Source organism: Eleutherodactylus coqui, chromosome 6 (genome assembly GCF_035609145.1).
Source record: "Eleutherodactylus coqui strain aEleCoq1 chromosome 6, aEleCoq1.hap1, whole genome shotgun sequence".
In the NCBI taxonomy this organism is placed as follows: domain Eukaryota; kingdom Metazoa; phylum Chordata; class Amphibia; order Anura; family Eleutherodactylidae; genus Eleutherodactylus; species Eleutherodactylus coqui.
Window position 1 is genome coordinate 191,837,416 of NC_089842.1, and position 72,089 is coordinate 191,909,504.

Here is a 72,089-nt window from a genome sequence, read left to right on the forward strand (position 1 = left end):
GTAGAGAATCTCACACAGAATGCAGCAATCTACATAGACCGTATATTGCGTCCATTTGTCACGGCGCTTCCATCATACGTCCGTGACACTACGGACGTATTACGGTTGATAGATGGAATTCATGTTGAACCCGGTACCCTATTGGCAAGTTTAGATGTAGAAGGATTGTATAGTTCTATCCCCCATGATATAGGGATTAAAGCGGTTGGACACTTCCTGAAGCAGAGAGGAACGGCATACATGCATCACAACCAGTTCGTTGAAAATCTTCTGATCTTCGTGCTCACTAAAAATTACTTCCTGTTCGAGGGCCATCTGTTCCACCAGCTCAGGGGCACCGTGATGGGGAGTCCCTGTGCCCCTTCGTACGCAAATCTGTTCCTGGGCTGGTGGGAGACACAGATGGTCTTCACAGAAGAGCACACCAAGTGGACAGATAACATCCCACTTTGGTTGAGATTTATTGATGACATCCTAATCCTATACACTGGAACCAAGGAGTCATTCATGGAGTTTGTTGATGTTTTGAATGACAACTCAATCAACCTCAAACTTACCATGGAGATCCAAGAGAACTCTATTTCTTTCTTGGATGTTTGTATCAGCAAAACTAACGATGGCTACCTACAATCCTCTCTCTTCAGGAAACCAACCGCTTCCAATAGCCTGCTTGCTTGGGATAGTGCCCACCCCTATTCCCTGAAAAATGGGATACCTAAAGGGCAGTTTTTGCGCCTTAGGAGAAACTGCTCAGATTCTAATGACTTTGAAGATAAAAGCACGGAGTTGAAAAACAGATTCTCAGACAGAGGTTATCCCACTAACTCCATAGAGAAAGCATATCATTTCTTTAAACAACAAAGCAGACCAAAACTGCTAGTCCCTAAAATTAAGAACCCAGATAGTCAATTACGTATCATATCCACTTTTGACAATGGAGTTCCTTATATGCGCAACATCCTTTCCAAATATTGGGGGATTCTCCAAGAAGACTCGGACCTTAAAACTATATTACCTCCAAATCCACTCCTAACCTTCAGACGGGGTCGTAACATCAAGGATAGAGTAGTCAAGAGCCACTTGAAGACACCACAATCTGATAACTGGCTGACTATATCGAGACCCATGGGTACTTTCCCGTGTTCTGACTGCTTAGCGTGTCGAAATATCCTTAAGGGAGACACTATCAAGAGTGCTTATACTGGTAAGATGTACACGCTAAGAGAGTTTTTCAACTGTCGTTCTTCCCATTTAGTGTATATGGCAACATGCCCCTGTAAGAAGAACTATATAGGGAAGACGAGGCAAGAATTCAGGCGACGAATTCTTGCCCACCTTGGGAATATACGACGAGGCGACAAAACACCTGTAGCAAACCACATGCGAGAACACCATGGGGGTAACCCTGACCTACTAATCTTTCAGGGGGTAGAATCCATCAGGAGCTATGGGAGGAGAGGTGACCTTGACAAGAGGCTCCTTCAAAAGGAGTCACAATGGACCTATCGCATGGACTGCATACAACCAAAGGGCCTGAATGAAACCCTTTCTTTTGCATGCTTTATATGAACTGGGACTAAACTCTGTCATATTTCTTTCCTGAGTTGAACAATACATTCTAGTGATGTTAACATCATAAATTGACTTTATCTGCCTATATCTATCTAATAAGCCCTGGACATTTATTCCGACCACAAGTGTATTAGATTTGATGGTGGAACATGATTCTATGCCCATCATCATGTTGATATCATTAAAGAATCCAACCCTGTTACCTGTATACTTTAAAACATACAGGGGTGGATATAGTCTTCCACTAGGTCGGTACCCGGACTAGCTGGCAGTACATTATATGATAGCTATTTATCTACAAGCTTGCCCAATTTTGAAGTCTTATGATCATATACTATTAAAGATATACTTACCTATGTGTACCGTTGGGGACACTCTGGTACCAAAGTACCAATAGGGGCACTGAGTGGATGATCCACCTCAGCGCTGTCTATTTGGGCACTACACAACAGCATTATAGGACACCACCAGTCATGTCCTCGGCCATGATCATGTGACCATTAGGGGAGGTTACAGACACGGCTCATTCATCATTTTCACCAACAGGACCGGTCACATTATCGGAGTATAAGTACAACATAAGCCATGTTGATGTAAGGGGTAGATATTTACACCTCCCTCTAATTTACTCTCCTAGCAGGTTCGGTCCTGTAATCAGAGAAGACACGTGATCGCGCGCACAGGGAAACTAACTTTTCAAAGTTCTCCCAGTGCATTCTTCTAGCACTCCACGTCATCGCGCTTGATCACGTGGGCGCGCACGGTGAGGGGATGACAATTCTCCCTATGCACCCTTTCAGCATCCTACGTCACCACGTTTGATCACGAGACCGTGGTAGCGCTGGACGCGGAGCCGAGCCCCCATAGCAACGGCACGCTTACAACAGGATCACAACAAGGAGGTGCATCATAAACAAGTCCCTGGACAGTCTGTGGAATACTTCCAAAACTGACCAGCTACCCCACAGCATTAACATTGATCAGCATAACAACCAGTTGAATGTGACAGATGAATTCAATAAAGAGAGAAAAAAAAAAAAAAAAGTGACAGGTGAATGATGTCAGATTAGGTGGAGCTACAAGGCACTCTATTTTAATAGGCTATATGACGACACACCCCTGAATCAAGAGAGGAGTTATCCACTACTTAAACCCTGTTGAGACACACTATGGGTCATTAGCCGCCAGCCTACCACAGAGGCTGGTGCTGCTACCTTCTCTCGTTCTTATTGCTTTCTAGGGGGGAATCTCTGGGGGATATTTAACCCTTTGAATGCTAGCATCGTCTACCTCTCCTTTACCTTTACAACTTCCGCTACAATCTAATTTTTGTCGAGCAGTTTAAGGACGTTGTTTACTGACTTTTTGACGTCCAGATATGGAATTTGGTTCCTGATGACGCTACTCTCACTGTAGCAGAAACGCGTCGAACCGCATAATTTTTCTTAAGAAGTGACGTCCTAAGACTATTCCATATAATTGATGGATTATCTTTCCTCTCCTTATTTTGGATTGGAAGTAACCAATTTTGGAATTTTTTCTAAGTTATCAATGGTCTATTCTCCATCAGATATAGCCACATGGGAAGTTATCTATATATAGTGGACTAGATCTGGGAGGAGTGGATCTTCTCTTTTCTGCTGAGATTACCCTGAAGTCTCTATTGGAGTGCAATTTAGAGGGATTTATGTATACCCCTGTTCACTAAACTAGGCTGGGGTAACGTGTGAAGTTCCAAAAATTCAGAACCCAATCACAGAGTTAACCCCTCGATTAGAGGGCTACGGAGACTTCTCGAGGTTGTTGGTGTTCTGAGAAACTTCTGAACGTACTAGCTAGTTTGACCCTTTGAGTAAAAGGTTATAGCTACACTACATAATTCTGTAGCAAATCACTGATTGTTTTGAACCTTCTATGGTCTACTCCTTTTAAAGCTGTATAGCTTTAAATTCTCTATCCCGAAATACAACCATTCCGTCATCTCTGGGAATTTTGTTTGAGTACTCTCTTTTAGCTATATGTGTGTCCTATTTGAGACTTGTTCATCAAGTTCTTTTTTATTTAATATGTTTTTATTAAACATTTTTCAAATTAAACAGGATCTCCGTTCACATACAGGGTTTGCAGTAATAATCATGCATTTACATTAGGCTGTCTGTCAGATTGCATAGTACAAAAGTATTAGGATATACTTCCATCAGTAAGTCCATTATGGCTTTTAAAATTACTTTCCTTTGAGTTTCTGTCCCAGCATGTGCGGAGAACGGGGGTGGGGGGAGAGGAAAGGGAGGGTAGAAGGGAGGGGGTGGGTGTAAGGTTAGGAGCCTTGTCTTGTCGAAAATCTGTTTTATTTCGACAAGGTTTTATCGAGCATTTTTCCATTGAGCAGGGTTTCTGCTTACATCCAGGACATGCACTAAGGGATACATTTTTATACGGAGCTGTACACATTATTGCATCATAGGGCTGCATATTATATCTTTTGTCAAGACAGCCACCGCTTCTCACCAGATTTCTATTTTTCTCCTTTTCCCTTAGTGTACTTGGGGAGGGGTGGGGGATCGAGGAATCAAGGTAGTGGGGGGTTGTAGGGGGGGGGGAAACATATGTAGGGGTTACATTACTTAACCCACTACAGTAACATCCTTGAAAATAAACAATTTTGACACCTGATACATTATTAAATCGGTTTCTTACATCTCTCCTCCTCTGCGAATATCCGGCCCCGTTTATAGAAACATGTCTATTTTATGTCCCAGCGAGTAGGCCCCCAAGGTGTTTCCCACATCAGGTCAAGTCCCACTAACTGGTGGATCTCCGGATATAGATCTCTCCATATACCATATGGTTGTTTTGAAGGATTCCTCGATTGCCCTTTTCACTCGTTGCGGTAGGACATCAATGAAACTCTCCCACACCTCAAAGAATCCCTCCACCTGCGCCTCTTTTTGAAATGAGGCCTCAGTCCAGTCCATTTGCATGAGAAAGGACAGCTTTTCCAGAAAGAGCTTAAAGGGGGGAGGGGTCGTATCTACCCATGTCTGCAGAACGGTTTTCATCCCTGCCATGGCGACCATGTGCAGAAGCCTACGGCTGCCCGGGGTGCATCTATATTTATCCAGGTCTATAAAGCCAAAGATTGCCCACAGGGGGTCGAATGGGGCTGCGGAGGTCAAATGTGTTGTTGTATAGCGGTGTACTCTAATCCAAAAATTCTGGACTATCCCACAGTCCCACAGGCAGTGACGAAGGCCCGCCCTGGCCATTTGGCACCTGAAACATCTGTCATTATTGTATAATCCCATTTTTTGTCCTCGCTGAGGGGTAATATATGCTCTATGGTATATCTGTAAGGTCATTTCAACATATCTACTTGAGGGTAATACAGTCAGACTATATTTTAGCATTTTTAAGAGTTGTGGTACTGTGAGTCCCGGGATATCTGCTGTCCATTTTGAGAGTGCTGTTCTGGAAGTGTTGTGATCTAGTGGGCTGTTTAGGAATTGGTAAGTTCTAGTCGTATGACCACGTGTGTTAGTAGGTTGCTTCAGCTGAATTTGGTTTAATTCAAGCCATTCATTCATAGGTATTTTCAATAATATTTTGTCTACAAAACTTTTGGCCTGCAGATACGGAAAGAAGGTAAACTGGATATGTGGATATTTTGATTGCAGGTCTCCCAATGACAGCATTTTATGAGTGTTTTTATGTAGTAGGGACTGGATATTGATTATTCCTCCCACATGCCAGGATCGGAATTCACCATGAGATGAGTTGGCCTGGAAATATGGGTTGTGTAAGAGCGTTAAGTACGGTGAAAAGTGTGGGTGTAAAGAGGTGGCTTTGCGGAGTTTTTGCCATGCTTTCCAGGTCGACATTAGGAGAGGGTTCTCTCTGTATTCTATTGGGATCATTTGATATGTTAGATGTAAGAAATTGGGGAGGGCTACTTGGGGGATAAGGGTCTGCTCTATTTCCGTGTCTACGAAAATGGATGTCTGCTGTATCCAGTCAATGATTATTTTGGTTAGTGTTGCAATATTGTAAGTTCTTATGTTGGGGAGGTTTATTCCTCCATTTTGTTTTGGTTGTCTGAGGATATTGAAGGGGATTCTGCTTCTGCCATCCTTCCAGATAAATGTTCTTATTAGATAGTTTATCTTTTTCTCATCCTCAGGGGTAATATAAATTGGGAGAACATGTAGTAAGTATAAAAGGCGAGGGAATTCTACCATTTTAAATAGGTGACATCTACCTATGTATGACAGCGGGAGTTTGCGCCATTTTGTTAGGGTTTGTTCTAGGGTTGTTATGTATGGCTTCATATTGATGTTGTATATATCTTGATATCTCTTTGGAACACGGACTCCCAAGTAGGTAATAAATCGGGTTCTCCATTGAAAGGGGTATTGGTGAGTCCAATGTGGTGTTTGCGAACCTTTTATTAAGAGTGCTTCGGTTTTCTCCAGATTGAGAGTGTAGCCTGATAGAGGGCCTAGTGTCTGAAGGTCTTGGAGTATTTCTGGGAGTGTATGAACCGGATCCTTAATGGTCAAGAGAACATCATCTGCAAAAGCATTTATGGAGATATTGGGATGATATGGGCGGGGGTGTGTCATTGGTGAGGTTGGTTTTAGGAGGTGCAAGAGGGGGTCCAGGGATAAATTAAAAAGTAGGGGTGAGAGCGGACATCCCTGTCTTGTACCCCGAAATATGTCTATGGGTTGGGTGCTATGTCCATTAACTGTCAGGGTGGTTGAGACATTAATTTGGATATACCCAATGAAGTTGAGAAAGTTTGGGCCAAATTGTCTGTCTCGCAGGGTGGCCTGCAGAAAGGGCCAGGACACCTTGTCAAATGCTTTTTCTGCATCTAGACTTAGTAGTAATGTTTGTGGGGTGTGTGGGCGGCTGGCCTCAATTGTCGCTGCTATTGCTGTTCGTATGTTTTTAGTAGCATGCCTATTGCTTAGAAAGCCCCTTTGAGAGGGATGTATAATTGTTGGGCAGAGCATTTGTAAACGATTGGCTAGTATTTTTGTCAAGAACTTGTAGTCACTATTTAATAGGGATATTGGGCGATATGATTGGACTAACGTTGGGTTTTTGTTTGGTTTCAGTATTAAGACGGTTCTTGAGTCTAATAATGTGTCTACTTGTATGTTTTGTGTATAGATTTCATTATACAGTCTTGTCAAGGTTGGGATTATTTCTAGTTGTAGAAGTTTATAATATTCATTCCCATATCCATCGGGGCCTGGAGTTTTGTTCTTTGGTGATGTCCCAATCGCCTCTTTCACCTCTGTCTCTGAGATCGGTTCCTCCAGGAGGATTCTCTGTTCGGCAGTGAGTTTTGGTAGGGCGAGGGTATCTTGCCACCTTTGAATCTCATTTTTGTCTGTGGGGGTTGCTCTATATAGATCTTCGAAATAGTTGGATAAAATGTTTTCTATTTCCTCCTGTTTTGAGATTTTTGCATTCGTAATAGGTTCGGTCAGGGATAGTATAGGCTTATGCGTGGATTGTACACTAATTATGCGGGCTAACAAACGGCCAGGCTTGTTGGCATTTCGGTAGTATCTATTCTGATCTATCTTAGTGAGCCATAGGGCCTGCCTCTGGACATAGGTTTCTAAGATTTGTTTTGTCTGGTTATAGACAGATTTGTTTTGTTGAGATGGCAATTGGGCAAAGTGCTTTTGTGCTGTGATTAAGTTGTGTTGGAGTTTGAGGAATTGTTGTCTTGTTTGCTTTCGCTTGTATGAGGTGTAGCTCATTATGTGACCTCTCATCACCGCTTTTGATGTTGCCCAGAGGAGAGCCGTGTCTTCTGTGTGTTCAATATTGTCGTCGATGTAATTCGCCCAGTGGATTTTTAAATAGTTTCTAAAGTCTTCCGAGTGGTATAAGTGTGTAGGGAAGGACCAGATTCGTGTTTTACTCTGTGAGTCTTTACCCTGAAATGATAACGTAATTGGTGCATGATCTGATATTGCGATGGGAAGAATGGAAGCGTTTACGAGTTTCCCAAACAGCATTGTTGACAAAAGGAAACAATCTATCCTGGACAAGGACTGGTGGGCTGTTGAGTAATGTGTGTACTCTCTGGAGTCTGCATTTGTTATGCGCCAGGGATCACAAAGATTTTGTGTCTCCATAAGGTGTATGACGTCTCTGGTTGTTTGTGTAAAGGAGTTGTTCGGCGACGTCCTGTCCATGTCGGGGCATATAACGGTATTAAAGGAGATGTCTCGAGGAAGCAGTGAATTTTTTTTTTTGCCCAGTCCCCCTAATTAAACATACATTACTAATTACCCCTGTAAATTACTTTCCTAGCTGGTTTCTACTTACCGTTCCAGCGTTTCAGCAACTTATAAAACTTTTTCCCAAGATGGCCGCCAGCTCTTTTCGCATCGCTTGCTGTAGCCCGACGTGCGCGCTCCCGAGACGCTACCAGCTGTGTCTCCATGGCAACCAGACGCCCCGCAGCCGCCGACCGGACCGCTGGAGTGAACACCGCCAACCTGTCACCCACCGCCAGGCATAAGGTAACCGACGCAGCGGCCCCCCCCCCCCATCACAGCCCCCGCGGCCCAGCGACAGCCCCCCCCCCGGCCCAGCGCTAGTTCCCCCGGCGCAGCGGCAGCCCCCCCGGCCTAGCGACAGCCCCCCCCCCCCATCACAGCGGCAGCCCCCCCGGCCTAGCGACAGCCCCCCCCATCGCAGCGGCAGCCCCCCCGGCCTAGCGACAGCCCCCCCCATCGCAGCGGCAGCCCCCCCCCCCGGCGCAGCCCGGCGCAGCGGCAGCCCCCCCGGCCCATCACTTACCAGGACAGCTGGACGGCGGGACAGCTGGGCGGCTTCTCCGGACAGCTCGGCAGCTCTGCACCTTCCTCTAACAGAGGAAGGTACAGAATAGCCGCTCCAGCGCGCTCCCGAGCAGTGACAGCTCGTCTGCGCATGCGCAGAAGAGCTGTAGTGGGGAGCACACTGAAGCGGCTCGTGCTGAATGGAGAAGACCGGACTGCGCAAGCGCGTCTAAAAAAGCAAGCTGCCGGCGAATTTAGACGGCACCATGGCGACGAGGACGCTAGCAACGGAGCAGGTAAGTGAATAACTTCTGTATGGCTCATATTTAATGCACGATGTATATTACAAAGTGCATTAATATGGCCATACGGAAGTATATAACCCCACTTTGTTTCGCGAGACCACCCCTTTAAGGTCTCCCCCTATGATCAGATTTGGGTGTTGGCTCTGTAAGAGCATAGAATTTAGTTTTGGAAAGAAATTGTTGGTTGTCTGGTTTGGTGCATAGACATTAAGTAGGGTATAGTCCATGTCGTGTATGCGTGTTCTGAGCATCAGGAATCTGCCTTCTTTATCCGCTAGTTCCTCTTCCACTGAGTATATCAGGCCTTTGCGGAATAGGATAGCCACCCCCCTTCTTTTTTATGTGTAATTTGCAGTGTAGCATGAGTCGAGCCATGGGGCCTTAAGGGTGCTTCCCGAATCATGCTTCCAGTGCGTCTCCTGTAAGTATATAATGTCAGGTTTTAGGCGTCTCAGATGTGTAATGATTTTTTTTCTTTTTAATGGCGTGTTTAGGCCTGCTACGTTCCACGATACTATCTTGATATGTGTGGGTGTGAGGTACTCTTGTTCTGTTCTATTGTTCATGTCTGTCATGGTGGGGGAGTCTGCAATCTCTGTGTTGTATTGTTGTGTTGTACCTTTCGTCCCAGCCGTCCCAGCAAGCGGCGGGAAGTCCAATGCATTATGTTAGGGGGATCATGCGCCAGGGCACCAGGACCGGACATCGCAGGAGGAGAGAGATATATTGGTGTCAATTCAACTTTTACAACTGTAAAGACAAAACAAAACATCATTACATAAAGTTCCCTGGGAGGGGAAAGAATTGGTTAAACCTTTTCTCAGAAAGTGGCAATGTTTACTTATTGCCACGCCACAGTGCACCAGAATCCTTGGATTCTAGATCAATCATGGTTCATCACCGGCTTCCAGCCGAAAGTGTTGGGCCGCCGATTGGGGGTCGCTGAAGATCAGTTGTCTGCCGTTTTCCATTACTCTCAGTTTGGCTGGGAAGAGCAGCTGAAACCTAATGGCATTGTCGTGAAGGTGTCTGCAGATTGGCGTAAAAGCCTTTCTTTTCTGGGTGACCGATGCTGAAAAGTCTTGGAATATAAGTATATTAAAGCCTCTGACCGTCAATGTTTGTTGTCTCTGATAGTTTCGGAGGACGCTCTCTTTCACCGCCCAATTGAGATATTTGGCAATAACCTGTCTTGGTCGCTGGCCGAGTCCCAATTGTCTGGGGGGCCCCACTCTATGTGCCCTTTCTATACAGGATCTGTCAAAGGCGACATCTGGGGTTAGGACTTTCGGAAGGTCTATTGTCAGCAAAGTCATCAGGTCCTCTCCCACAATGGTTTCTGGAATTCCCACAAATCTCAAGTTACTTCTGCGATCCCTATTTTCCAAATCTTCGAGTTTATCTCTAAGGGCCTGCTCGCTCTCGTGACATCTAGTTATGGTTTGTTCCATGTTGGAGATGGTTATTTCTTGTGAATTCAACTTATTCTCTAGGTCTGCAATTTTTTGGGAGTTTGTGGTAATGAGAGACAGAGCCGAGTTAATAGATGTGTGGAGAACCTCGAATCTCTTGTCCAGCATGGGCATTAAGGTTCGTGAAACTTCTTGCGCCACTGAGACAGCCTGAAGTGTTCCTAGATCAGGTGCATGGTCTGGGCTGTGGCCCGGGGAAGAGCATGGAGTTGTCATATCGTATTCTTGTTCCAGGTCTTGTGATGGTTCTGGTTCTTGGCTGTGTTGTGGGGAGTCCTGGATAATCTTTAAGGATGGTTTCTCTTTTTTACTTTTGGACTTTGACATGTTTTTGCTTCCTGAAAGGGATCGCTGAGATGTTTGCGAAGTGCGTTGAGGTGTTTTGTGGTTGTCAGTCCGTTTTATGAATTTATCCATGCCCTCGTGTCCTCAACTCTTGAGAGCGCTTACTGATGATTCTGTTTGTGGGCGGTGATTCACAGTCCGTAGACAGTCGTGGTTTTAGGCTGGGTGTAAGATTTTCAATGCCAGGTCAGCGGGGACCTTCGTCACCACATAACTTGTAGTTTAGCTCCTAAATTTGGATTAGGTATCACTGCAGCGTGTTTCAGAGTTTACTTTTAGTTTGCCATAGGTCGAAAGTCTTAGGATTTAGGCGGACTTTTTCCCAGGTCTTGGGTTTGTTAAACAGTTACGACCTATTGTTGGCTTATGAACCAGGGGTCAAGGTCGCCCGTCAGGTCTATGTGATGAGCAAGATATGTTGCTGTTTCGGCAGGTTGTGCTGCTTAATGGGTTTTTACACCCCAGTTCCCCCGGAGTAGAAGGAAAAGTGGAGAAGATGTCCTCTGTTACTCCGGTTTGTTTGCTTTTAGGGAGTTTATAAAAAGTGGGCATGCATGATGTCCCACCTCCAGGGGAATTGCAGACTTAGTTTAGGAGGGCTGGTGTCCTATCATTCTGTCCTTTCTGAGCTCTGTCTTTTTTTTTTTTTCCCCACCCTCTACTTTAGTATGTTCGCTTGGCGTTTGTTCCCGCTGTAGGCTCTCATTGATGTATTTTCTTGATTTCACCACTAGGTGGCAACAAGTCAGCCAGGCTCTGTTTAGGATCTAGAATACTGGTAACAGATCTTGTGTAGTAAACTAGCCCTGAAGTTTGCATTAGTTGATGTAATGTTTTGAATTCACCACCAGGTGGCAGTAAATCAGCAAAGTACCGTTTTGGGGTACAGAGCAAGTAGCTTGTATATGGAGCAACTAACTTTACAGCTTGGAGCAGGATGCTGTGAGGGCAGGGACAGTGCTCTGAAGTGCCACCAGAGCCAGTAAGCAGTCTCTCTTTTTTTCTTATTTCCCCTGTGTTATTCAGTAGAAGGGAGGGGATGGACAATCCTCAGCTTTTTGTTTGTTTGTTTGTTTGTTTGTGGCTGGAGGAGGGGGAATCTGCTAAGCCAGGTGTGGGCTGCTTGTAATGTTAATGAGGGTTCTTACTGCAGGTGTGGCTGGAGGGGGGAGGGGGAGCCGTTATGCAGGGTGTGGGCTGCTTCTCTAAACCCAGGTACTGTGATGTAAATGAAGGGCCTTTGTTTCTCTCCCTGGCTGCCTGTCTTCTATTGTTTTACTCTGGGGTCTCTCACTGCTGGCAGTCCTAGTTACTGCATGGAGCTGCCCAGCTTGCTATAGAGGCTCTCTGTGCCTGCCCTGCAGCCCGCGGTTGGCGCTCGCGGGTCCCGCCGGCGGGCCTGTGGACCCTCTTTCTGGTATCACCTCACCTCTATCTCCTCTTGGTTCTTCTGTCAGGGGTTCTGCTCCAGCCGCGGGTGGTCTGTGGGCTTTCCTCCTGCCTCCTGGCCTCTCTCAGCAGCACCTGCTTGTGGGTCCTCCTGCAAATAGAGTCCCCTGCTTCAGTTCTCACTGCTAGGCCGCGATCTGCTGGTTTGTCCTAGTGGGTCATGCAGCCCATCGTTCTGTTCCTCTCAGCTCTGGGATGATTTAGGGCCCCCTTGCTCCAGAAAATCGCAGATAATGCTTTGTTTGTGTGGGAGCACTCCTGACTTGCATCTGTCCTGTGCTCTGGTTAGGCCACGCCCCCCATCAAGTTCTTTTTTATAAAGATTCAATAAAAAAGTTATATTTTAGTTCTGAACCCTACAGTGACAAAATAAGAACTCCAAGTGGGGTATGCAGAACACAGCTGGAGCGATGTTTTCTGCATACTTCTGCTGTGTTCTTGGAGCGCTCAGCTGGTATACAGCTGAGCGCTCCGAGCAGGGTATACAGAAGACAGCTGGAGCGCTGTCTTCTGCAAACTTCTGCTGGGTTCTCAGAGTGGGATACCAGCTGAAACAATAGTATCAGTGGTATACTGCTGAGAACTCCGCTTGCGGTCCTGATAAGACTCATGGCTGAAAACTGCACGATGGCTGGGCAGTTAGACCCAAAGAGTCTCACACAAAAGATGGCTTTGAGTGAATTTTGAGGGAGAGTCGTTGGGTCTAAATGGGCCTTAAGTAAATCTGAAGCAAAACACAAGGTATATAAATTTGCAATTCTACTACTTGCCCTCAACTCTTGATTTATATCCTGGTATCCTAATGTTCCAAGTAATGTAATTATGTACATAGCATACCCAGTTTGAACCCTGAGGAAAGCCCTCCGGTAGATCAAGAAAGGCTTGCAGCTTCCTCATATATTAGACCTATTGGGTTGATTGTACTGAAGTGTTTTCCTATCCTGTGCATTCCAGCTCAATCTCGTTAGGTGAGAGCAAAAGCCATTGGGTCTTACCAGTTCCGTTAGTTATATTGAATTGACTACTCCAGATAGCACCAACATTGCGAACCCTCCAGAAATTTCTGGACATTCCATAAAACTAGGACACTTTTTTCCAGTGTCCGTGAAAAAAATAAATAGATGTGTCTGATTTTTAATTTAATTTTTAGACCATTGGTACCTCAGCAGGTTATTATGATGGTAATTATCATTTTACAGCTCACAATAAAAGCCGCTAATCAAATCCTATCAGCATCTGACCTATAAAAATGTATCACATATCTTTATCATTCATTACAATTTTCCTGTGTCCGTAAAAAGTGTCAGCTGTCTGATTTTTTGACAAGCTGTACAGAAAAAAAAGAAAAGTTCATGTTACTAACCATGGATAGCACTCCCTTCTCTTCCCTTCCCTTTTGTCTGCTCCCCTCCTTCCCCAAATTTTGTCTAGTCTATATATATAAAATTGGATGTATGTGTGTCTGTCTGTGTGTCTGTCTGTGTCTGTCTGTCTGTCTGTGTGTCTGTCTGTCTGTCTGTCTGTCTGTGTGTCTGTCTGTGTGTCTGTCTGTGTGTCTGTCTGTGTGTCTGTCTGTGTGTCTGTCTGTGTGTCTGTCTGTGTGTCTGTCTGTGTGTCTGTCTGTGTGTCTGTCCTTTATGCGCTACTACACCATTCATCCGATCGCCATTAAACTTTGGGAAGTTGTTGAGTACACTCCTGGGAAGATTATAGGCATAGTACATTTATGCTATGATAAACGGCGCGCCTGCGAGCGTCGTCGACAGTTAGCACCCCCCCCCCACGTAGATCGTTCGATTTCCATCATTGCCACTAATTCTCTCACTTCCCAATGTCGTAGAAACATGAAATTTGGCACGAGCATTGATTATGTCATAAATAGGAAAAGTTAATGGGTCCCAACTCGATTATTCAACTCTATGCGCAAAAGAATTGGCGTCAAAATTTTACGTACGGAATGTAATTTTTTCACTTTCCGGTGTCATAGAAACAGGAAATTTGGCACGAGCATTGATTATGTCAAAAATAGGAAAAGCTAATGGGTCCCAACTTGATAATTCATTTCTAGCACAAAAGAATTAGCGTCCAAATTGTACGTACAGAATCTAATTTTCTCACTTCCTAATATCATAGAAACTTGAAATTTGGCACGAGCATTGATTATGTCATAAATAGGAAAAGTTAATGGGTCCCAACTCGATTATTCAATTCTAAGCGCAAAAGAATTGGCGTCCAAATTTTACGTACGGAATCTAATTTTCTCCCATCCCGATGTCATAAAAACATGAAATTTGGCATGAGCATTGATTAGGTCATAAATAGGAAAAGTTAAAGGGGTTGTCTCGCGGCAAACCTCAAAATTTTACCTTACCCCATTCCCCCTGTCACCCCCCTGGCATAAAAGAGCAAATTAAAGCGGTTTTTAAACCGCTTGCTACTCACCGATCTGATGAAATAAGGACTTTAAAAAAATCTTCTCCCAAAGATGGCCGCCGGTCCTTTCCCAGGGATGCACTGCGGTTTTCTCCCATGGTGCACCACGGGTCTTCTCCCATGGTGCACCATGGGCTCTGTGTGTTCCATTGCCGATTCCAGCCCCCTGATTGGCTGGAATCGGCACACGTGACGGGGCGGAGCTACGATGACGACGCGGTGACCAGCTCTCCGGCACGAGCGGCCCCATTCACCAGGCAGAAGACCGCACAGCGCAAGCGCGTCTAAAAAAGCAAGACGACATTAGAATTAGACGGATCCATGGCGACGGGGACGCTAGCAACGGAGCAGGTAAGTGAATAACTTCTGTATGGCTCATATTTAATGCACGATGTATATTACAAAGTGCATTAATATGGCCATACAGAAGTGTATAACCCCACTTGCTTTCGCGAGACAACCCCTTTAATGGGTCCCAAATCGATTATTCAATTCTAAGCGTCAAAGAATTAGCGTCCAAATTTTATGTACAGAATCTAATTCTCTCACTTCCTGATGTCATCTATATATAAATGAATGTCTGTCTGTCTTTCTGTCTGTCCTTTCATCATTCATCCTATCACCATGAAACTTTGGGAAGTTGTTGAGTACACTCCTGGGAAGATTACTGGCATAGTACATCTATCCTATGATAGGTGGCGCGCGTGCGAGCATCGTCGACAGTTCTGCCCCCCAGACAAAGATCGTTTGATTTCCATCTCAAGCACGAAAGCAAAAGGCATTACGAGCAAGCGTGTTCAACTACAAAATGATGCATCCGCCGAACGTTTCGCTTGACAATTGCTGGATATTGAGAATGCTGAGGTAAAATGAAAGCTGTGCTGTGATTGGTTGCTATTTCTTATACTACTGAGGTAAAATGAAAGCTGTGCTGTGATTGGTTGCTATATATTATACTGCTGAGGCAACATGAAAGCTGTGCTGTGATTGGTTGCTACTTCTTATACTACTGAGGTTACATGAAAGCTGCGCTGCGATTGGTTGTTATATATTATACCACTGAGGTAACATGAAAGCTGCGCTGTGATTGGTTGTTATATATTATACCACTGAGGTAACTTGAAAGCTGCGCTGTGATTGGTTGTTATCTAGATATATAAAAACGAATGTATGTATGTATGTATGTATGTATGTATGTATGTATGTATGTATGTATGTAGGTCTGTCTTCGCAGCAACACGCGACGGGGAAGCTAGTATATTATAAAGCAAGAAACTATATAGTACTATTTTTTTTCCTGCTCATTTGTTTTGGCAGGGGTCTTGATATTTTTACCAATAGTGTTGTCTGCTGCCCTGTCACTGCTTTCTTAAAATACAAGAACAATGATGGAACCCACTGGCGTAACTGTAGGGGATGCAGAGGGTGTGGTTGCACCAGGGCCCAGGACCCTTAGGGGGCCCATAAGGCTTCTCTTCTCCGTATAGGGAGCCCAGTACTATGAATAAACAATTACAGTTAGGGGCCCTTTTACAGGTTCTGCATTGAGGCCCAGGAGTTTCAAGTTACGCCTCTGATGGAACCCATTATAAGTCAATGGGATTCATCAAGATGTATTAGGATTAGAGATGAGCGAGCGTACTCAGAAAAGCACTACTCACTCGAGTAATTTGCTTTATCCAAGTATCGCTGTGCTCGTCCCTGAAGATTCGGGTGCCGCTGCGGCTGACAGGTGAGTCGCAGCGGGGGAGAGCGGGCGGTAGAGAGGGAGAGAGAGATCTCCCCTCCGTTCCTCCCCGCTCTCCCCTGCAGCTCCCCACTCCGTGCCGGCACCCGAATCTTCAGGGACGAGCACAGTGATACTCGGATAAAGCAAATTACTCGAGCGAGTAGTGCTTTTCCGAGTATGCTCGCTCATCTCTAATTAGGATCCATACAAAAATGGATATCTTTCGGGGCATTCACATAGGCTGAATTTGCTGCCAACTTTCTGCAGCAGAGAATCTGTAGCGAATGCGCAGTAAATCTGCTGGGACCAAATCCGCACCCAAAAGGATGCCAATTTGCCATGGGTTTCAACTTTTGCCTTTCAAAATGTAGAAATCTGGGGTCAAAATCCACAGCATATATCAAAATATGCTGTGGATTCCACATGGAGTTTTTCCGTTCAATGTGGACAAGATTTTTAAAAACCAGTGGCGCTCACGTGGGCAGCACTGGTGAGTCAGGGCAGTGTGTAGCTTCTTACGGCCCCTTTACACGATTGTTCCAAAAATCTTTGGATCGTGTGAATGTGAACAATACTTATTCAGTGTAAACTTGGCCAACGATTGAACGACAAACTCCAATTAATTCACTTATCGTTCAGTGTTCTTTTTATGCAGTCAGAAAAATGATCGTTCACTCGTTCCAAATAAACAGCGATCGCTCAGTTCATATGAACGACTGAAGACCAGCGAGCGAAATTTCAGCAATTTGTCTGTCTGTAAAAATAGTTTGCACGAATGAACAAACAAACTGAAATTTGCTTGTGCAAACGATTTATCGCTCAATGTAAAAGTGTTTTAGCACACGTTTTCGTTCACGCAAACCGTAGACAATAGAACCCATTGATTTCACTGGGTTTCCTCCCATCTTACGTTTTTGCACTTAGTTTTCACGATCATGAAAATATACGTGACATTTTATTTTTGTGCACATTTGCGCCCCAAAAAGGCACCATAGGAGTCTATGGGGGTGTGCAAATCTGCACTCCATCCACCAGATTTCACTGTGCTAATCATAGCGGGGACTAATTAAGCTGCCCAGCTGGGTCAATCACGGCACAGGTGTGTCCCACACTGATGTGAACGGGCTCAGCAGCGTATAAAATTACAGTAGACAGCTCTGCTACACGTGCAAAAGTATGTGATAGCTGTTCCTTCACAGCACAACCACGTCACACTCTCGCGAGCGCATATACGCCTACGCTCATTTGCAAGAGCTCTTAGACTACAGATCTATAATAATGAGCATCAGGTAGTCAGAGAAGTGGTTCAGCCATCTGTTAATCCCAGCCCCGAGGTTGGCTTCAAACTTCTAGTAGACCCTACAACAAGGTTGTGTAGCACAGAGTTGCAATGTACTGTGTGAATGGAAAGATCTGACCACACCTGTACATGCGGCTACTATACCTGTACTGAAGTGGTAGTCACCCACATATAGGAGATGGTCAATTTTACTAAACCTTGACATATTTTAATCAACATTTTACTCGTAAAAAATGTCTTATTTAAAATCATAGCATCAAGAGGAATTTATGGAAAAATTGATTTTGTGCTTCAGTTCATTACCATTTTCAAGACATTAATGAAACAGCCAGTGCATTCTTTTTGTTTATATCCACATGCTACAAACGTCCTGTGTTAGACAATTACAATTAACAGCGCTATTGCAATTGGCATGGTGTCGTTCATTTTTCAGATATTTATTTCTTTTCATAAGTGAACTTGCAATTACCTACCGTAGTATTAATCACCAAATAGAAGAAGTCATGTACAATGCATGGAGGATGAAATCTTTATTGCAGTTATTACTTATTTACAGTACAAACCCAAGAAAGTAGTGAGTGATCTCTGCAGCTAGACATAGGATTTAGGGTCTTATTGGCAACTACATCTTAACACTGACAGTATTTGGCAGTAATCAATTGGTTAAACTTCTTCCTAAAGCATCACAAAAAATGCACAAGAAAAAGATACCGTTCCCCTAATTTAACAGAAAGCAGAAGTCTATATTTTTTATTACCTATGACAACATAATGTTATAAATTCAGCTGTTTCCCATTCACAGGTCTATAAATAATAAACATGCTGCCAGTCAGTGGGGCTCTGGAGCAGCAGATAGGACGCCGCGCCGGATCACAGCAAAGACGGCTCACTCATTTGGTTTTGCTTATTCTTCCTCTTCACCAGAGAAATGCGGAACAGACTTCTTGGCTACAACATTGTCCAGCCTCTGTCCCTGTAGGTATGGATTCACCATCTGTGAGAGGAAAAAGGTAGATGGTGGAAGGAAAGATAGATCAATAGGTAGATAGATAATTATGAGCTAGAGAGCTAGATAGAGAGCTAGAGAGCTAGATAGAGAGCTAGAGAGCTAGATAGAGAGCTAGAGAGCTAGATAGAGAGCTAGAGAGCTAGATAGAGAGCTAGAGAGCTAGATAGAGAGCTAGAGAGCTAGATAGAGAGCTAGATAGAGAGCTAGAGAGCTAGATAGAGAGCTAGAGAGCTAGATAGAGAGCTAGCGAGCTAGAGAGATAGCGAGCTAGAGAGATAGCGAGCTAGAGAGATAGCGAGCTAGAGAGATAGCGAGCTAGATAGATAGAGAGCTAGAGAGCTAGATAGAGAGCTAGAGAGAGCTAGCTAGAGAGCTAGCTAGATAGAGAGCTAGATAGATAGAGAGCTAGATAGATAGAGAGCTAGATAGATAGAGAGCTAGATAGATAGAGAGCTAGATAGATAGAGAGCTAGATAGAAAGAGAGCTAGATAGAAAGAGAGCTAGATAGAAAGAGAGCGAGATAGAAAGCTAGAGAGCGAGATAGAAAGCTAGAGAGCGAGATAGAAAGCTAGAGAGCGAGATAGAAAGCTAGAGAGCGAGATAGAAAGCTAGAGAGCGAGATAGAAAGCTAGAGAGCGAGATAGAAAGCTAGAGAGCGAGATAGAAAGCTAGAGAGCTAGATAGAAAGCTAGAGAGATAGATAGATAGAGAGCTAGCTAGATAGAGAGCTAACTAGATAGAAAGCTAGCTAGAGAGCTAGCTAGATAGAGAGCTAGCTAGAGAGAGAGCTAGCTAGCGAGAGAGCTAGCTAGCTAGAGAGAGAGCTAGCTAGCTAGAGAGAGAGCTAGCTAGCTAGAGAGGGAGCTAGCTAGCTAGAGAGAGAGAGCTAGAGAGAGAGCTAGCTAGCTAGATAGAGAGCTAGCTAGCTAGAGAGCTAGCTAGCTAGCTAGCTAGCTAGATAGAGAGCTAGCTAGCTAGATAGAGAGCTAGCTAGCTAGAGAGCTAGCTAGCTAGAGAGCTAGCTAGATAGAGAGCTAGCTAGCTAGAGAGCTAGCTAGCTAGATAGAGAGCTAGCTAGCTAGATAGAGAGCTAGCTAGCTAGATAGAGAGCTAGCTAGCTAGAGAGCTAGCTAGAGAGCTAGCTAGAGAGCTAGCTAGAGAGCTAGCTAGCTAGAGAGCTAGCTAGCTAGAGAGCTAGCTAGAGAGCTAGCTAGAGAGCTAGCTAGAGAGATAGAGAGCTAGCTAGAGAGATAGAGAGCTAGCTAGAGAGCTAGCTAGAGAGCTAGCTAGAGAGCTAGCTAGAGAGCTAGCTAGAGAGATAGCTAGAGAGCTAGCTAGAGAGATAGCTAGAGAGCTAGCTAGAGAGATAGCTAGAGAGATAGCTAGAGAGATAGCTAGAGAGATAGAGAGCTAGCTAGAGAGATAGAGAGCTAGCTAGAGAGATAGAGCTAGCTAGAGAGATAGAGAGCTAGCTAGAGAGATAGAGCTAGCTAGAGAGATAGAGAGCTAGCTAGAGAGAGAGCTAGCTAGAGAGATAGAGAGCTAGCTAGAGAGAGAGCTAGCTAGAGAGAGAGCTAGCTAGAGAGAGAGCTAGCTAGAGAGAGCTAGCTAGAGAGAGAGCTAGCTAGAGAGAGCTAGCTAGAGAGAGCTAGCTAGAGAGAGCTAGCTAGAGAGAGCTAGCTAGAGAGAGCTAGCTAGAGAGAGAGCTAGATAGAGAGAGAGCTAGATAGAGAGAGAGCTAGATAGAGAGAGAGCTAGATAGAGAGAGAGCTAGATAGATAGATAGATAGAGAGTAGATAGATAGATAGAGAGCTAGATAGATAGCTAGATAGATAGAGCTAGATAGATAGAGAGCTAGATAGATAGCTAGATAGATAGATAGAGATCTAGATAGATAGATAGAGATCTAGATAGATAGATAGAGATCTAGATAGATAGATAGATAGAGATCTAGATAGATAGAGATCTAGATAGATAGATAGAGAGCTAGATAGATAGAGAGCTAGATAGATAGAGAGCTAGATAGATAGATAGATAGATAGAGAGCTAGAGAGCTAGATAGATAGAGCTAGATAGATAGATAGAGATAGATGTATATGGAACATTATATATTATTTGTTAGCATGACCCCTTTGTATACAAAGGCACTACACTTTTTAATATAGTAAAAGTACAGTGTAGCGTACTATGCCTTGGCCCGTTATAGGATATGCACATATCTTATCTATACATCAAAAGCATTTCCCAGCAAATATACACTGTACATTTGATATGCGCATAGCCTTACTGATGCCCTTCCTTTTAAGGGATACTGATGAAGTGTAAAAACAAGGTTATGTTTTGTGGGTGTTTCTAAATGTGAGATACTTTATATATAAATTGTCCGCAAAACTTTGGATCCTTAACAAGCTATCAACTGCTATAAATTGGATACATAAGCTATGGACTGCATTGTAATGAAAACTGAAGACTATCACTACAACTAGGCACAGGCTGATAATAGTACCATAGTGGAGTCTGTAGCCTACTGGTAGGTAACTATAAACTAACAGAAAAAGTATTGTTAAGAGTATACATATATTGTTAAAATCAAAATCTGACCCGTTTGGTCTCTGTACAATAAAAAACACTTTGTAAGAAAGGTAACTTCTGCTCTGCCTCAGAGCACATGTTCTTAAAGGGCTTATCCAGTGTTTTGTTTTTCTCATTCATTATGTAGCTATCCCCCAGTATATATAAGTTGACTAGTGTTACCTTTGTTAGTTATTCATTTCTATCTGAAACTCCTGGCTGCTTTATCCTCAAATAGTCACATGATCTTAATTCTGACCAGCACAGATCTACTTAGAATTATGTGTTCAGTTTCTCGTCAGTTTTTCTGTCTGTGTGATGGTTTTACCTGAAGCCTCCCATAGAAACGGTTTAGAGGGGGGCACAGACACTTCCTATCACAGTTACTGATGCTAATCACCGAGCCCCTGGTTATCTAGTTATAATAGAGGAAATCACAGCTCATCCTTCGGACTGTATACTTATGGTCTGTAGCTTATACAGGTGAATAAAGAAGGTAATGGCAGTGTTTTCCCTGCAGAAGGAATGGTACAGTCTCTAGCTGCTCATGTAAGGCTGTGCTGATGCATCATGTGATTGATGTGAAAGTAAAAGCAAAAATGTCACCTTCAAGATTATGTCTGATAAATAGCAGACAAGAAATTGTGCTGTGTGTGACTACAATATACAGAGGAGACCTCCAGAGTATTAGAGGCAATTAGGTGAGGGGCGCAGGTATGGAAAAATGTTTTCATTGGAGTGGCCCTTTAAGAGTTCAAAACAATTTTGTTTGTTTACCTATTACTTTTTCTAGTTAACTTTCTAGCTAGCCTAATATAAAGAGTCAAAGTATACAACCGAGATTTAGCTGTAGGGGTACACAGGCTACCAAAAATAATATTTTTATTATTATAAAATAGAAAAAGTAATAGATAAGTAAACAAACAGTTACATATTCACAAACATTGAACCCTAAAGCAATGTCAATGAACATCGGGGGCAGAAGGAATGTTGCTCATTCCAGCATCAACACTTGTAGAAGGGGTTGGTTGGCTGGCACTGCTCTCCTTATGGTCCTCATAGCAATGGTTTTAGTGGTCTAATCAAATGTGCAAAATTCCCTATACACCAACTCTTTCCCTTGTAGCTTTCCAAGTCTTGACATCTTCAATCAAAGGAAATAGAGGTTGTCCAAGAACTGTTATGAGGTGTGAACACAACCATACAAACACAACATTATTCATGTCAAATAAAAATTGCAAAAGCCAAATGTATTACCCTTTTTTTCCTCTGGGAAGTGCCTTTCATCTTCTCATAAAGTAGTTTTTTATTCTGCACAAAGGATAAAAGCAGAGATCACAATGCTGGCAATCACAATATTTTATGCAGCGTTCTAGTGTAAAAATGCTGTTCAAAAACCGTTTACTTACGGACACTGCCTTACTCGGATGGCCGATCTGCCTCGGTTTGTACTGGCTTTTACTTCTTTCAGAAAAGTAATGGTCCGTTTAGGTGAGCGGATTTCTTGTTTGAACAAGCAAACTGTGTCAGAGCTAACTTGTGCAGCCTGTTTATACAGGCAGATACATCGTTGGCTTGTTCAAACGAGCAATCGTTCACCTTCACTGTGTAAGTGAATGAGAGTAACTGAAGGATTGGTATTTAAACCGAACGATTAGTAAATGAGGATTTTTATGCCTGCAATGATTTATCGTTCGTCGTTCAAGTGTTGCTTGTTTGAACGATTTTTGGAACTATAAGCGTTCCGTGTAAAAGAGCCTTAAGTTTTCCAATGTAGTCTTCCCTCGAAAGGTGAATGCAAAAAGTTAATAGCAGTCATTTATTTGTGCACCATACTTATCTTTACTACCGGAAAAATGATACACTAGCAAGACAAACAAGGGCATACAGTGTTGTACATTGAGTAAATGGAGTGCAATCACAAAGTTAGAAGCCCCTGCTGTTCCTGGTTCATACCATCACAACCCAGATTTCTGTACGGGATGGCCTAATATTTGTTACACCTTCCATTTGTAGCATGCTATTCTGACCATTTTCCCTATCACATGCCTGCTAACATTGTGGTGAAACTGGAGCGAAGCCCAAAGGAAGTGATACATGGCTGTCATAAGTGTGGTCTCCACTTCCCACAGGCCCTATGCCAATGACATGGGCTGCCACTATATTCTTGAGGACAAATAAAAACAAACTGGGACGCTCCATGTGAAGATTCTTATGATAGCCATCATTTTCCTATAGTAGGTAGATGAGGTCTGACAACTTGAGACCTACTTGTTGAGAGAATTGTACTCTGCTACTTTTCATCTCATGCAAATGAATGAAGAGACAGTGCACATGCTCAGTCGCTGCTCCATTCACATGAGTAGACACAGGACCTCCCACTCTCATAATTAGACAGACTATCTGATAAATTGATAACTCGAGAGAACCCCTTTCAGGCCTCAAAATCTTTAGAATTTTTTTCCAATCCCTTCACTGGGCATGTGATCAATCATCATACATTGTACTCTACAAATGCAGTTTATATATTTTTTATATGCCCAGAACCTGTTGGATATTAAAAATACAAAGGAACTAGTTAAGTGTAAAAATCTCCCACTGTGCTATATTAACAAATCTGATTGCATACAGCCAAAATGTCTCACCCGCCGTCTATGTATCTGTACTGCATAGCTTGTGATGCATAAATGCAAACATGCTTAGATTTATGTATGTCTTTCTCTTACATATTTGCAGAAAATACGGCATAAAGTCTATACTATTATTAAAATGGTAACAGAGAGAATAAACAGCAGATATGAATTGATGGAGTGTGGAGGAGCATTTTCTCTCATTATATCCCACTAGACTGATTGATCTGGAGCCAGTCTCCCTGATCTCATTGATTTGCTCTTTCTAATCTGGATCTAGTCTAAGATCTGGGGATACTTTCCATAATTTGGGAACATTATAAAATGCTCACCATAATTTTCCCTTTAAAGGATAGAATTTTTTTTTGGCCTTGGGGGATTCACATCTGTCTAATTCGGGCCGTCATGTCTGGACTCAAAGATTATGCTGGAAAAATAGGGGTTTTCCACACGTACAAAGACTAGAAAATTGATAGAGGTTTTCCCATAAGTGACAACAGACGTCTTTTTTTCTACATTTATAGAACAGATAGTCTTGTTATATAACCAGGGTAATGTGTGTTTAGGGATTTATCGAACAATTAAACTGTTTCTTACATGACTGATAAAATCATTTTAATTGCTTTAATAGGCAAATAGGAAGTATTTCATGGTTTATACAAAAAACATTATTAATGTATGGGCATGGCATTTTTTTTTCTTTTTTAACGCAATCAGGAAAATGAAAAGTAGACCCTGATTGGTTAAGAAAACCCAATTTCAAAAGTCCATGGAAAGAATTCTTAAAGAGTTAAACAAGTAGAATGATACGCGGAGAAATAGAGCATGCTGCGATTTATCTCTCCTGCATATTGTACGCAGTGTCCATTCACAGTTCACACACAGGTGTGAATGGAAGAGTGAAAGTCCATTGACTTTCATTGCCTCCATTCACTACGTGTTACGCAGGGAAATACATGTGCATAATACGCAGCGACAATACACCTGTGTGAATGAGCCCTAAGTGTCATTTTTACTTCTCCAGATGTCATATTTTCTTACATTAAATCACAACAAATAAATTATCTAAAATCATGACTGAAAAAAAAAAAAACAAGAAAAATCCTCAATGTTAAAATTTGTTGTCTTAAGTCACCATTCACACTTGCTCATTTGCACCAGTCTGCTGGTTATCTGCTTGTGTAAATAGGCCTTAGGTCACAAAACTATGACCTACTATATGGCCAGATAGTGGCTCATCTGTACAAGCAAACTGGGCTGAACCAGTTACATATATGGAAGTATCAATGGAGTGCTGCAGCCCCTTCATCCTGCTGATCAGAGCAAGTTGGACCCCACTGATCAAAGATAGATGGCCTAATCTAAGGATACCAATTAGTATTATGTAAAAACCAGGTTGTTTTCAGATCAATAGAAAAGCATTAGAGAGTGATAACTAGAGACTTACCCACTTGTTCACTCCTGGATAGTTGTGTTCTGGGTCATACAGGTTTTGGTGGAGCTGGTACTCTTTGCTGAACTGGGCTGTGTCTGGTGTATCCGCCAAGCAGCCTTCACCTATTTTCCAGAGGAAATTTTTTGATAAAATTAGATCAATTAGGTACATTTTTATTTCTGAAGATGGCTATTGTAAAAGTGATCTGTGGGATGTAGGTCACTTTCCATAAAGGGCTTAGAGTGAATTCTTCATTCATTTTAATGGAGAGCATGGGATGGTAGCAGCGCACGGCACAGTTTCACTAAGCAACAAAAAATTATAGCTAGGCCAGTTTGTCATAAACACAGACTATTCGAGAGCTGTGCGTCTTTGGCTCCTATCAGCTATGTTGCTCTTGAATGAACCTGTTGGGGCTTTACAATCAGTGAAAGAACTCCTGCAATGTGGGCAGTAGTAATATTAGTGGGCATCATTTACTCTACAAACGGTAATGAAAGCAACTGAGTAGTTCTATGACGACACAGAAGAAGTTTCCTTTAGATCAGACCTGTATCATTATAAAAGACCAGGTGAATATATAATGGCTTCGTGCAGGAGCTATATGTGTGGGAAGTGTTTCCCTGATCTGTCTTAATAGGATCCAGTCCTGTTCTTCGCACTATATATACAGTCACAGTATGGGTCAGTTTTTTTGAAAAACACTACTGCAGTTTTTGATGTAGGAAAGGAGAATTCTTTTATAGTTCCCATCTACTCCACTTTTGGCGTTGGCACAAATTGCCACCAAATCATTGTTTGAAACCACCTTTGTACAGAGCACACTGGAGCACATCATCATACAAAATCAATGAGAAAATAAAGTCGCAGCACACTCCAAATATTCGTTTTCATTCATATCACTTTGGGAATGTTTCTACAATGAGTTCATTGGTACAAGTGGCCTCATACTCTGTGTAGATATATATTAATTAGAGGATTGACATGACTACAAACAAAATATGGGTAAATTAAAGGATATTTCAAATCTAAACTGTGTGTTAAGTATTACAAGTGATTAATATTTGTTGGATATTTTGAGGGATGAACAAGTATTACATAACAACGAAAAATAGGGAATTTCAGAGATACAAAGTCGAGCAAAAACTTCTTCACTTTCATATTTTGCGGCATACTATTGCTCAAACACAATTATGTTACCCATGTTATTATGCAATAGCTGTCATATTACACCATCATACATTCTACCACCTTCTACAAACCCAATTGCGTCTACATTGCTTTCCGTAGACTTTGGTCGTATAGGAAGTTATTAATAATGTCAGAGTCACCTACTAGGAGAGGTTCGATAACCTTGTCTGTCTCTGCGGTGGTAACTTATTTACCAAGAGCACTTTCACTTTGTGCCTTTGGCAAAATGTTAATGGCTATAGGTCCATTTAATGACTTGTTCATTTACTCACAGACAAAGGGACGCCACTGAGCAAGTACATGGGGAGGTGGAGAAGGAATGGACAGAGCAGGTGAATGTCATAGTCGAATAAAGAAAATATATTGTCTATTTTGAATGTCTATTCATGTGTTGAGCCTTACTGGTTTCACTGTTTTAGTGTAGGGTACGTAGTACATTATGTGCTCACAGCGCAGTATTGACTAATATGGTTTCATATTGTACATAGAGTTTTAGAAGACGCACAATAGCTATATAGGCTATAGACTGACCGTTTACAAAATGGTACATTTTATACACTCGTCGACATTGAAATTGAAACACCAAGAAGGTGTTGAATTATGGACATTGTAGGATCAGTAGATATGTCAATGATATGCAAATAATTTAAAAATGGAAACAAAAAGTATTTAAATAATTCAGTATCAAGTGCCACATGCAGAAATGCACCCAATTGGAAGCCTTGGCATGCGGTCAATGAGGTTATTAATGGTTGTCTGAGGAATGTTCTGTCATCCACTTGGGCAATCATCAAGATGCGCTGCTGGCAGCTCCCTTTGCAATCGCGGACCAATAATGTCCCAGATGTGCTTGATAAGACACAAGCCCGAAGACGCAGCAGGCTATATAGTACCATATTTAGGCCACGCAGGCTACTCACAGTTGCACGAGCAACATGTGTCCTGGCATGGCTATGCTGAAATAAGGCTCCTGGCACACTTCATAGAAATGGCTGTACCACTGACTCTACCACCAAATAAATAACACTGAGCTGTTAGTGCATCTAGAATGAAGACTGGAGGGGTCCGGCTATCATACATTAAGCCACTCCACACCTAATTTCCAGTAAGACCAGTGTGACAGTCTCTCATGAACGCTTCTTGATGGTGCTGCCCACAGTCTCCAGAACAATTTCTGGCTAATATTGTATCTGAGACAAAAGCAGGACTTATCCATGAAGAAGACAGACCTCCATTCCAGCTTCCAATGCAGTCTTGCTCTGCGCCATTATAGCCTTTGAGAGCAGTGATGTGAGGTTAATGGAAGATCTGTCTGGCTTGTAGCCCAATGTCATACACGCACCTTCTAATGGTTTGTGTAGACACTGTGCAACGCCCTAAGCTTGGGGTATGGTACCATTTCACTTGAAGTACAGAATGGAGCACTATGCGCCATGCTTATAATCTGATCCGCCTGCAGAAGTTTGCCACTGTGCACCTCTTGCTGTCATTCATGTTCATCATTGTTTTCCCAACCACTCCACTGAAACATGCAACAGGGCAACCTATGTGAGTAGTGATCTGCCAGAGCGACAAATTAAGGTCTCTCCGTTCAAGGATTCTGTCACTCTCAGTTTGCAAACAGTGATGATAACCGGCACATTGACCAACAGAAGGCATCGCACAATCATACCATAAAAGTATTTATTTTGAGGTTTCAGGTGTCTGAAAAAAAACGTATTTTTGAGCTGGCTTTGATATCATTGAGGCCCCTCCCACGTGCCACATATTAGTGTTAGGTGCTTGAAAATTTGATCATTTGTATATATCTTAGTGACACCTTATACTTCCTCAATTTGAATAACCTTTAGAATCCAATTTAGATTTAAAGTCTGTGCCTTCCTTTACTTAAATGCAAAATTAAGTCAGGAAGTTGCAGTGCATTATAAAGAACAATTCTGTGTGTGACTTTTCAGTTTATTGCAGTGCCACATTACAAATCATTGCTAATAAATTAACTATACCTGTTTTTCCAACAGGACACGGGTTAGGAGGGTTTGGATATCCTTGATCTTCCCGGAAGTCTTTAGGAATGTTGTCTCCTGTTAGTTCTGCTACAATGTTTGGTATGTTACCATATGGTCCCAAGTGCTGCAATCCCTCATGGGCACCACCTGTAGGAAAAGCAAAACTTAATTTGTACTTTAAGAGATGACAAAGAAAATATGTAAAAGAGAAAATTTTACACATTTTGTAAAAAAGTCTACAATTTGAAATAGTTGATTTTTTTTAAATTGATTTGTCAAATTGTAAAATCCTTAGGTCCTTATCAGGAGTCCTACAAATTGGTAAATTTCCCCTCCCTAATGCTTTCGGGGTTAATTGCTTCACAAGATTGTGACCTTGTCATATGGTTCTCCATTTTAGTGTGTTATTTCTTTTTATCAAGAGGATTATTGGATGTTTACCACACTTTGCAGTGTAAAGGAAGATCACAAACTAGAGTTTATATCTAGCTGAAAACTATACAAAATTTCAGACTTCAGGTGTTGAAGACCACTAGTCATCCAGCCAATTCCTATGTAAAGACGGAAGTGAGTTGCATTGAAAATAAGGTCTATGTTTATGGAGAACTAATATAGAGTCTTGCACTAAGAAGGCCTGGTATGTACCTGTTGAGGCTTCCAATGCAAATCACCCAGGAAGACAACTAGTGAGTGCATGAATAGTCAGGAAATAGATTCAGAAGTTCAGGGAAACTGGTAGTGTCTAGGACAAACTCAGAACTAGTCCTCTGAGCAGTGTTTCCGATCCACAGGTGTCGACAGATGTGGACTCTTTGTGAAAACAGCTAGTACAGCTGTCGACACTTGAGGATCAGAAACACTGCTCGGACAACCAGTTCTGGATTTGTCATTGACACTACCAGTTTTCTTGAACTTCTGAGTCAGTTTCCTTTCAGTTTGTGCATTCACTGGCAGTCTTCCTGGTGTTCTTGATTGAAAGTCTCAACCACCTCACTTTAAGTTTTATTATCGACCACCAGGATGATCTCAATTCTGTCTTGGACTGTTAACGGCATCTTCTGGTATCTGAAAAGCCATGTGATTAGTGTTTTCCATACCACATAATTCAACGTAACAATAAACAATTTATAACTTTAGTAAAAACTTTACATGGCGTCATCCATAATTTGATAATGGTTGCAGGTATTGTAAAAAAATGACTGCTCCCATCAATTGCTGATGAAATTCTACTCTTAAATCATGTATCCCATGACTCTCTTTCAATTGAAGTTTCTTTGAGCTGAATCCAAGACTATCACCACCAAGATGGCCGACAGCCATTACCACCAAGATGGCCAACAGTCATCACCACAGTGTCAAAAAAGTTTCCCTCATGTAAAGAAAAAAAATCATAATGTGTCTGCATAAGTGTGAACACCCTCTTATATTTGGGGATGTTGTTGTGTTCGAAATTAGCCCATCATACTCAAACTTATGTTGTTAAATAGCAGTCAGTACTCCGCTGCCATTATATACTGTGATTCTGATTGACCCTATATAAAGTTCAGCTCTTCTAGTTGGATTTTCTTGACATTTTCTTAGTTGCATTTTTCAGCAGACGCCATAGTCCATAAAGAGCTTACAGCACATCAATGGGATCGGATTGTTGGAAGCTACCAGTCAGCAGAAGGACACCAAATAATTCCAAGGCATTACATATACCATGGACCATAGTGAAGACGTCATCAAGAAGTGGATTCAATTTGGCACAACAGTAACATTACCAAGAACTGGATGTCCCTTAAAAAGTCATGAGAAGACCAGAGTAAAACTGGTGCAGGTGGCTGCCAAGAGGCCTACAGCAACATTAAAGGAGCTGCAGCAATTTCTGGCAAGTACTGGTTGTGTAGTGCAAGTGACAATCATCTCCTGTATTCCTCATCTGTCTGGGCTGTGGGGTGGGTGGCAAGACGGAAGCCTTTTCTAACAAAGAGAAACATCCAAGCCCAATTTATTTTTTGCCAAAACCTGCATCAAGCCAAGAGTGGGCAAATTGCCAAGGTAACAATGTGCCATACTGATAGTCACCTACCCAAAAAGACTGAATGCTGTCATAAAGTCAAAGGATACATCCACTCTAAGGCCTCATGTCCACGGGCAAAAGAAGAATGAAAATCCGCAGTGGATTTTAACTCTTCTCCCGCACGCGGATCCACATCCCATAGGGATGCATTGACCACCCGCGGGTAGATAAATACCCGCAGATGGTCAATAAAAGTGATTTTTTTTTAAATGGAGCATGAAAAAACCTGGACCATGCTCCATTTTCGTGCGAGTCTCCCGCAGCGACGGCTCCCGCGGGCTTATATTGAAACCTATGGAAGCCGTCCGGATCCGCGGGAGACCTAAAATAGGAATTTAAAAGAATTTACTCACCCGCAACGGACCGGGAAGGTCTTCTCTTCCTCACGGCCGGATCTTTCTTGCTTCGGCTCGGCGGATGTGCCCGGCGCATGCGCGCGGCACGCCGGCGACGTGCCGCCGGCGTGACGAGTTCATCCGCCGGCCAAAAAAGAAGATCCAGCCGTGAGGAAGAGAAGACCTTCCCGGTCCGCTGCGGGTGAGTAAATTCTTTTAAATTCCTATTTTAAGCGCTCATGTCCGCGGGGCAGGAGGGACCCGCTGCAGATTCTCCATGGAGAATCTGTAGCGGGCCTGATTTTCCCCGTGGACATGAGGCCTAAAAGATTTTAGTTCTTCAATGGAATTGTACAGATAACGAGTCACATTGAAGGTGGAAATAATTCTGAAAATGATTCATCTTTGTCGGATATTTTAACATTACTAAAGCAAGGCATTTTAGGGGTGTGTAGACTATTTATTTCCCACTTATATCTCCTTTCATTCAAAAGATATTCCAGGTAGCCCTGACTTTTGAATTGGCCTGTACAGTGGTTGCAGATGCACAAGATCAAAAAGATGATATTTCAGAAAACATTTAAAAAGATTAGTTATGCAGCCCATGTAAAATTCCGTATACAACTAAAATCTTAATCAGCAGAATCTGCAACATTTCTAACATAAAAGTCAATTTCAGTCAACAATGTACCTGAAAACCTGATTCACAATCTGGATTATAATTGCAACGTGCACTGGGGAGCAGCATATGATACAAATTGGCAGGGTCAGACAAATTCACATCCTGAATATAAGCGAGAGGCAGCACCTGGCAGTAAAGGGAGTCTCTATGGCTGCTCATTATGGATATACAAGTTCCTTGGAAGTCAGGATAAAGTTTCAGAATTCCATAAATAGAAAAGCAACAGTCTCCTCGTATGAGCGATGCTTGCTGATCAATATGCAGCGCGCCACTTGTAAGCAGTTTGTTTTACAATGTGTCATTTCTGATACATGGATCCCCCTCGTGCTCACATCACAGACCCCGTGGCACCGTGAGCTGCCCATAAAGAAAACAGAGGTACTTAGCAGGCTCCAGGGTGCTAACACATATCTAGTTAAAGTTTAACCAAGTGACAGCATACCTTCCACTGAGAAAACACATCTCTCCTAAAGCACTTGGAAATAGAAGACAGCAGGGCTTAGATGAGCCTGGTCTCTATGCTGTAGCTTAGGAACCACTGCAATGTCATTCTTTACTTCTACCGACTGTCTGCAAATATGAAAGGTCACTGCAGCAGTTTTTTTTAGGAGAGGATTCTGGAGGTTTGTTTTTGGTAGCACATCTACCATATTGAAAATGCATGAAACTTTCAAGGCCAAAAATGAAAATGTGGATTTTAAAAACACAGCATGTCAATTTATGATGTGGATTTTGCAATCAATAGGGTGAAGCTAATGCCAAATTAGTGACAACTAGAGATGAGCGAACGTACTCGGCAAGGCCGATTTCGCAATCGAGCACCGCGATTTTCGAGTACTTCACTACTCGGGAGAAAAGATTCGGGGGGCGCCGTGGGTGAGCGGGGGGTTGCAGAGGGGAGTGGGGGGGGGGGGGGGAGAGAGGGAGAGAGAGAGAGCTCCCCCCTGTTCCGCGCTGCTACCCCCCGCTCCACCACGCCACGCCCCCCGGCGACCCCCGAATCTTTTCACCCGAGTAGTGAAGTACTCGACAATCGCGGTGCTCGATTGCGAAATTGGCCTTACCGAGTACGTTCGCTCATCTCTAGTGACAACACTAAAAAGGTTTTACAGGATTTTGATACTGACAGACTATGCTTAGGATAGGTCATCAATAACAGATTGGTAGGGGTATTGGGAGTCAGACCCCAATCATAGGCCATCAATCTCAAAGTTCTGTCAAACGCTTTAAAAAATACCATATAGTAAAATTGCTTACACACACTGCATACATATATCAATTGTAAGGGCTTCCTCTATAGCCGTGATTGTCAAGCTGCCACATTGTGGAAGTTTGAAATGCAGTATGCAAACTTATCAAAGGGCCATACATTCAATTCAGCGACAGTTAAAGGGGTTGTCCCGCGCCGAAACGGGGTTTTTTTTTCTTTCAATAGCCCCCCCCATTCGGCGCGAGATGCATGTGTTGAAAAAAAAAAAACGGATAGTACTTACCCGAATCCCCGCGCTCCGGTGACTTCTTACTTACCTTGCGAAGATGGCCGCCGGGATCTTCACCCTCGGTGGACCGCAGGTCTTCTGTGCGGTCCATTGCCAATTCCAGCCTCCTGATTGGCTGGAATCGGCACACGTGACGGGGCGGAGCTACGAGGAGCAGCTCTCCAGCACGAGCAGCCCCATTCAACACGGAGAAGACCGGACTGCGCAAGCGCGTCTAATCGGGCGATTAGACGCTGAAAATTAGACGGCACCATGGAGACGGGGACGCCAGCAACGGAACAGGTAAATGAATAACTTCTGTATGGCTCATAATTAATGCACAATGTACATTACAAAGTGCATTAATATGGCCATACAGAAGTGTATACCCCAACTTTGTTTCGCGGGACAACCCCTTTAAGTCTATGCCTTCATACACTAACAACTGATTCACGCGGTTTTCATTCTTGGCATTTTCTATGTATGCATTGGGTCAAAAACAGTTTTGGCCCATGTAGAAAAGAAAATGAAAGCTTAGCAAATCAGAGATTTAGGGGATCACTCATAAAGCCTTTTACAAAGTTTCTGGCGTAAAAAGTGTCACAATTTACACAAAAATTGCAAGCTTTAGGTTTATTGCACCAGCTTCACCACAAAAGTGGGCAGGGCTTCTTGGGAGGGGGCATGGTCACCCAGACTGACAGATTTATGCATAGTTTGCACCAGTTTCAGGTGTAAATGATGCAAGAAATGTACGTCAGGTGAAACCTGCCATTCTTTACGGTCAAGGCGCATGGAGATGTGCCTAATACATGAAGAGGTAAGCGAGTATTAAGAGCTTAATAAATTTCCCCCTTAGTCTTTTATATTGTTTTTAAATGGTAAATGCACTTTTAGATAATGTGATTATTATGATAGCCAATATGCCAACTAGCAAAAGTGCAAATAACTTTATTTACGCAAAATAATGTTTTTGTGCTGAAAATTCCTTCTAAAGCGCTGTCTACCACAGGGCTCCCTTCATTCTAATTTTCTATCAACTGTCCTGTTAAGTGAACTAGGTCTCTAGTAACAGAGATAAAGACAAATCAGAGGAACTGAAGGAGGGTGAGGACTCATGCTGCCCACAGAAGCCTATGGAGAGAAGAGGGGGAGGAGGGAGAGACACACAGATGGCACAGCAGCTAACAGAAGGGATAACTAGGATATAAGTCACATAATGGCCAGATATAGCATTACTCCACACAGCAGCTTATTCTGAAAAGTCATCCAAAAGTGTGGGTACACCAAGTAAAATGTGGTTAAAGTCATGAAGTCAGAACAATATGGGTTCGGCTCACTTCCCACTGCATTTTGTGAAACCAGTGCTGGCTCTGTCCTCCATGCAGAAAACTAGAGACCAGGACAAAACCATAGGGAAGCGTTTGCGAGCCAAAGACACCAATGGTCATGGTTTCCATTCCAGCCAGTCTTTTACCCTGGATTCTCCCTTATGGTGCCGCCCAGGTCACCTCCTGATTTTCGTTCCCACATGGTTTTCTGCATTAAGGACCAAACTAGCAATGGTTTCATAAAATGCAGTATAAAACCTGCCTTGGAGAGAACACTCTGTTGGACACACATAACCTACAGCTCACAAAAGCTACTCCTATATGTAGCTCTACATCCTTAAAACATTTCAGCTTTCTTTTTTTCAGATCCGGCAGCCTTCATGAAGTCTGCAATCTATTTGAAAAAAATATCACAGCAGATACCAAGAAACACATCCCCAATCACATTGAAGTCAGTAGGTAAAAATCAGATCTCTTAAAAGCAATGATATAAGTTAATTGTAAAACTAATGCAAACTTTTGTAATTTTGTACATCAATTGGTTACCCATTGTTTAATGACCTACATGATCAATCAAACGGCCCACAATATATGATGGATGATGTTTTATACAGGACTCCAAGATGCAATTGCTGTCGTTTTTATTTTTTGTATAATACACAAAAAAAATGGGAGGATATTTCAGGCTTTTACTGCTTTTATTCCAAATATAGGTGATAGAACTGGGGAGGTAGCAGCTCAGTACACAAGAGAGCTAGAGAAGACATGACCTGGCACGTTAGAAAGATAGTGAAGCAGTGAACTGGCATATGGAAATAACAAGCAAGTGGTGGTCCAGCTCCAGTGTGAAGAGAAACTGGGAAATTAGGAGTTTAGCACTGAGAAGCTTAACCCCTTCCTGACACATATGGCTATATATATCCAATGCAGTTAGGACATATATCAAAGTCCACAGCATATGCCTTGTATGTAGCAGGCTCAGAAGCCAAAACCGCTCCATGCACAGTGGGCTTCAGCTGTGTTTGACAACCAACACTCACACACAACAGCCACGATTGGAGAGAACGCAGATCGTGGCTCTTAAGCCTTTAAATGCCCTGATCAATCAGGATTTAAAATGTCCTTAACGGCCCCACCACAATAATGCTGTGGAATTGCTGTCCAGGTGTCATGATAGCGTGGGGCCTTCTGAAGGCCCACTGGCTGCCATGATTGTTTGCTTATTAAAACATGCCTGTGACCTGTCTTTAATAGGCAGCCTGCAAAGATTCAGTATAATGCCCCTATGGGGACAAAAAAATAAATAAAAAGTAAAAATGACTAAAATCTCTTATCACAAAAAAATAAAGACTATAAAGTTTACAAAGCCCTCTTCCCAGTTGTCGCACCGAAAACAAAATTGGAAAAATTGGTATTGCTGCATCTATGAAGGTCTAGTTTATTACAATATCACATTATTAATCTTCCCAAACTGTGCTCTGTAGAGTCCTTGAGGCTCAGCGAGCGACAGTCGGGTTCCGACCGAAGGTTTCCGTGGTGAGCAGCAGGCGGCTGCTCACCCCTGTAGTGTTTACCGCTGGGGTGCCACAGCTCCCGGCCAGTAATCACACTGTGATGCTATCTCCGATGCAAACTATGATGTCAGTGTGCACCTGGGATCCTCCTCCACCGAGTCCTCTCCTCCTCAGTTCCGCAGGAGAGGACTTAGGGAAGAAGCGTTCCAGGCGCACAAACTGCTGTCCGTGTGTACCAGGGATCAGCGCTGAGTAGAGGAAGAGCAGCACTGACTACAAGGGGAAAGTAAGTAAGTTGGGGGGCTGTTAGTACTGGAGCTACTGTGGGGTTAATATTACTGTGGGGTTAATATTAGTGTGGCTTCTGTGGGGTTAATATAACTGAGGGGGTTAATAATAATGTGGCTACTGTGGGGTTATTATTATTACTGGGCCACTGTGTCGGCTCACTATTACTACTGGGGCCACTGTGAGGGTCGCTGTTACTACTGGGGCTGCAATGGGGGTCACTATTACTACTGAGGCCACCAATATAGGGGGTCACTATTACTACATGGGGCAGATTTGCTGCAGAATTTACTGTAGCTTTAGCAAGAAAGTGGATGATATTTTGAAAATTTCATCCACACACTGGAAAAAATCTGCACAAAACTTGTGCAGATATTGACATGTGGTGCGGGATTTAATTACGTAGTATGTTAATTTAAATGTAATGTATATCAATAGCACATCCAGCGCTCCAACGTTACTCCATTTTTGTTTTTTTGTTTTTTTTAAACAGCCCTGTCCTTTTTAGAACAAAATTATATGTTGTGATTAGCCCCACCCCTAACCCCTCCCCTGACCACACCTTGGGGCTCCACGATAAACCTGTGCTTCAAAAAGGGCTCCATGGCTCACAAAGTTTGGGATCCACTGGTCTAAGCTAAATGTTGTTGCAAAGAAAAATATGCAATGCCAGAATTGTGGTTACTTTGCTTTTTATTCAGTTTTTTTTTTCTTGGAGACAATCAAAAAAATCTTATTTATCCCAAAATGGTACCAATAAAAACTCTGGGTCGCCTCGCAGAATACAAACCCTCACACAGCTTTATTGACAGAAAAATAAAGTCATGGGGCCAAAAGATGGTGACAAAGCAAATTTAAAGAAAATATTTTTTTTTAAGTACTACTACATAAAAAAAACAAAAAACATAAATTTGGCATTGCTGTATTCATATTGACCGACAGAATATAGAGATATGTAATTTTTACTGTAAAAAGAACCCCCTCTTCCAAAATGGTGTATTTGCGTTTTCTAAAGTGTGATTGTTCTTAGTAAGAGAAACTAAGTATTCTTGTAGCTATGATACCTTTTACTGGCAAGATTACTTTTTTTTTCTTAAGGTGCTTACAGACGAGTGCGTGCGTACATAGGTGCGCACAAAACCATGCATCTATTATAACCATTGGTTCCTTATGGTGTGTTCGCCTATTTTACAGGCGTGCAAATGCACATACCTGCAAAACATAGGACATGCGTGCACCATAGGTCCATGGTGCGTGTCATTCTTTAAAGGGGAATCCCCTTGTCACTGAACACTGTGACTAGCACTGTCACAATGTTCAGTGACAAGGGGATTCCCCCCGAGGAGTAAAAAAACCCTGCAACAGCTGTGGCAGAGGATTTCTTCATCCCCACCAGGAGTCCCCTCATCACTGAACACTGACAGCACTGTCAGTGTTCAGTAACAAGAATTCCACACCTGTAGCACAGGAGAGCGATGTTCTCCCAATGCTTCCAATTGAACCAGTGCTTCTGCAGCCCTATTGAAAGCAATGGGCTGCCGGCAAGTCCTGCAGAGATTTTCGGGGAAGGGCTTTAAATATAAGCCTTCCCTGAAAATTATCACTAGAATGTCTTAAAAATAAAAAAATAATATATATACACTCAACTCTCCACAGCTGCCGGGGCTCATGCGCGTCCAGCTGCGTCTTCTCCCTGCACTGCTCTGAATCTCTTTCAGCAGGCGGGCATTTTAAATCCCCGCCTGCTGAAAGGGATGTATGTGATTGGTTGCGCGCTCAGCCCATCACAGGCAGCGCTAGGCATTCATTAAATGACAGCTGAGCACTGCTTGTGATTGGTCACAGCACTCAGCCAATCATATACAGCCCCTTCAGCAGGCAGGGATTTTAATTCCCACCTGCTGAAAGATTCAGAGCAGTGACGGGACCCAAGCTGCTAGACGTGCCTAAGCCCCAGCAGCGGCTGAGAGGTGAGTATTATTTTATTTTTTACACCAGATGGGAATGATTTTTAGGGAAGAGCTTCTATTTAAAGCCCTAACCTGAAAATAACCGCAGGGGTGCTAGCATCGCAATCCTTTGCCACAGCTGTGGCAGGGGATTCTTTACTCCCCGCGGAGATTAGGAAATCCTTTGCCACAGCTGTCACATTATATATAAAAAAAATATTTTTATTTTCCACAAACCAGGGGTGATTTTCAGGGAAGGGCTTATATTTCAAGCCCTTCCAGGAAAATCACTGATGGGGTTGCTGCCAGCCCATCGTTTTTAATGGGGCCGCCGGCAGCAGTCGCAGCCCCATTGAAGGCATTGGGCACAGACCTGCATTCACGCGTGTTTGTGCACGTACGTGGGTGCACAGTTTTGTACGCACTTATGTACGCACACACTCATGTGAATATACCCTTACTGAGAACAAATCACACTTTACTCCACTGGCTAACACGGTATCAAACCTTTTTTTCATATTGCATTTTCTAATACATTCTATAGAATGTTAAATGGTACAGTTGAAAAGTACAACCCATCTCACAAAATAAAATAAGCGCTTGTGTAGATATGGAACTAGAGAAATGAAAAAAAGCTATGATTTTTTAAAAATTGGGAATACCAGATCTGCAGAATGTGATTTGAACGTAGCAGCATCATGAAAATGCTAAAGGAACAGTTTGGCATTTAGAAAAGCGAGGTAAAGAATGGTCTGTCATATAGGAAGACTGGGCAAGGACAAAATCTGGCATACGAATTAACAAAAAGTGATCTGACATGCAAAATAACTGAGGAGCTGTGGTTATGGTATAAACCAAACTAGAAAAACAGCTGCTATTGACATTATGCCACTGACTTAACACCTAAAATAAATGTATTTCCTCAGTGCAGAGGTATATATATGTCGCCATCTACCAATGACTTTTACCAAAAGAGTTCAATGATTGACAGTGAAAAGTGAGGCACTATGTAAACCACAGGCTCCGTCATACACGTGTCCACCCTGCAAGCAGGGATTTACACCAATAACTTCACACGTTGTTCTGCAATGTCTCCATAAGTAGCACTGATGTTACATTATATGCTACAAACCACAGTGTGTTTTAGGGTAAGAGATATCCATGTCTGTGGGTTTGTTTTCGCCCTTATTAATCCTTCACTGACACGAGTATGTCTAGCAACAGGATTTAAGGCTCCAGGCTAAAAGAAAAAAAATACAATTGGCAACATCTGTTACCCTTACCATTCATATTATTGATCTCACTGCTATAAAGAGCCAGCATCACCACCTTGTGTTACAAATTGGTTACTACAACCTGTACTGTGCAGATGATAACCGTTAATGAGATATCCTTGTTGATCATATGCAAATACCTTCCCTGTGTGATGGTGAATAATACAAAGCAGACTGTTTCCTATCCCTACGCATTTCATCAAGACACCATGTTATCTAAGAAGTGGGGGCTTGTGTATATAAACCTCTCTCTCCCATGTCTGCAATGGTTTGCAGACCCCATGAGATAAGAAGGGATCCCTCACGCACAAGGTTTTTCTTTCCAGTGCAGTCAAGGTTGCCCAGTTTTGCTATTCATGAGGTTCTCTTGATTTTACCCCTTAGATCATAACACAGGAACGCTCACTAATATGAACATTTAAAGTTTACACTATGTATAGGCTATAATACTACTGAATTGCTGATTGCTCATTTCATTTTTTAATTTGACGCATACATAGAAAGTTTGTCATTGTGTAGATGACTCTGTAAAAGATTGCAGACATACATAAAACTTTTTACTAAAAACATTACCCAGTCAAGTACGTTGGTTTCCAATATAATCAGACACAGCAATAAGTAATAGAATTTACTCTTAATCACATTCTAACATCTTATTTACTTCAAATGTATACAATTTGGATCTCTAGAGGCTTTCCTACTCCTCCCCACTCTCACATTACACCTCAATATGTAAGCTGGAGAAATTGTCAGGTCATACAGCCTTGCTGTTGGATCCCAGTGAGTGCATGGAAGCAGAGTGCTTAATGCTGATAAGCACAGATGAACATTAAGGTTTTCCAGCAGCTCAGACAGCATAAAATACTTCTTTATTTCAGCATTTTAGTAAGAACATGAAAAAAATGAGCATAGATGTTTTGAGAAGGACGTTTTATGCCATGGCTGGGAGCTTCTGCTTGAAACAAAAGGGGTGTTTAACTCCTTAACGCCACAGGGCGTAACTGTACGTCCTGGCTGCGGGGTACTTAACGTACCAGGACGCACAATTACGCCCTGTGGATAGCATCCCCGTCCGGATGTGGCGTGACCGCCGGATGTGACGCATTATTCGTCACGTGACGTGTTTGCGGTCCGCGCCAGGAGATAACGTCGCAAGTGCAAGTATTCAGCTGATGGAGTTTTTACTAATAAAAATGAAGTTTTGGATTCAACTTAATCTATGACCTCCTGAAGTTTCCTATAAGGTGCTGTTTACTTCTATTTTCCTGTGGATAGCACAAGATCAGAAGAGATCCCCGTGCTATCCAGCAGTGGGAGCCGGCAGTCACCAATAGCTGGCCTCCCGCTGCAACAGTGGGGGTGCATCAGTACAGCAACCCCCGCTATTAACTCCTTCTCTGCCGAAATCTATGTAGAACATGGCACGTAAAGGGTTTACAGGGGGAGCGTTCTCCCTCTGTGACGTCATCAGACTCTCGCAATGTAATTGCGAAGAGCCCGATGGGTTGCCATAGCAACAGGTCACCAGATACAGGCATCCTGCATTGGCAGTGCCTATGATCGCAGATACAAGCGATAAGGCAATGCAGGACAGGAGTCCTGCAATGCCTTATCATAGCAATCATAGGTGCTATTGTACAAATGAGACATAAAAAGTGTAAAAATAGATTTAAAAAATGTAAAAAAAAGAAACATGTGAAAAAAAATGTGCTTTTTCCCCATATTAGCATAATTTTGTTTTTCAAGATTAAAATCCGACATATTTGATATTGTCGTATCCGTAACGACGTGTATAATAAAGTGAACACACTTTTTATCCTGCACAGCAAAAAAAACAAACTAAAAACCTGAGGCAAAATGCTTATTATTTTCATTTTGCCTCGCAAAAAGCACAATAAAAGTGATCAAAAAAGCCATATGTACCCCAAAATTGTACAAATAATAACTACAGAAAAAATTAGCCATCATATAGCTCTGTTTATGGAAAAATATAAAAGTCACAGGACTTTGAATGCAGCAATTAAGAAAAAAAAAATTTAAAAAAAGGGTTTTTACCGTGGAAAAACCTAAAAAAAAAATAAAAATAAATTGGTATTGTTGCCACCCGCAGAAAAAATGTATATTGTGTCATTTATGCTGCATGATTAACGCTGTAAAAAAAATCTATGGCAGAATTGATGTAAAAACTACAGCTCGCAACACAAAAATCAAGCCCTTGTATGGCTGTGTCGAGGGAAAAATTCAAAGTTATGGCTTTTGAAAAATGGAGATGAAAATTCCCCCCAAATCGTAGCATCCTTATGCCCAAAATAGGCCATGTCCTTAAGGGGTTAAACATTGATGTTTTTTTTTAAATTCATGTTCTTACTGAAAGGAAAACCTTCATTTTCTTCTGTACACCCCCAATATATGCTTCATCTCCTGGGGTCCCCTTGATCTTGTAGTTGGAGGAGGTTGTATTTGGTTGCAATTTGCTTGACTGTACACTGCCTGTTCATCAGAACAATTCTTAAGATCCTTCTCTAAATGCTTTAATCATAAGTTGTTTACATCTATAATATGCCCTTTCACTGGCCGTTTTTCCTTGATCACTCCATTTTGGTATACTCTTGAAACTATTGCTCAAGACGAATTCACAAGGTTGTCAATTTTTGGAATTCTGAACCCTGGCTAGTCTAGCACCAATGACCAGCTCTCGTTCAAAGTCACTCAGATCGCTTGATTTCACGGTTCTAATGTGGAGTTACACTGAAATTAATCCATGGTCACATGTCTAATTTCCATACAAAAGGGAGCTCTAATAAAGTGGTCATAAAGTGTATTCACTAGAAAACTATCAGAAATGCAAATTTCCATCTCTAAATGAAAGATTAGTCAGTGAACCCAATTTTTAGCAACTCTCTCAAATCTCATTCATTTTGGAGGTTTTCATTTTATTTGTCAGGTCTTATTATACCTTGACATTGTCAACAAGCTGTCATCTTATGGTTTGTTTGTGTACACAAGAAAATGTAATTCATTAACAAATGAATGTCCAAACATCCATCCATACTTAACCCTTTCCAATCCACTGTCTGACATCTGAAGACATTATGATTTAAGGCTGTATAGCTCCGATATTGGAAGACGTCCGTTGGGGTGCTCTTAATGTATATTGCCAGCCTCTCTGCTGTTGGAGCCTATCCAATGTGTCACCTCATGCAGTACTGGCTTTAGCCAGCATATAGCGCTGTTGTATAACAACAGAAAGAGTAAGGGCCCTAGGAAAACCAGAATACAAATGGCATTGGAAAGGGTTAATACTTTGCTGCAGAACGATGCTCTGTGTGGCCACTTATTTCCCCTACATTAGCCACAATTTCATGTTATACAAAGCCTAATGGCATCACCAAATCTGCTACAACAGAAACTAATAAGACAAGGGTTTCCTCTGTGGACATATAGCAATGTAGCAGGGGTTGCCTAAAAAAGAAAACTTCAAAATGTTAACCCTTTCCAATCCACTGTCTGACCTCTGAAGACATTATGATTTAAAGCTGTACAGCTCCGATGTTGGAAGACATCTGTCGGGGTTCTGTTATTGTATATTGCCGGCCTCTCTGCTGTCGGAGCCTATCCAACGTGACACCTCATGCAGTACTGGCTTTAGCCAGCATATAGCGCTGCTGTATAACAGCAGAAAAAGAGTACGCCCCCTTGGAAAACCAGGATACAAATTGGATTGGAAAGGGTTAATATAAGATCACCCATTCACAGCAGGACGTTTATGCATTCAAAGTGTAAAATAAAAAATACATTCCAAGTCGACATGAGAAAGTAATGAAGATATATTAAAAAGTTGCTATATTTTGCATTTGCAGATCTAGAGCCAATGTTAATTTTAAGGTGGAACTTCACTTTAATAACTCCATTTTTTAAAGATGATATTTTAGTGCAAACAAATTTATCTAAAAATATGGTGCTGGACAAATAAAGTGTAGTAAGTCAGACTATTAAATTGAATAGGAATTACTTCAAAAGGTTTCCGGGCAAGCACTATTTATGACCTATCCTTAGGATAGCTCATCAATAGTAGATCAGCAGGGGTCCGCTGCTTGGAACCCCTGCCAATCCGCTGTTAAGAGCTGCAGTTATCCAGCTGGAAAGCTCATAACTCAATCTGTTTGGCAGTGGTCCTGTTTGGTATTGTAGCTCCCTTCCAATCACTTCAATAAGAGGGAGCTGCAATACCAAACTGAACCACTGCGGAATGGACAGAGTTATGATTTTTCAACCGGCTGCTGGCAGCTCTTATCAGTTGGAGTCCAGAGTGGCCAATCGGTTATTGACGAGCTATCCTAAGGTTCCTTTTACGCAGAGCGATTTATCATTCGCATGAGCGAATGATGACAGTTAGCTTGTTGGCTCATACAGCTTGTTTATACAGCCAGATACGTAGCTTGCTGCTTCACTCAAATCATTCACATTCACTGCACCTGTGAATGTGAATGAGCGAACAATCGCTGTTTACACGCAATGACGCGTAAACAAGTGAATAATGATTTTTATGCCTGCATAAAATGAATGAAGAATGAGAAGTGAATTAATTCTCATTCATTGTTTAATAGTCAAGCTGACCCCCGGCAGCAACAGCTCGATAAGCCGCGCAGCCGATTGGGGCTGTTCAAGGGGCCTTTAAATGCCCTTGTCAATTCTGACAGTGGCATTTAAATCCCCCGAACGTTGTTCGGGGGTCCCGTACGACCCTACACAATGAGATCGCAGGGAGCTGTGCGGGTGTCATGGCAGCCGAGGTCCTTCTGAAAGGCCCCAGTGCTGTAATGGCAGAATGCCTACCAAGCCATCCCCATGGGGTGGCCTGATAGACTGCCTGTCAGATTGCAGCATGACAGAACACTAATTTGTCGCAGAATGCAGTTAAGTGCGTTCTGTGAATCATTGTGTTCTATAATTTTGGCCGCATGCGTTTGTGCGCATGTAAAATTCGCACATGTGATTGCTCCCATTGCAAAGCATTGGGTCTATATAGATGCGGATCACAAACACAACTGTAAGACGCGCGTACAAACTACCATGTGACTGAACCCTCTATCTTTTGACTGATATCTGGCGGTGGCTCCCATAGACTATGTATACACGCCACACTCAGCCGTCTGAACGGGTGCACAAATGGGAGATGCAGCCATGACTTGGTCACGGCTGCCTCTCGTTCATGCGACTTTCGGTTGCGCTGTGGCCGTGACACAGCCAACCGAAAATCAAGGTGCCCATGTGAAAGAGCCCTTAAATTGGTTAGGGTCCAACTTTCAGCCCCATTGCCAATCAACTGTATAAAGAGAAAACAAGTGGTGAAAACATATGAGTCAGTCTTGCAGTGTGCTAATCACAGGCACAGAGCTCATTACAAGACCAGATCTAATAACCGTCCTGTACTATGTGTGATCATCATCACATGGGCAGTATGGGCGTTTATCTGCTGGAAATAAACAGTGAAAATTCCTATTCCATGACAACAAGCAAAGAATTGCTACATAAATTATATTAAACAGCATATTTAATATATAAATATTTTATTATATTAAAACGGCCTAACACCTTGTCAGTATTCACTGATTCATAGATCTACAATAAACATTTGCTAAAAGCATTATATTTTACATATATTAGAGGATATTTAAAGGGACATGATAAAGGACTTTCGTGATTATTATTTTGCACTTTGAAGATTGAGTTGACACTAACACTTCCCCAGATTTTGAATGATATTATTCTACTATGAGGGTTTCATAATATATATAGATAAATAAGACATAATAGCAATGAGACCCAATGATGGACACATAGTATATACACAACACAATCCACAAGCAACCATTAGGTTATAATGAGGCCATTTCCTCTATTTTGTACCGGCAGCGCACATTCTGGTAATGCAGCTCAACAATTGCAGTTAGCAACGCTAATGGCCAATGATCCCAAGTAATTAGGTGAGCAACTTGATGAGCGCTCCTTACTGTGACGGACATCTCCAATTAACATTCTTGGGCTACAGCTCTCTTCTGTAAGCAGAATTGATGGTTGATTTGTTATGAAGTAGATGAGAAGTTACCATTTCCTCAAGTATGTATCCCAAATTGTTATTCATGACAGCTCTTCATTGCAGAGAGGGCCAATTGTCTAATGCTGTAAAGGACAAGTCAGACAATGTTATATAGGCTCTGGGGTTAGGGTGGTTGTCCAAACTGCCTCTAATAATAATCCACTGACCTCTGCTAGTATCTGTACAGCGCTAGCTGCACTACTGTAGTGGCACCCACTCCATCCCCATCACTCCAGTAGATCAGTTAGTAGCAGGCGCAGCCTACCCAGTCACACCACACTGAAGAGTAAGAGGATGGTATGTGTGGGGAGTGCTGGCCGCCTGCTTGGTACATAACCGTTGTCACGTGGAGCCAGCCAGACTGTGGAATGCCAGGGCAGCAGGAACAGGAGAGAAGGGAGATCTGGCTGGGTCCCATGAAGTACTGCTAGAGGAGACTGTCTGGGAGACCCCTGACTGATGCACAATTGCACCACATGTGCGATACTATCCATGTAGATATGTATTACATATATATGCATATGTGTCTATGTACTTGTGTGCACCTGGATGTGTAAAAGTATGCTGTGTACGCATGTGAAACGTATGTATGTAAAGGAGTAGCTATGTGTTTGTTGGGTCTTGTTCACACTAGCTTCTGAGGTTTCATTTGGAACGTCCTTCGCTAATTTCTGTTAAAATACAGGATTAAATAGTACAACATGCTGCACTATTTCATCTTATATAATGCTGCACGGACACCAAAAGGACCCTATTATAGTCAATGGTGCTCTTCGGATCGGTCATAAGACAGACGAGATTTGGACAGCACATAGACGGGTCGTCCGATGTGAGTTATGTCCAAGAAGCTTGGGCACAATTTTTAAGTCACCCATGTTCATGTAGCCCAAGTTAAATTAGTCTCCCCTCCCTAATTGACTGAAATAATTTTTATGCGGTAGTCACGAGTCAACGTAAAGGACTTTTCCCATCTTATACAACTTCTAGAAAAGGAGACGTCAAACTGAGCAAACTATTAAATCGCAGGTTGTCCATTACCTTCAATATTCTGCGGCCCAACAATGTTCACTGCTTGGTGTGCAGGGTACTCCACTCTTGGCCTTGCAACACCAAGCTCTTCCATCACCCCATGAAGCAGCCGCTGGATGTCTGCCTCTGACACACGATCTGGACTTCGTACACTATGACCGAAAACTGGATTCATCAAACAGAAGATCATCATCAGCATGGGACAGACCAAAGAGATGACAACACCGGTCTCCATCTTTACCTGAATATACAAACACAGAGTTCTGTTACGTCACCAACATGGTCATACGCAGTCAAGTACTTCACAGGTGACCAAATGTAGTTTCATACAACATAACAAGTCGGCTTGTAAATTTGTAGGATGATGAATTAAGTAATCCTTAAACATGAATTGTATGCTTTTTATTGCAGAGTTGTCCAAATAAGTGATCAGCTGTGATCTGCAAGTGAATCTGCAGCGCCTCTACAGGGGGAATGATGTATAACATAGCTCTCAATGAATCAATGGTAGGTGTGTAATGCATGGACAAGCCAGGCCCTCCAAAGAGTGCGAGAGACTCTTTGCCCTGCTTTAGGTAAAATGATAGTAGTGTCAAATAAAGAGATTCCCCTTAAAGGGGTTGTCTCGCGAAAGCAAGTGGGTCTATACACTTCTGTATGGCCATATTAATGCACTTTGTAATATACATCGTGCATTAAATATGAGCCATACAGAAGTTATTCACTTACCTGCTCCGTTGCTGGCGTCCCCGTTGCCATGGTTCCGTTTAACTTTGGTGTCTTCTTGCTTTTTTAGACGCGCTTGCGCAGATGCATCTTCTCCCTTCGGCTGGTCTTGGAAGCATCGGCGTTTTGGCTCCGCCCCCTTGTACGCATCATCGCGTAGCTCCGCCCCATGACGTGTGCCGGTTCCAGCCTCCCGATTGGCTGGAATCGGCACGTGATGGGGGCGGAGCTACGCGATGATGCGTACAAGGGGGCGGAGCCAAAACGCCGATGCTTCCAAGACCAGCCGAAGGGAGAAGATGCATCTGCGCAAGCGCGTCTAAAAAAGCAAGAAGACACCGAAGTTAGACGGAACCATGGCAACGGGGACACCAGCAACGGAGCAGGTAAGTGAATAACTTCTGTATGGCTCATATTTAATGCACGATGTATATTACAAAGTGCATTAATATGGCCATACAGAAGTGTATAACCCCACTTGCTGCCGCGAGACAACCCCTTTAACTAAGAAAACACCACAAATAAAGGGTATTTGAACACACACACACACACACACATTAAATATATTATATATATATATAAAAACATTTTTTTTTTGATCAGACAATCCTTTAATGTACCGTACTAACCACCCACAGCTAATCTACCTTAAATATTTTTTTCTCAATTACTGCACTAATTATGATTCTGGGAATATAGTTATACTTTATGGGGACACCAAAATGTGGGGCACAAACACAACTGCATGTTCGAAACAAAAAGTAGAAGGATCAAAAATACACTTTTTTTTGAGATTTTGGAGATGTGTTACTAAGGCCTTTTTCACACAGGCTGCAAAATCGTCACTACAAAACGCATGTATGTGACGCTCATGGTTTCCAATGGGTTCTTTCAGGCTATAGAGCATTGCTCATGTGAAAGAACCCATTGGAAACCATGGGCTGCCCATACATGCGTTTTGTAGCAATGATTTTGTAGCCCGTGTGAAAAAGGCCTAAAATGCCTGTGTAGCTTTAGACCCCCTACACACGAGCGAAAATTCCGCGGCGGGACTTCCCACAGAATTTCCGCCTGTGGAAGCTGCCATAGGATTGCATTAGAAAACGCAATCCTAGGCAGACGGCCGCGATTTGTCCACGAGAAATCATGCGCAGAAAACAATCGCTGCATGCTCTATTTCTATGCCCCGCACAGAAATTACACTCTCTGGCTCAGCTGGCCGGCAGCTGGCTCAAAGAGCGGGAGAGGCGAGTGCCGCGCTGGTCCCTGCAGCGGGACCCGACCCGGCCGTCTGCAGGTGGCCATAGGCTTTCTGTTCTTCCATGAAGTATTACCTCGAAGGCCCAATGTCAATGTGTGGTTTTGATGTATTAAACATGCACGGATCTCCCACGTGGGAGATCCGTAGCTCTAGCCGTCCGTGAGAAACAATAGGCCGTCCGCTACTGAATTAAACCCTTCAGATTTGATTTTTAGGTGCTTTGCGGATGCCCCGCGTGGATCTAAAATCGCAGCATGCTCATTTTATCGCGGATCCAGCACAGATGTTGCTCCATTTGTCTCTATGGGAGATGAAAACACACAATCCGCGATCACCCGCAAGCCATTAAAAAATAGTTTTTAAGATGATCCGCAGTGCATCCACTGCAGATATCTGCATTCAAAATCCACGCGTGCCCCTTTCCTGCAAGGCTCAAGCACATTTTTGTTATGTTAGTTTTTGTTACATTGTAAGGGTCTGCATTTTTTTTCTATTAGACTACAAAAATAAAATAAAATTCCTTTTAACTGACAATAATAGGACCTGCCTGATGACAGCAATCAAACCCTCTGGATTTTTAGATGTTTATACAAAAGTATATATTTTTGAATGTCCAGATGACTCAAATAAAAAGAATGAACCAACTTTGCAATATGTCTTCATTAAAAGTTTCCCATTATTTTGTTTCTACAGCTCCTATACTGACCTAAGGGTCTATGGAAACAGGACAGAAAACTCTGCAGTCAAATCCTGCAATCATAGGCCAATCTGTCCTCTCCTTCCAGCTACTTCACCAAATGTACATTTGCACAACGTAGGGAACAACTGAAAGGAAATATGACTGCAAGATTAGACTATACAGGGTTTATTTGTTGTCCGTTACCAGGGAGATGCATAAATCGGTATAAAAGCTGCAGAAAAAAAGACAAATAGAATTTTTAAATTAAAGACCCATTGCAAAGTGGCTTCATTTTTGAATTTAGTTCTGAACATATATATAGCACTTAAACCTTTAGTGACACGGCTTTTTTGTCATTTTTTGTTTTTGCTCCCCACTGGATGCAGGATTCAAGGACGTTTACTGTAGAACTTTAGAAACTTTACTTTTTCGTCTAATTTTCTCTTCTCCCTCCCAGAGTTATTAAAATGTAGATACATCTACTTTAATAAATATTTATTGCCCTAGTAGTTTCCCCATCTCTCCACTGGAGAGCAGACCTTGGCAAAGAAAAGGCTAAAAAATAAATAGGTTAGACTAGGCCACATGTATACATGTAAGCTGGTGGGTACATGTACATGAAATAAGCAATGATTATATTTCATATATGATAGGATGTTTTTAGATACAATTGTATATATTTGTACATGAGAAAGATACATTTATATTACTATTCATATCTGATAATTGTATGCAAATGAAAACAATTGATCGGCCTCTTATTTTCCTATTGACTAGCTAGGCATGTAATTAGCCTCAACAATCAGTTAAAAGCAGGGTTAAAAAGGGTTAAAAGCAGCCAGACAGTTCCCAGCATCACTTTAAATACAATGAAATTCAACCATAAGAAATGCCTGCAATACATTACACAACACGTCTGACCGCCTAATTTCACAAGGAGTTCGCGGTAAGGACGTGATATTCAGAAATCTAACCAGAAAGAAAATACATCATGTCATGCATAGAGAACGGAATCAGGAGACTTACAAACATGGAGGCTGACAGCTGGGAGATGCACGATCTGAATGAGAAGAGGAGGCAGCAGGGAGGGGGGAGCGAGCATGGATGCAGATGGAGCAGATATGTGGGCGGCAAGCTACAGCGGCAGGTGAGGAGGGAGGATAACAGTCATAGACAACCTCTAGCCCTGGAGCTTTTTGGCCTTTTCTCTATAAGAGACATACATTTGTACTCGTCCTAGCATCTAAATAGAAAAAGTTTAGAGATTATCCTGTGTAGGGAATGGTGATAACACGGCACCGGTCCAGAAGCAGACGCCCGCCCTAATGGTTGTAAACACATGATACATACGGCCATACGTAGCCAAACCATGCTCACCCACTGTGGTCAATGGCTACACAAAACAGTTCAACTACTGGCCACTGTGGGTGGGAATAGTATAGCAGTGTACATGTATTTCTACCCTTTAACCTGTTTATCCATTTGCCAAATGCAGCATCAGAACCAGTTTCAGATGAGTATATTACTGGTGTATTTGTGAGCTAGCAATGCAGATGAGCATCCCAGCCCGACCACAGCTCTACTGACCTGAACTCCGCATCATAGGAGGTACACCCTAACCAGAATGATTACACAAAGACCAATATTACCACTATACAGTGACCACATAGCGGTAGATACCAGTTCTACACAAGCGTATGTACATTATACAAGTCATTACAGCCAAGCTATATTTAGTGAGTCACAGGTGACGTCCTCTGGAATTGCTCGCTTTTTCCTGTCTTTTCCGACCAGCCCAGACCACCATAAAGATTTCTTTCAGCCACAACTTGTGTCTGCAAAGTTTGTAACAACACATCTTTGACTCCTTACTTTTTTAACACCCTATTAAACCTTTTCCAACCTACACAACATCTACATCTTGTAGCTACCACAATTCTGCACCTGTTGTCACATCTGGCCCTATTGCTGTGCCCAATGTGTGGAACGCTGTCCCAAACACTATATTTCAGATTAAATTTTGTCATAATTAACCTAAGACAAAAAAAAAAAAATAGTACTGCTGAGACAGTGCCTCTGAAAACAGTTGTGCCAAATAAATAGCACCACTAAAGATAATAGAGCCAATCAGATAATACCCCATATTATGCTGCACCACACAGAAGTAGCCTTTTTGTGCCCCCACTGTTGCGCTCCTTACAAAGTAATAGTGCCCACTTAACAGGAGTACCTGAAAGATTTTTCTTTTTAATAACACTCCCCTTAGTTATAATAGTGCCCCACAGTTTTACTAGTGTCCCATAGTGCCTATTTAGTATTAATAGTGCCTCCATATGTATAATACCCTGTTTCCCTGAAAATAACACCTACCCCAAAAATAAGCCCTAGCATGAATTTTCAGGATACAGAATGATTTTCAGGCTTTATGAGAATGCTTAAAATATGCTTCTCTAAAATTAAGCTCTAATTACAGTTAATAAAAATGTTTTAATATAGTCCAGGCAGCTATACACATAAAAAAGTTTAACATTTTGGAGCAAAAATTAATATAAGACACTGCCTTATTTTCATGGAAACAGTAGTAACCTGGTGCCTCTTTTGCAATAATAGTTCTCCCATAATTATAATAGTGCATCTATAGTAATCGTGCCCCCATAGCTATAATAGTGCTCCTAGTAATCTTCATTAATGACTGTGCCACAAAAGAATAAGATAGAAAAAAAAACAAAAAAACACACAACTACTATATTTAGCTGTCCATGACAGTCGCGGTTTTCTTCTGGCCCGGCCCAGGCGGCACAATGAAGTCATCCCATTGAGCCACCTACGTTAACCCCTTAATGACGCGGCCCCCTTTTCTTTTTCCATTTTTGTTTTTTCCATCCCCCCCCCTTCAAAAAATGGTAACTCCTTTATTTATCCATCTACGTCGCTGTATGAGGGCTTGTTTTTTGTGGGAAGAGTTGTATTTTTCAATGGTGCTATTTAAAGTACCATATAATGTACTGAAAAACTTTTAAAAATTTCTAAGTGGAGTAAAATTAAAAAAAAAACAAAAAACAACATTCCACCATCTTTCAGTGCGTCTTGTTTCTACGGCGCACAAACAGCAACAAAAGCGACATAATAACTTTATTCTATGGGTCAGTACGATTGCTACGATACCAAAGCTACATAGTTTTTTTTTACTGCACTACTCTTTTTTTTCAGACATTTAAATTTTCAATTATTTTCTGCGGTCATCTTTTTATTTTATGATTTAGATTTTTTCATAATAGATATGGCAAAAGGGGGGCGATTTAAACTTTTTTTTTTTTTTTTTTTACAATTAACAAAACTTTATTGATTTTTTTTTTTTTAGTTTACTTTAAAGTCCCCCTGAGGGACTACAACCAGCGATGCTTTCGACTGCACAGCCGCAGTCTTTGTCAAACTTGACAAAGACTGCGGCTGTGCAGTCGAAACGTCGCCTGTTTTTTATGCCAATGAAAAATAAAGGGACATCCATGCGGATGTAAACTTTTATTATTGCACCTAATTGTGCTGTTCATACTTCTTGTTTGGACTGTTTGGAGGACTGGATCCAATCCAGTTTTTTTGAACCTGCACACGTTTTTGCCAATATTGTCATACCCTACCTGAAATTAGGTGCTGCTGTGGAACCCTTTATCTACAATGTCATTAGTGATACAAGGTAGAGAGGTCACTGCACCCCTTTACTGTGATTTGGGGGCAACATCCACTAGGATAATGAAGATGGATCTCTACCCCATGCTGATAGAATGTGCATGATGTCATATCTGTCTCAGAACTGCCTTTGCCTCTCACAGAAACCTTTTCTCATTTTCTAAAAAGCAGTACTTTCTTCCTTAGTGTGAGGCAGGAAAGAACCACCATCTTCTGAATCAAGGATGGCCAGGAATGTTTTCTGGGTTCCTGAAATGAGGCTGGATTTCTGAAAATTAATAACAAGCCAGCCCAGTCTGGTGAGGAGATTTGTCATTTAATTTAGGCGTCTACACATGGTTTCCGGTGTAGCAGCTATGACTAGCAAATTATTGAGGTATAGAATAATATTCACATTTCTCTAAGATAGGTTACCATTTCAGTGCCACCTTGGTAAATACCGTAGAAGTGGAATTGCCAAAGAGAAGCATATAAATTGAAACTGGGAGATCTCTGAACTCAATCTACAGTAAATCTGGAGTACCTCTGATATATTGCCTCTATGAGAATGTGGTTATACGCATCCTTAAGGTGGGTTGTGCACATAATATTTTTTTATTAAATTAGTGGAATTGCGGATCTAATGGTCTCTATTTTAAATCTATGATAAGTGATGTATGTATTGAGTGATTTCAGGTTGATAATAGTTCTAAACCAACCATTGGGTTTGCCAACCAATAATAATGGAGAATAATAGCCAGATCCCTGTTCCTCATTGGGTACGAAGATAACTGCCACCATGGTTAACAGGTCCATCCTCCATTCTTACCTGGAGAAGGGGGGATTGAGGGGGTGTCATTTAGAACTTTTTGGAAGTATTGTAAGTTCTATTTTATATCCAGAGGATGTTGCCCAATACCTAAGCATTCTTAATTACCTGTAATTAGAGATGAGCGAACGTACTCGGATAGGCACTACTCGTCCGAGTAATGTGCCTTATCCGAGTACCGCTGTGTTCGTGCTGAAAGATTCGGCACGCGCTGCGGAGCGGGGAGCTGCAGGGGAGAGCGGGGAGGAACGGAGGGGAGATCTTTCTCTCCTTCTCTCCCGGCCGCTCTGCCCCGCTCCCCGCTGCGACTCACCTGTCAGCAGCGGAGCGCCCCGAATCTTTCAGCACGACCACAGCGGTACTCGGATAAGGCACATTACTCGGACGAGTAGTGCCTATCCGAGTACGTTCGCTCATCCTTACCTGTAATGCATTTCGCATTCTAATAAATATGCCCCCTCTCAAACTCGGTTAACTGTGTGAAATCTTTGATTAACGCAGAGGCGTCTAGTGGTCAACAAGCTCTACACAAGGGTGGAGAAGGATGTCCACTCCACAAACATAACCTCTGAGAAACCTTTTTATAGGCCAAGTGTGAAACCACTTTTAGGGCCTCAGGTGGCAGGATCATTCATCTAATCATGTCACCATTCCAAATGTGTGAGATGTAACTGCAAGCCGAGTTTTGCAGCAAAACAACTTCTAGGTGCGTTATTTTTTATTTTATTTTTTTTTACAAAAAGGGGATTCGGCCATTTTCATCAGCCCCACTAAAATGACTGGAACAGCCACCGCTCTTCTTCCTTTATTACATCACTGCAGGGGGTGCAGCGATCCCACAATGAGGACACATGACCCCAGTTCTCGGGATAGGTGGGAGACCAACACCAATCAGACTTATCACCTATACACCTTTCCTTCAAAGCATAGTTATCTACACACTAGAAGTGGTCTTCTGTGGACATCTAAAACAGCGTTTAACAATGTTCCTAAACCAAGTGCACCTAATTCTGTCATGTACTATGCTGCTAAAAGTACAGTAAGAGGATAGTGTGAATGTGCCCATGAGACATGTGACATCAAATATATCCAGAAACAAAAAGGAGATCGAAAGAATGTGTTGAAAGAACTCCGTTTACCAAGATTAATGAACTTCGTTAGGCTGAATGCACACAGGCAGAAATTCCGTACAGCATTTCCGCTGTTGCACGCTGCCATGAGAATGAACCTATTGAAATTAAGGAGTTCGCTTCATCACGTTTTGCAGGGGTGAGTTTCATGCACGCAAAGGCATGTGCAAACATGTTTGTCTGTTTAAGCCCTAAATGTGTTTTTCCCCACGATAGATTTATGCAAGCTTCATTCAGACAGACAGTCACAAAAATTCCTGCAACAAATTTGTCAAATCTGAAAATGCAAAACTTAGATATGACAAGTCTCACCTTTCCACAAAAGCCTCTAATTTTTCAAGCTACGTCTCATGGCAAGTGGGAAATTAAAATCATACTCAAGTGTTCTAAACACCAGGTTCTCCTTACCCTCTCATTTACTGCTGTTTGCACCATTTTATGACAGTTAGTTCTGATTTTTAGGTGGCCTTCCCCCATTTTTGTGCTGCTTGCGATTCACTTTCATGGGGAAAGCAAGGTGTAGGCAAGCCTAGAATTCTGCCAGTAGTTCATTGTCCTGATACGTGGCGAGTCCAACCACCACTGGAGTGACTGCTGAACCCCTGGCGGAATCCTTATCTTCCGCTCGAGGGATTGTGCTAACCTGTCCCACCTTGACAGTATCGCCCACTGCAAGGGGCGGGAGTGGAACTGGGAAAATGGAATCGCCTCGAAAGACAATACCATCAGTCCCAAAACCCTCATCGCATGGCGGATTGCCACCGGCCGCTGCGATAGAAGGGACCGCACCTGCCTCTTAAGCAGCTGACATTTTGCTTCCGCTAGTCACTGGACCCCGTGCCGTGTCGAAGCACATCCCCAGGTACAGCATGCGTTGAGCTGGCACAAGCGACGATTTCTTGAAATTGATCAGCCAACCGAACCTGGTAAGCGTGTCCAGGGCAATCTGCATGCTTTCCAGGTTGTCCCGCTTGGTCGGGGCTTTCACCAGAATGTCGTCTAGATACGGCATGGCAACGACCCCCCTGGAATGCAAGATTGCCATCACTGCCGCTAAGACTCTTGTCAACACCCTGGGAGCTGTCGCCAGCCCGAATGGCAATGCCGCAAATTGGAAGTGCTCTTCCTGTACTGCGAACCGGAAGAAGCGCTGGTGCGCCTGACAAATGGGGATATGTAAATATGCATCCTGGATGTCTATCGAGGACAGGAATTCCCCTGCCTCCAAGGATGCGATGACTGCTCGTACCGACTCCGGAACTACTAGCGGTGGAACTGACCACTTCTCCACTAAGTCCTGCAGGAAGAGATATTTCCCGTCCAAGTAACCTATCTTGGAAAAACGCTTATTCGGTGTCTTCCACTCCTTAGATAGAACCTTGTCAAAGTCCTCATGAGGAGGAAAGGTTTTTGGAGAGCGTCTAAGCTGCCTGAAAGAAAACAATATCCCAGATGCCTGTGGTTCCTGTTCAGTGAGCTGAAAAGTGTCACACACCGCAACCACTAAGTTCTCCACCATAGCCGAAAATTTTGGGACCTGATCCTCCTCCACAACAGAGTCTGAGGAAGATTCAGACCATTCCTCGTCCGAAACATCCTCTTCTGCTGACGAGCGCCGCGACCTAGTACCAGAAGAGCGCAAAAGCGACGGAGGATGGTGACTGGGAGGGCCGCCACGAGTCCGAAGGCCTGACCCGTTTTCGTCTACGGCTGTGCTCCTCACGTGAACCGGTGGCGTCCTGCACTAATTTTTCAAAAATTGCGCCAGATGCCCGAGTGAGGTCAGACACCGCCAAGGAGCGGGCCCACTCCGGCTCGGCCATAGCTGGGGGCTGAATGGGAGGGATGGGTGCCCTGCACAGCCGCCTGTTTCGCAGGGGAACAATCTCTACAAAAGGGCTCAGCCTGTCCGCATGCAAACTTTAGATTACAGCGTGAGCAAGCAAAGTGCGTTACTCTTGCTGTCCCTGGTCAAGCCTCCAGGGCTCTGGGGTCGGACATGGTGCTGGGATTTCACCGGGCAAAGAAAACTGTGAGCTATCCTTTGCTATGCCAACCGCCGGCAGGAGGGATACGCAGCGAAAGAAGGGAGCTAGCCGCCAGGCAGAGCTTACCCAGGTCCTTGCCGAGGTCCGGGGAGCCGCTGGGTTGGGAGACTGCTGGTGCTGAATGGCTTTCTTTCCTGGAGCTTGAGCTGTACAGTGTATAAGCTGAGCAGAAAAAGGCAGCAATGAGTGGAGCAGCAGGGCGGTTTTTAAGTTCTGGCGCGCTGTCCCCAATAGGCTGCTTCTCTGATGTCAGCCCCCTTCACCTGTGCTGAGGGAGGAAGGCGTGCATTGCCGATGAGGCCACGCCCTCTACATGGAGCCAATGAGGGCAGCATTCTGCTGCACCCACGCCACGAAGCCACGCCCACCCATGATGGCATCCCTGCGAAGCCACGCCACACATATGGGCATGGCCACACAGCGAGGCCACGCCCCCTTAGCTCCCGGCATTGCCTCGCCGGGGCTGCACTGCAGCCCCTCCATTGAGGTCCCACATCGCAGAAACTCCTGCCGGGAGCCGGAAGACCAGGGCATACTGGAAGTTGTTGCTGCCGTCGCCTGAGGTGCCATGCCCACGCGCCCCCGCCGGCTTGTGCCTGGAACCAGCGCCCTGAATATCCGGAATAATGCCCTCCGCTGCCGCAGCCATACATAGCCGATACAACCCCTGCGAAAAGGAGCCTGTCCGCCTGCGCCTATCCCTGCGCCTCGCTGCAGCCCACAAGGTACGCGTGCAAAAGCAACATACTGGGAGAGCCAGGGAAGTGAGAGGGGGAGGTCGTCAGCGCATACTTACCTCCTGCGTCCTTGCTGGAAGAAAAAGCGGCTCCCCAGTTCCAACAGCCTACCCCTATAATATCGCCTGCCCATGGGAAGGGGATGCGGACCTCTGCACCAAACATGGGGGGGGGGGGGGGGGGGGGCCTCTCGCTTGCGGGCCACATGCGGATATATATGACCCAGATGTGCCACCTTTTCTTCTGAGGCGGGCCGGGCAAGAAGCAACCTGGAAAACCGAGGTTGTTCGCCCTCCTCTCCGTTCGGGTTTGATGGGGAGCGTACTACCTCTCCGTCTAACCCTGGCCCTTAAAGCAGCCCTAACGGGCACGACCGTCCTCCTACGAGACACTAAGCTAAAAACTAATTAGCCTGGTGTCAGCAGGAGGGATATAGCCAGAGGGCGGGGCTAACTTTTTGTGCTTAGTGTCGCCTCCTAGTGGCAGAAGCTATATCCCACGGTCTTTGCTGTGTACCCCAATGACACGAGCGAGAAAAGTGCATATGTAGCGTTCTTTATTTTTTTTCGGACTACGTTCACCGTGTGGGGTAAATAATGCACTACTTTGATAGATCGTACTTTTACGGACGCGATGATACCAAACATGTATTTTATGATTTAGATTTTTTTATTATAGATGTGGCAAAAGGAGGGAGATTTAAACAAAAAAAACAATAAAAGTTTGAAAAAGTCATGAAAAAGAAAAAAAACAATTACAATTTGGTATTGGCATAATAACTAAGTTACCTGAAAGTGCTGCGGAATAAAATGGTGCTATACAAATAAGATTTATTTATATATACTGTCGTACCTCAGCTTGCAAGTTTTTTTACTTGCGAGCAGGCTCTCTCCCGAATTTTTGCTCTGATTTATGAGCAAAAACTCGGGGTATGAGCCTGCTTGCAAGTCAAAAAACTCGCAAGCTGAGGCTTGTGGGGGGGGGGGGGGGGGGGTCTCTATACTCATCTGTTGCCATTCAATGAAATCATTGAATGGCAGTGATTGGTTAACTCAGAGCCGTGTCAGCCAAGCAAAGCCAGCGCTGGGTTAACTAATCAGAGCTTAGCTTGCTGGAGGCAGGGCATTCAAGCCCCACATCCAGAAAGCAATGCTTTGTGTCGAGGTGGAGGAGGGAGCGACAGCCTGCAGCAGCGCCACAGATCCAGGAATGCCGGTGGTAGGCAAGTATTGATTTTTTATTTTTTTTTCTTGTAGTTAGTTTCCCCATTGAAATGCATGAGAACGCATTAAAGTGTTTCAATGCATTTCAATAGGGAAAAATGCTTTGACATACAAGTTTTTTGGCTTAAGAGCTCCATCTTGGAATGGATTAAACCCATATGTCAAGGCACCACTGTACATACAAAAATGGATTTCTGTTGTCTGTTCTTTATGCACAGTTTAAGGAATGGACCAATCTGCACCAAACTTTCCACATAGGTAAAGCAGGTGCTTTGGAAGGTTTTAGACCGGGTTTCTTTAGGACCTACTGTGTGTGACATTAGCATAAAAATCTGATTACTAAAGCAAATACGAGCTGAAACTTGATCTAAAACCTTCTGATGCGCCCGATTTACCTATGTGGCCAATTTGGTGGTATAAAGATGTTGGCTTCATATCAGTAGCAAACAAAGTTTTTAACTACACAGTGTTGCATAAAATAGATCTGTGCGAAGACAGGTAATTCTGCAAGTATAAAAATGAATTCCCATTGTCCGTTCTTTATGCACAGCCAAACGACTGGAGCAATCTGCACCAAATTTGTCACGTAGGTAAATCAAGCGCTTAGCTAGGCTTTAGACTGGGTTCCAGCTCTCCAGGCCCTGCTGCTCTCACTAGATTTGCAGAGAAAAATCTGAATACTAAAACACAATGGCCAAACAAATGGACCAATCTGCACAAAATTTACCAGACAAGTAAATCAGGCTCTTAGCAAGGTTTTAGACCAGTTTTAGCTTTCTAGAAACTACCGTTCTTGACATTTGCAAAAAAGTCAGGATACAAAACGCAATTAAAAGGGGTCCACTGGTTACTGGACAACCCCGATTCAATAGGACCACCTGTATTAAAATAAAGTCAACTATACTTACCCCTCTGCGGCCGCCGACATCCAGCTCTGCAGCCGTCATAGTCTCGGTGGTTATTGTGACAGATGACGTCACAGGAACTCAGGTGACAGCTGCAGCGTCACATTGCTGAATTCTTGGCATCATGGCACTCCAGATGTGAACGCTAATGCCAGTAGAACTAGCTGTGACGTCTCATTGGTTGCAAAGGTCCCCTGATTTCCTGTTACATTATCTGTCACAGCGTTAACTGAGACCACAGTGGGCTGCAGTGCTGGATTTGGGCAGCTGTAGAGGGGTAAAGTATAGTTCCCTATTAATATTTCAATCCAGTGGGTACTAATGAAGCGGGGTTCTCCAGCATCCAGATAACCTCTTTACTTAAAGGGGTTGTCCCGCGCCGAAACGGGTTTTTGTTTTTTTTTCAATAGCCCCCCCGTTCGGCGCGAGACAAACCCGATGCAGGGGTTAAAAAAGAAAACCGGATAGTGCTTACCTGAATCCCCGCGCTCCGGTGACTTCTTACTTACCTGGTGAAGATGGCCGCCGGGATCTTCTCCCTCGGTGGACCGCAGGTCTTCTGTGCGGTCGATTGCCGATTCCAGCCTCCTGATTGGCTGGAATCGGCACATGACGGGGCGGAGCTACAAGGAGCCACTCTCCGGCACGAGCGGCCCCATTCAGAAAAGAAGAAGACCGGACTGCGCAAGCGCGTCTAATTGGGCGATTAGACGCTGAAAATTAGACGGCACCATGGAGACGGGGACGCCAGCAACGGAACAGGTAAGTGAATAACTTCTGTATGGCTCATAATTAATGCACAATGTACATTACAAAGTGCATTAATATGGCCATACAGAAGTGTATAGACCCACTTGCTTTCGCGGGACAACCCCTTTAAGCTCTTTTTGCAACGCCACTGACAAGACGTCAATCTTGTGCATAACAGCCCAGCCATTTTTCTTTAATTGCCGTGAATGGACTGTACTTTATTATGAATAACTGAGTAATTTGAGCACACAAACCCAAGTAAATCTGAGCTGGTGAGAATTGAGAGCACATGCCCCACCTGAGAAAGGAATAAGGAAGGTAATACCAGCCGACATATACTGGTGGACTAGTTACATAGATGGGAAAAAAAATTAACCAAAATGGCCCTTTAACTGCTTAAGGACCAGAAACTTTAGGGGATTTTACCCTTGTGGTGGCTTACTGTGCTTTTTTTTTTTTCCTTCAGCTACCAAAATTATCTTTTTTTTTACTGACTTTTTCCCCGTTTTTTTAGTTTTATTGGGGGTAAAAAGCTGAAAAATGTGTTTTTATTTTAGTTTTAAATATATTAATTTTAAAAATAGTGCATTCTGGTTCCTCATTTTGTTTTTCGGAGGTTTTTATATATAATATGCTTGGTTTTGGATTAAAGGGTGCATACGGCGATGGTTTTTGTTGACGTTGGCTTTGGGCCATTTTCTTTATGTATATTTTTATTTTATTCTTTAAAGCTATTTTTGTAACTATTTTTTTTTTTTTAATATAATCTATGACACCTATGAAGTCATATAAGACCCATTTCATACATTTTCAATGTGGCTGGGGCATCCTGCCCTAATTACAAGGAAAAACATCCTGTTTAGTGACAATAGTCACTAACAGAGTTGATCAGGGTCTACTAGGACCATGCAGCTCTGCAGTGACAGAGAGCCCCTGGCGGTCACAGGATCGCTGGGTCATAGTGGAATACTTTTACTCTTTATTACATAGCGCTCAATGAGCGCTATGTACCCAGGAGAGGGCAGAAGCAGTTAAACGCTTCTCCTCCGGGTCCTCAGCTGTGACTAACATTGGAGGACCCGACCTGCTTCATTGCAGAAGAGGCTTTAATCCAGTACTGTACTTCTGCTAGCGGCCGGGTTTAAGGCCCATGATGAAGCATCCCATATGTACTGCGCTTGGTCCTTAAGGGGTCAATTATAAGACATGTTTTCCTGGAACAGCCTTTCAGCGCTGTATTCTATGTGCACATGTTGATTCTCATGAGTTGAGGCTGCTGACAGCTCCTTTCTGCTGCTCAAACCTCTTCAAAGCAGAAGACTGTAGCTGTATTACATCACTTCCAAATTGAGCCCAAATGCAAAGACTTTCTGATACTCCATCCAATGATGAGGTTATAAACTATATTTCAAACTGTTGCCAGTTCCTTTGCATTCCAGATCATTAGGTAAGTGTTTGCGGAACGGGGCAAAACAAATCATAATTTACATTTCCAATTATACTATGATTAGCCGTATCAAAACCACTTGCCTAATATTGTGTAGGTCCTCTCGGGCTGCCAAACCAGCTCTTATGCATTGAGACCTGGACTCCAGAAAATCTCTGAAGGTGCCCTGTTGTATCTGGCACCAGAGGTAAGTCGTGAGGAGCATCTTCCATGGGTCAAAATCATTTTTTCCCAGAGCATCCTACAGATGCTCAATCACATTAACATGGGATTAATTTGGGGACCTATGAGTCTTGGACGCCCATGACCGTTCTTCACTAGTTCACATTTAGTATTAACTACCAAACAGCAGGAGGTCCCCCCAAGACCTTTTTATAGATGCTCAGACCCAGTTGTCTAGGCATCGCAATTTGACCCTTTTGTCACTCAGATCCTTACACTTGTCCATTTTTCCTGTTTCCAACATACCAACTTCAAGAATTAACTATTTAAATATGACTTCATGGTGGGTATAAAGGCTGGCCCTCCTGCATACTTGGAAGTGGAGAAATGTGGGGTAATGTGACATTTTTAACTACTGAGGGGAAGGGGTGACCACCTAACCATGGGGCGCCCTATACAGAAGACTGTGGTACAGAACAAAGTGTTGTACAAAGCCAGTATCGAATATTCATGGTTGTAGTGCAGACCTGGCACAACAGTTATTACTGGCTCCAAACCCCAGGAGCTAGTCTCTACACAAGATAGGATTTATGCAGACCCAATTAAAGGCCCTCATACGGTGATTGGGCACAAACTGCCATTTGCCCAATCATCAAAAAAAAAGAAGAAAAAAAAAAAAGGTTGCTCGCTCATTGGCAGCACATCTCCCCACGTACATGAGATGTGCTGCTGACGAATACACTCCGTATGGGGACAAGCGATCGTATTAACTATTGTTCCTCCCTATACTAGTGATCCTCTGCCACATGTGAATAGCAGTAATAAGCGCTGATCAACATGCTTTATTGTCAATCGGCACTCGTTAAGAGGACCAAAGCAATGCCTATGCAAAATAGCCCCCACACCTAAATTTAACGTATGCCTGCCCGGATCTTGTCTTTGGAGAATGGTTTTCCTGCAAGTGAAGCAAATAAAATGTCCTCTGCAGAAAATTTATTTTGTCATCGAGTCTAAGTTACAGCTGACAATGACATTTCATCACAATCAGTACAGGTTAACAAAGACCAAAAATGTAACTATTGTACAGTCTATTCACAGAAATATTAGTACAAAGCAACAACTAAGTTCCTGCTCAGTAATAAGTCAGAAATCCTGAGGAATAAGTTTGTTTCGGATCATAAAAAAAATAATGTAAAACACCACATTAAAATATATTACACAATGTACTACAAGAGCTGCGGCCGAGTCTGGCCCCGAATCCATACAGATGGAAGTAGCAATACTCATATGTACCTACTAGGTGCTCCCTAAGACCACGGCAAGACCTAGGTGGTAAAATCTTATGCAATAGACCACAATCACTACTAAAAAGTATCAGTAGTTACAAACATCAAACACAGTTTAGTACTTTACATGAGTGTAAAACATTTTAATGACACTATAAGTTGTATTTAAGATGGTAAGGATTAGAGATGAGCGAGCACGCTCGGATAAGCCAGTTACTATAGCGAGCCTTGCTCTTCTCGAGTAACTGCATTCTTGTCCGAGCAGGCTCAGGAGGGGGGATACAGTGAGAGAGATCTCTCTCTCACCCTCGAGCCTGCTTGGACAAGAATGCAGTCACTCGAGAAGAGCAAGGCTCGCTATAGTAACTGGCTTATCTGAGCGTGCTCGCTCATCTCTATTAAGGATCCCATACGGGTGAATCTGTGACATGAGCTTGGCTACTTAAACCTCTAGATTTCCAATATTAAAGCTGCTTTGTGGGGAAAAGGTAGAATAACTTCAGTAAGCAATAAATAAGTGACTATACAATCTTACTATTCTCTGCATTAACCCAGCATTCTGTTCCGACCTACTTATTTTAAATAGTTTGCCATTTACAGTTAAAACTTTCAAAAAGACCGTAAACACCTCCGGGTGCGATCTGCCATACAAAAACACCCAAGATCAAGGTAAGACAATTTGCTGTAATCTTTTCTAAATAGAGCATTAAAATAATTACTAAAAAAAAAAAAACCATTAAGACCTGAATCGAACCATTGAAACAAAAAATAAAACGAAACCTCACACTAGAATATAAAACGAACTAAAAGTCAGTTTAACACTTTGAATATAGGTCTCCCAAAAAAGCTGAATCAGCCGCATTACCCGTGTATACAGTAGATTATAAAGAGATCAATCGTGACGAGCATACTTCAAGTTTTTCATCTCTTTTGTTCTCAAACAGCAGACAGATGGTCCGGTCATACACAACAACCTACGAGGGAAAGATAAAGCTCAGGAGCATGGAAACAAAATCTAATCTGTCTTCAACTGCGTCAAAGTTATTCATGACCAGAATAGAATGGATGGTCAATATCCGCTTTTACCGGCTCCCAAATATTACTGGAGACATAAATTCCAAAAACTGTTCCAAACAGTGTCTTACCAAATGTGCAAGGTGCTTCTGATAGAGATGTAAAAAAAATAACAGTGTTCCAAGTCCATTAGCTTTCATGTTATCACGCATGTAAACACAGCTTGAAGCCAGCCTTATAAGTCTAAAGGCTTGGTAGCTCGCAGGAAAGTTACTCTTGCTATGGGGTTCTTTGGTGATCCTCGGTAGCGACTATGTTCCCTCCCAGACAGGATGCGTCTCTTGTTATTACTGGGTGCACTAGAAGAGCGATCAGATTTCTTGCAGGAAGGTCGAGATGTATTCTGATTGGTCAAATCCTCCAACACAGTTTTTTGTGGATTTGCGGGGCTATTAAGGGAGCCGATTATAGGATGATTTGGAATCCTAAAGTTTCCTCGAAAGGAATAAATAGATTCATGATTGCCTTCATCAGCTAAGAACATTTCAGATGACAGCGATCCATCATAGCTAACGGCTTTTACCATTGGGGAGCTGGTAGCGTTTTCCTTCTGACTGTTCTCCACTTGTTTTTTCACTCCAGACATGGAATTTATGCGGCGGACAGATTGGCGTACCGGTGTGCGCTCGAATTTAATAGGAGACTTCATTTTTTTGACAGAACTGTGATCGTTTAGGCAAAGTTTATTGAAGTGCTGAATATGGTCAGACACCCTGCTGCTTCTACGATGAGGCTTAGGAAGAGGATCCTGAGAAGCCAAATACATAGTTTGGATAGACACAGCCTTCTGCAGTATAGGCTCTGATACTGGCAGTGCGTCATGTGCATTGCTAGTGACTGAACACAAAGGCTTAACTAAGACACCAAGTTCTTCCGTGACGCTTCCCTCTGTCCATTGTGCAAATACTCTGTCACCGATACCGTCATTTTCCTCCACAATCTTCAGTAGAGCCTCTGAAGCTTGAGAGATTCCATCCAAGCCGGCATCCTGTGTACTCGATTCCTTCTCAACAAGACTATTCTCTTCCTCGGATGCAGACTTACCTTTAACAGCATGAAGCTCATTGTCTAGACTGGAATCCTGAACTGCGGCATTAATAAGAGGATCGAAGATGGGGTCAGGATTGTTTTCTACTCCTGCACACTTTGAACATTCAACAATGGCGTGAAGATCATTCCCGGATTCTGTAAATGCCTTTGTGATTTTCTGTACGGTGCTATGCGCTTCACACTGACCTTCCTCACAGAGGGAGGAATTCTGACTCTCTTCAGATCTTGCTGTCAGAGATATCAGCTGCTTGGGCATGGCCGGGGGCTTTTCAGTAACCAGGACAGGCTCAGAATAGCAGTTTCCAGCACAGAGGTACCCGCTTATAGGGGTCTCTTTGTCACACAACTCACTAACAGGATGAGGTCCAGTCCAAGACATTCGATGACTAGAGGAGTCAGATATTTTAGGGGTTAGTAAGTTTTCTTCTGATTTGCATATTGTTTTTGAGCCTGTGAAGAACCAGAAAGAAGAACAACGCCATTAACTGTGGTGAAAAGATCTACAAGAGTTTACTTTTTGTCAATATTAAATTTGAAGAAGCTATTCCAAAAACAGACTTCTCGCCTATCCACAGGACAGGTGATAAAAGTCTGATCGGTGCAGGTCTACGGCTGAGATCCCAACTGATGCAGTATACAGTCTGTTGTATACTTCTAACCAGAAAGGCTTTACGCGTGGGCAGTCCCAAAACATATGAAGCAACGTTCTTGGATGCCCACACTGCCTGCAATAATGATCATCTTCATGTGGGCACTGATAGAGTGAGGTATCAGCGTGTAATTTTTGTGAACGTTTGCGGCACTCACCCACAGTGATGTGGAGAGTGAATGCAGTGGCGCCACTCCATTCATTTCAATGGAGCTGATGGAAGTAGCTGAGTACAAGTGCTCAGCTATCTCATTCAGCCCCATTGAAGATGAAAGGAGTGGTGCCACTGCATTCACTCTCCACATCACTGTGGGTGAGTGCCGCAAACGTTCACATGAGGTCTTATTAATAAGGTAATATTAATCTTATTAACACAATACAGCACAGCAAACAATGTTGCTGCTAAGGCCTCATGCCCACGGCCGGGTCAGATTCCACCTGCAAAATATTGCAGCAGAATCAGACCCGGCGTCCCCCAGTGACTCTATACTCACCTCTCTGGATCCGCTGTGTCTCAGCCAGCGAGCATGCGCAGTGCAGCAAGGGGCTGTGACGCGGATTTTTGCGGTACTTCACAGTGCTCACTGCAGAAGTATTACGGGACTGACGGCTTCCATTGACTATAAAGGAAGCCGTCCACGTCATTTTCCGCACAGAATAGAACATGCTGCGATTCTTCCCCGTGAGCAGAAAAATCGCAATTGATTTCTGGTCATGGGCTGGGGAGAATAGTTTACCACACCATGTCTATGGACAGACATTACTGCGGAATTCCCGGTGGGTGTCTGATCATGAATTCTGCAGCGATAATTCGTCCGTGAGCATTCGGCCTTAGGCTCATACATTTATATAGGTTTATCCAAGAATTCAGTGAACCCAGCACTATTCCATAGGTCCATTTATTCTAGATAAGTTCCAGGAACACAGAAGACTATTATACTTTGGCTGCACGTTGCAGTGAGAGGTGATGCTGTACTGTGAAGAACGTAGAGAATACCACTTGACATTTAACTAAACTGAGCCGTGGTAAAGGCATAGGAGGTGAAAGAAGGCAATAATAAACTGGTATGTTGTAAAACCAATAGGTTCTTCTCTACATTAACTCTTATTCCTGCAACATCCTTTATTAGGTCTACAATAATTTATTTCATATTTTTGTACCGGAACATTTTTTTTTTTTATAATGACGGCTCTATTTGCAAGTTCACAATACTTCACATGATTGCACCTTGTTACTGCTGACACTAAACCTGGATTGAGGCGCCCATCTCTTACCTGTACTTACAAATGGACTGTCAACTGGTGAAGAAACAATATCTGTCTTGTTAGCAGAAATATTAAGTTCTTGGGATTTTGCAAGTCTCCAGCCAATATTTTGGGATCGACTACTGGAAGAAAATCCAACGCTCTGGAGGAAATAATAAACACAGTATAAGAAGTTTCTCTCTTTTTTGGAAAGATTCATAAAAAGACAACCTGTTCAGCAAGATGTAATAAAAAGACATTAGTTTTATTGCAGTACAAGCAATTAAGACACCTAATCATTATCCATGTATCATATATGGGGTTCTAGTGCCTGTTTAAGGCTGCATTTACATGGCTAAGTAAAGTGTGAGCGTTCCGTGCATTTGTGCGGCACACAGAACTCACAATGTATTATTACCCATTATTTCTAATCAGACACTGTCCAATCAGTGCTGGCACTGGACTAAGTAGGGACAGACACTAGACAGACCCTATTCACAAGAGCATTTAGTGTGAACATTAAAAAGGTTTTATACAGTGCAAATAATCTGCATCCTCCACATTACATAGTAATTTAAGAGGCACTATATGGTTACTCAATTGTGCCACAGATATCAGAATCAGAGCAGAGTGCACGTTTCTAATATATACCCCCAAAGTGCAAGTCATTCATCCATACAACTCTAGAACCCCATTCAAGAGCAAAACAAGAAGGGGGGGGGGGGGGTTGAAGGAAGTGTACAATTATGTGTACAGTCTTAGTGGTTACTCCTATCAGAGAAAGATGGGCGATTTACTAAGACTGACGTTTCATACATAAGTCTTAAATCAGCAGGATGCTGGAGTTAAGCTATGCCAGATTTGTTAAGAGGCACATAACTCTTAACAATTTAAGAACTCTAGTTCCCATGTAAGCAGACATAGATTTCTATTATAATTTAAGTCACTTTCTGGCATAAATTATAGTCACATTAACAAGCTGTTGGAGGTCCCACCCCCTTCCGGTGAGCCCTGGCCACTTTTTAAAAGTCTGGTGCAAAACAAGGCTATTTGTTTGGTGTAAATTATTTGATAAATCTGCCCAATATTGTATTATAGATGCAGGTCCCACCTCTATCCTATGCCTATGTTGAGAACGGGGTCACCCCACCTACATGGTGAGGCAACTACTAGCCCATCCAGGCGAAGAATGAATAAAGGGATGGCTTCATCTCTTCATTCTCTGCCTGGATGCAATACCCTCTGGGACCCCTGTTCCTGACATAACTGTGAACCTCAGAGGAGTAACCCACATCAATAAGAAATCTATAAAACATTTATGGCACATCTTGCAGATATGTCATTAATATCTACGATGGGAATACAGTTTTAATACTACAAGCAAAAAGGTTCTTTTACACTGCCCGATTCGAAGGTAAAAAAGGTCCTCCGAAGATTCCTTCTCCTGACAATTGGGCCATGTGAAAGGGTCAACTATAAGCCAATAAGTAAAAGATTTGAGCAGAGCTATATGAACAGCAGCTTTCCATGTACACCTACCAAATCCTTGCTACTTTTCCCCAGACTGAATCTTAGACGAAGCGACCGGCGCACCAGCTCTGCCCGACTTATTTTAGGAGAGAAGCAGCCAGTTTTCCCCGAGTCCACTCTGGAAGTAATGCAGGAACATACAATAAATGCTTTTTTGTAAACCTAAAAAAAGTTTGACAACATAGCCATTACAAAGAATTACCTGTGCACTTTCCGGTTTTCTCGCCTCTTGCTTCGCCTTAACTTGCTGGCTGATGGTGAAAAAGAGGAGTCTGATGCTTCAAAAGAAACACAGGGGCTTCCATCAGCCAGAGCTAAATGGGACGAATAGAAAAAGGAATAGAAAGAGTGAAACTTAAGGATGTGCCAAATGCCAAAGTGGCATTGATGGATTTCTTAAAACCAAGTGCCAAAAAATAAATGGTGCAGTTGACCATAACCAACCAGACTGTTCCTTACTTTTTCGATGGGCCTCTAAAAAAAAAAAATGAGACCATGAATATGTTCAGTTGTTATAGGAAGGAGCCATAAATTATACCAAAGCATAAACCAGCCTTATTTCATTCTAATGCATCTGTGTTAGGCTGGGTTCACACGGGGCGGATTTGCAGCGGAAATGTCGTCCGGAATTTCGCCGCGGTAAATTCGCATGCGGCCGCTAATCCCGGGATTAGCCAGCCATGTGGGCGAGATTTCTCAGAAATCTTGTCCACACGGGACAGCAAATCTGCCGCGACAAGGCTGGCACTGTGGCGCGGATTAGCCAGCCGCAGCATGCTGATTCTTTCTCTTCCTCCGCTGCGGCCGTGCTCACCTCTTTGGGAGCGCCAGCCGCAGCGCAAGAGCGAGCAGCCGGGCAGCTTCAAAACCCACGGCTACGTGCCGCAGGTTTTGAAGCAGCGCTTCTCCCGGCAGAAATCTCGCGGTTTTTCGCTGCGGCCAAACCGCGATATTTCCGCCGGGAATCCGGCGTGTGAGAACCCAGGCTTAATATCTAAGTGTTATAACATATCCTCTAATCCAGCGATTCTCCAGCTCTGGGAGGCGCCGTTGGAGATGCAGTTTTGACAGGTGTGATCACATATTAACCACTCGTGCTGCAAAGACTTTGCTCCGACTGCTGTAGTGTTTGGAAGCGTATATCGGCTGGCCATGAATATGCTCGTGGGAATAAGCCCTTAAACGGAGTTCAGGGGGGAAAAAAAATGACATTTTGTCCACTGCTGAGGTCACAGTAGAAAAAGTTTAAGCCCCACTACAATCGATTACAAACTGCAGCTTCTGTGATGCCCTATAGGCAATGCAACAAAGCTATGAACTATAGACCTGCGGCCATCTAAATATTTGTTATGCAATATTAAGAATATATACAAATTCTGGATGTACAACTTTAGTGTTATTTTCTCATCAGTTCAGTCTTGTTCAGAACTGTGACCGATGGATTTGGCTTTAATCAATGGCCAGCCTAGCCCATAGGCACCACTGAGATGACACTTCATGTTTTAACCTGCATCACGTTAGACAGTAACACTGATGGAGCCATTCGCACTAACTACTGAATCCACTTTAAGAGCAACTTGTTACAAAACACGGTTACAATAATATAGGAAAATGGTAATATTCACCAGAGGCTGGAGATGAAGCTCCACTGAACAGACTGCTTGGAAGCAGTTCAAAAGCCAAGTTCTGTTTAATGGATTTCCTCTTCTTAGTAGATATTCCCAGAGCAGAATCTAGAGGCAGTTTTCTTTTAACACTTGGTGTAAGGATTACCGGAGTTACCATAGAACTCAGAACTGGAAAGACCAGAATACAAGGGTCTCCAAATATGCACTACGGAATTTAGGGAACATGTATACATTACAAAAATATCAGCAATTAGCCACAATGTTAGAAGCAGGCCTCACTCACATGGGTCATTAGAAGAGTCATTAGAAAGCAAGTAAAAGCATTTTCTATGCAAAGCGTTCAAGCTGTAAGTAAAATGTACTCCCTTATTCCATCACCATGGATTCAAGGAGGTTTCGCAGCATTGTTTCTTCCGGTATTTGCAGCTGCATCTGCGATGGAACCTCCGGCTGGGAGGTTCTGACGTAGACTTGAAACCCCCCTGACTCATCTGTGTGTCTCTCACCAGTGGCCAGCATTTTAGAGGGATTTTTCAACATAAAACCATTTTAGGTAAATATGTAAATATGACTAAACATGCATGATTGCAGTGAGGGATTAAATGATAGAAAATGCTTTATAAAATGTACACTGCTCCAAAAATAAGGGAACACTTAAAGGAGATGTCCCGAGGCAGCAAGTGGGTCTATACACTTCTGTATGGCCATAATAATGCACTTTGTAATGTACATTGTGCATTAATTATGAGCCATACAGAAGTTATAAAAAGTTTTATACTTACCTGCTCCGTTGCTGGCGTCCTCGTCTCCATGGAGCCGACTAATTTTTGGCCTCCGATGGCCAAATTAGCCGCGCTTGCGCAGTCCGGGTCTTCTGCAGTCTTCTATGGGGCTCCGTGTAGCTCCGTGTAGCTCCGCCCCGTCACGTGCCGATTCCAGCCAATCAGGAGGCTGGAATCGGCAGTGGACCGCACAGAAGAGCTGCGGTCCACGGAGGAAGAGGCCATCTTCAGCGGTGAGTAGAGAAGTCACCGGAGCGCGGGGATTAAGGTAAGCGCTCCGGTGAGCTTTCTTTACCTCCCTGCATCGGGGTTGTCTCGCGCCGAACGGGGGGGGGGTTGAAAAAAAAAAAAACCCGTTTCGGCGCGGGACAACCCCTTTAAGCACCACACTATAACTTCACGTCACTTTAAGAGAACTTTTCAGCTTGAACATACTGAAAGTCTCCTGTAGTCTGTCACTTTTTTTAAGCCCTATAAATTAAGCTGACCCATTGTTCCCCCGATGTGAGCGCTGAAAGCCAATACTACATGCACAGAGCAGCGCCACCATGTAGTCCGCCACTATAAGATTAAAATGGGCAGACTACGTAGCAGTGCTTAATGTATTCAGCATCGGGTGTCAGCACCCACACTGGGATGGGAAAGGGAATGACAGGGAAGGTAAATATAAAACTTACATCCCGACTCAACGGGTCACCTACTTTAGGTGATACAGGTACTGATGTATCCTTGCCTCCACCAGAAATATGGGTGGAGGCCTGCAGAGTGACAGGTAACGCCTTGTAACGGTCCCCAAAGCAGCGGATTGGCTGACGTTCTGTTCTAGGGTACAGAGGCCCCAGAGCTTCCCTGTGCTGCTACCTTGGCTGGAGATGTCCAAACCAACTTGTTATTGGGACCGGAGCAGAGGAGATCCTGTCTTCAGCAGCTGCATCCATCAAGCCATGGTGCTAGCATGCCCCTGTAAAGCGGTGCTGCAGAA

At 43.1% G+C, this 72,089-nt stretch overlaps 2 protein-coding genes across 7 annotated transcripts in view; both read right to left on the minus strand.

The window, feature by feature from the left end:
- Positions 1–17,935: 17,935 nt before the first annotated feature.
- SCG5 (secretogranin V) lies at positions 17,936–50,097 on the minus strand. 2 transcript variants are annotated; one of them, XM_066608512.1, is made up of 6 exons: positions 49,993–50,097; positions 46,310–46,541; positions 28,256–28,405; positions 25,074–25,183; positions 22,254–22,307; positions 17,936–18,408 (listed from the first exon to the last, which is right to left on the minus strand). In XM_066608512.1, the coding sequence occupies exons 1-6, from the start codon at positions 49,996–49,998 to the stop codon at positions 18,319–18,321; spliced, it is 642 nt and encodes a 213-aa protein (XP_066464609.1). In that variant the 5' UTR covers positions 49,999–50,097; the 3' UTR covers positions 17,936–18,318. The 2 variants fall into 2 exon arrangements, with proteins under 2 accessions (XP_066464609.1, XP_066464610.1); XM_066608513.1 differs by lacking the exon at positions 17,936–18,408 and adding an exon at positions 20,399–20,493.
- A 13,300-nt stretch (positions 50,098–63,397) lies between these two features.
- ARHGAP11A (Rho GTPase activating protein 11A) overlaps positions 63,398–72,089 on the minus strand; it is a 23,646-nt gene continuing 14,954 nt past the window's right edge. For 2 of the 5 annotated variants that reach the window (XM_066608508.1, XM_066608506.1), the window contains 6 exons: positions 70,323–70,493; positions 69,157–69,171; positions 68,900–69,011; positions 68,707–68,815; positions 67,198–67,330; positions 63,398–65,723 (listed from right to left, as the gene is read on the minus strand). In XM_066608508.1, coding sequence (XP_066464605.1) covers positions 64,399–65,723; positions 67,198–67,330; positions 68,707–68,815; positions 68,900–69,011; positions 69,157–69,171; positions 70,323–70,493 — 1,865 coding nt within the window. In that variant the 3' untranslated portion in view covers positions 63,398–64,398. The remainder of the gene's footprint in view (positions 65,724–67,197; positions 67,331–68,706; positions 68,816–68,899; positions 69,012–69,156; positions 69,172–70,322; positions 70,494–72,089) is intronic. The other 3 variants (XM_066608509.1, XM_066608507.1, XM_066608511.1) reach the window with 2 other exon arrangements.

Bases quoted from the DNA above. Each gene is read 5' to 3' on its own strand.
- SCG5 (XM_066608512.1), bottom strand. The intron at 28,406-46,309 runs GTAATGGACAAC...CTTTTCCTACAG, and splicing joins TGGGCCGCAGAATATTGAAG to GTGGTGCCCATGAGGGATTG. The intron at 22,308-25,073 runs GTAAGTCTCTAG...TCCTTTGTGCAG, and splicing joins ATCCAGGAGTGAACAAGTGG to AATAAAAAACTACTTTATGA.